This window comes from Benincasa hispida, chromosome 12 (assembly GCF_027475165.1).
Source record: "Benincasa hispida cultivar pf3 chromosome 12, pf3_genome.v1.1, whole genome shotgun sequence".
In the NCBI taxonomy this organism is placed as follows: Eukaryota; Viridiplantae; Streptophyta; class Magnoliopsida; order Cucurbitales; family Cucurbitaceae; genus Benincasa; species Benincasa hispida.
Window position 1 is genome coordinate 31,720,699 of NC_143489.1, and position 72,089 is coordinate 31,792,787.

General features: G+C 33.0%; 1 protein-coding gene and 1 non-coding gene across 2 annotated transcripts; one reads left to right on the top strand and one right to left on the bottom strand.

Annotated features, from left to right (window-relative positions):
* Nucleotides 1–7,931: 7,931 nt before the first annotated feature.
* Nucleotides 7,932–8,003, bottom strand: TRNAE-UUC (transfer RNA glutamic acid (anticodon UUC)). The gene has a single exon. It is a non-coding gene; the product is annotated as a tRNA-Glu (tRNA).
* A 22,035-nt stretch (nucleotides 8,004–30,038) lies between these two features.
* On the top strand, nucleotides 30,039–32,526 carry LOC120067820 (protein indeterminate-domain 14-like). The gene is made up of 3 exons (XM_039019415.2): nucleotides 30,039–30,376; nucleotides 30,451–30,859; nucleotides 31,253–32,526. Exons 1-3 carry the CDS (start codon nucleotides 30,079–30,081, stop codon nucleotides 31,893–31,895), a joined length of 1,350 nt encoding a protein of 449 aa, XP_038875343.1. The 5' UTR covers nucleotides 30,039–30,078; the 3' UTR covers nucleotides 31,896–32,526.
* The last annotated feature ends 39,563 nt before the right edge of the window (nucleotides 32,527–72,089 follow it).

The following is a 72,089-nucleotide window of genomic DNA, read 5'->3' on the forward strand; positions in this document are numbered from 1 at the left end:
TCAGGTAAATCCACTCTATGAGTCTTGGACTGTCGTTGATCAACTCTTGTTAGGATGGCTGTATAACTCTATGACTACAGAAGTTGCTATGCAAGTGATGGGGTATGAAAATTCCAAAGATCTGTGAACTACTATTCAGGAATTGTTTGGTCTACAGTCAAGAGCGGAGGAGGATTATCTTTGTCAAGTGTTTCAACAGACTCGCAAAGGGTCAATGAAGATGTTTGAATATTTAAGAGTAATAAAGACTCACTCAGACAACCTTGGACTTGCTGGAAGTTCGGTTCCTACATGAGCCTTGGTGTCACAAGTCCTCCTGAGACTTGATGAGGAATTCAACCCGGTTATTGCAACCATTCAAGGGCATCCAGAAATCTCCTAAACTGATATGCAGACAGAACTCTTGGCCTTCGAAAAGAGGTTAGATTATCAAAACACTTGGAAAAATTCTGTTTTGTTTAACAACTCTCCTTCTGTAAACATGGCAAGTAATTCGAGCCAAAGAAATTCAAATGCCAACAGTCAATGTGGCAATAATGGGCAGAATAGTAGACAAACAAACAACAATAATCAAAGAGGTGGAGGTGGACAAAACCGAGGTAGAGGACGTTGGAACAATAGTGGATATAACCGACCTACCTGCCAAGTCTGCAATAGGTATGGTCACACAGCTAATATTTGTTATCACAGGTATGATAGGGAGTTTGTGACTCCAACAAAGCAGAACAAAGGGGGAAATCAAGCCCCATAAAATATAGGCAACCAGAACACCTCATATGCCTTCACTATATCTCAGAACACTCCAGCAACTCCTCAAAGGGTTACTAACCCAAATTGGTATGTGGACAGTGGTGCTACCAACCATATCACTAGCAACTACAACAGTATGATTCAGTCCACTGATTATGGAGGTAAGGAAAAAGTTATAGTTGGGAATGGAAATAAGCTGAATATATCTCACATTGGTAAAACTAATCTAAAAATAGAAAATGGGCAGCTTACTCTAAAAAATGTTTTGTGTGTGCTTGAAATAGCCAAGAATTTAGTTAGTGTTTCAAAACTAGCTAAAGATAATGATGTGTTTCTGGAATTTCATGTTGACAAATGTATTGTAAAGAACTTGCGTTCGGGAAAAGTGGTGCTGAAGATGAAGGAAATCGGATCCGAAATTTCCATGAGCAGCGAAAAAGAGATCATTCCAAATCACAATCATGAATGAACATTACATAACGGTTATGAAATTGATATAGAAATTACAGCATGAAAACTCAAAAGAACAAAGAGAATATTCTACGAACATTTGAAGATGGGTCTCCACGCTCCTTTGCGCACGATCGTTTTGAACATCAGCAACCTCGAATGCTTGATCTACACAATCGCAACACAGCATGAACACTTCACACTCGTCCTCATCGATCGCCTCGGCCACGAACTCCTCAACAACAACACGAACGACCTCCACAGCACCTCGACAGTGTCGAGTTGAGTATGACACTACCAACAAGGCTACCTTGGTATTCTCGGTGTGAGAATCCAGAGAGTGGGCTCTGTTCAGACTTGGAATGAGGCAGACGAAGGAGGGAACACCGATTGTGTACACGACTAGGCAAGTAAGAGATGGTGGAGACTTATCGTATAGGTCGATGCCTAATCATTTAGTTAAAGTTATGCGATCGTCTAGCAAAAGCTACGTGATCGTTTAGCTCATCGCTTAGCTCGGTCTGTCGCCTATAAACACTACACAATCGTTTACTTTGGGCAAGCGGTCATCTAGTAAAAGCTATGCGATCGTTTAGTAAACACTGTACGATCGTTTAGCTAACTCAAGCCGTCGTTTAGTAAATCTATATTTACTTGACGACTATCATGAAATCCTTTTGCGGTAGAGAGAAATCTCAAAAAAAAATTATGAAAACCTTTCAACAATTTGTAAAACTTACTAAAATTAGGAAAACCATTTTCCTTTTATCTCATGGTTACTATGAAAATCCAATAACTACTCACTCAATTGGTTATTAAAGAAAAAGAATTAATTATCCAATAATTAATATTATTATAAATATAAATGATAACCAACTTATCATACTATATTTATAACCTATAGTTTTAATATTTCATCTCATGAAATATATAAACCATAGTTCTTTTTCTATTCCATGGTAGTTAATGTAAATCTTATTTACATCAATCATCCACTAGATGTATCTCATACATCATACCGATTATATCATATATAATAAAAATACCTCTTGTTAATTTGAACATTTCAAATCAACACCAAGAACTGATCCTCAACTGAATCCATTGAGCTACCAAGGGGACCTTATAGACCTGTAGCTCGAAGCTCCAATGGTACGTGAATAACTGACTAAACTCTTTAGTCATAGGATCCACCATCCATTAATTGCCAGGCACTCCACTAAAGACCGACAGCTGAACTCTTCTTAGATATATTATATGTCCATCTTAACCAATCAACAGTGCAACAACCCTTCACAGATCGCTCATAAGTATAGCTGGGCTAATAACCGTTATGCCCCCATAGTTACATCTGTCTCCTTAAGTACCACTGATCCATCTAATGAAAATAAGTCATAGTCCTACTATGACTGAGTCTTCTCTTCCAAAGAGAAGTTGTGACCACTATGTTCAAGCCCCAGAATCAGTTCTTAAGGGAGCAATCTCTCTACTTATCCCTACTTCGGAAAATGAGTGAATTCTATTTTGTGGATTAAGTTCCCAGCACCCAGATCAGATAAGTCCCCAAAAAGGTAGGCATGTTGAGTTGGCAATCTGGCCACTCTCATCCATACTAATCAAAAGACCACCCTCAAAGGCAGGAGTTCCCAAAACACTCAGGATTGAGGTTGTGTCACCTATGGTCGTTTAGGTGAGATGTAAATCTTTAGTATCAACGACGTTATATACAAAGTCTAGCCATCTCGTGGTCCAGGTCTTATACAAACTCTTTGTATATGACACCCCTACTCGTAAGTCTCCCATGAACGGTCAGGATCTATCATTTGTAGTAGTTTATAATACTTGCAAACCTCTACAAAGCGGGTCGTATCCGTAGTGTCACCAGGATCAGGTATCCCACCTTAATCCTTATACTACAGACCTATTTAGGTTATCACTTATGGCATGATCCACTTGTATATCACATATACATGCTTAAGTTCACATAAGATAACCAAGGAGCTTTGTTTATTGGATATGAGTAAATATCAAAATTAAATAATACTTATTTTATTCATTAAACAATGTGTATTTTTACAATACAACGAGACTTTGGGAGAATTAGGACACCAATCCCAACAGAAGAGAGATCTTGAAGATGGAATCTATAGGCTGAACGCAAAAGAAATAGTTGCTGGTAGTGCTTCAAGTGTTGATGGGAGCTTAAAGTCGGCTAATAATAACAACATTGTAATGTGTTCAGCCAACTATTTACCTACTATCATCACTAATAGGAAGGTGTCCAAGGAAGTTTGGCACAAAAGACTTGGACATCCATCTTCTATAGTCCTAAACTCATTAATCGAAAGATGTAATATAACAGTAACCTTGAATGCAAATGTTGAATTTTGTGAAGTTTGCAAGTTTGGAAAATCACATGCTCTCCCTTTTTCTATTTCTGATTCTTGAGCTACAACACCATTTGAATTAGTACACTCTGACTTATGGGGTCCAACACCGTTATTATCTAATGATGGTTTTCGTTACTATGTGAACTTTGTTGATGTCTTCAGTCGTTTTCTGTGGATATATCCTCTTAAACAAAATAGTGATGTAATAGGATCATTTAATCACTTTCTTAACACAGTTAACACCCAGTTCGAAGTTAGTATTAAATGCTTACAATCTGATAATGATGGGGAATTTAAACCTGTTCAGCAACTATGTGACAAGTTAGGTATTAAAGTAAGACTCTCATGTCCACACACATCAGAACAAAATGGGAGAGCAAAGCGAAAACACCGGTAAGTGGTTGAAACTTGACTAACCTTGCTAGCCCAAGCGGGGATGCCTATTAAATATTGGTGGGAAACCTTCATTATAGTAACCACCTTGATCAACAGTCTACCATGCAGAGCCATTGGAGACAACATTCCTTTTGAAGTTTTCTTCAATAGGAAAGTAGACTTTTCAAATATTTGGTTGTGTCTGTTTTCCACATGAAGACCATATAATACTCACAAGCTGAATTTTTGGTCTAATAAATATGTTTTTATTGGTTTCAACCTAGCTCACAAAGGATTCAAATGCCTTAGCCCAAATGGACGTATATATATATATATATTCAGGCATGTGCAGTTTAATGAATCAAATTCCCCTTCAAAAATGGTTTCCCAAAGCCCAACGACCCCACATTCTCTAGTGAACTGCCAGCCCAACAAATTCCCTTGCATCATTCCATGCAGCTACCTGAACCTCTTTCCTTGAACCCTCCACAACCTATGGCTATCCAAAGCCCAACTATAAGCACTCCCTACCAAGCCCAAGGATACAACCCCAACATATCATCTAAATCACCTAACTTCTCCCAAATAAATTCCCCTGCCTTTTCATCAACCCCGCCTACTTCCCTAAACTGCAACCTCAGTTCTCTCTACTCCTCCAATACCCATGTGCCTCATCAAGTCTCAGAGTTGTCTCCTCCCCATACCTCGCCCCCTACTCGACCGAAGGCACCACTACCTCAACTTTCCTCTCATTCTATGATTACTCAGGCAAAAGCTGGTGTTTTCAAACCAAAAATCCTTGCCTCAGATGCCGCAGTTGACTGATGCCTCACTCAGCCAACTTGCCTTGTGGATGTACTAGCTACTCCGATTTGGAAACAAGCAATGGATGTTGAAATTCTTGCTCTCCAAAGAAATAATACGTGGACACTTGTTCCTCAACAAAAATCCATGAATATAGTAGGCTACAAGTGGGTCTATCGTATCAAGCGAAATATGGATGGAGTTGTTCAAAGACATAAAGCCTGGCTGGTAGCCAAAGGCTTTCATCAGACGCCTGGAGTTGATTTTTCTGAGACCTTCAGTCCAGTAGTGAAACCCTCCACCATTCATATTGTATTCTCTTTAGCTATTTCTCAAAGATGGACTTTGCGGCAACTTGACTTCAACAACGCTTTCCTTAACGGGGTTCTTGATGAAGATGTTTATATGTCCCAATCTCCTGGCTATGTTTGCAAGCTCAATAAAGCCATCTATGGCCTCAAACAAGTGCCACACGCATGGAACACTATGTTGAAAGCATCTTTACTTGATTGGGGCTTCCAAAACAGTAAGTCTGATTCATGCCTCTTTGTCTATCGTAAAGGTGATGTCACCATACTATTGCTTGTTTACGTGGATGATATCATACTTACCGGAAATAACACCTCCTAGATGAGTCAGCGAGTGTTTAAATTGGACAACACCTTTGCCTTGAAAGATTTGGGAGTACTGAGTTACTCTTTAAGAATTCAAGTTAATCATTTGTCCTTTGGTCTTTTGCTAACATAAACAAAGTATATTGAAGATATATTATCGAAGCTCAACATGGAGGATCTCAAGCCAATGATGACACCATGTACTCTCAGTAAGCATTATTCTCTTAATAGTGGTAAGGTGTTAGAAGATCCTTTCACTTATCGAAGTACAATTGGGGCTCTTCAGTATCTCATTCACACCTAACCGGACATTGCTTATATTTTCAATTACTTAAATCAATTTTTTAAGAAACCAACTGATGAGCACTGGAGTGCTATTAAATGAGTACTTCGTTATCTCTCAGGCATTAAGCACTTTGGTCTATTTATCCGACCCAGTGATGGGATGTCTATTACTGCATATTCGGATGTTGTTTGGGCCTCCAATATAGATGATCGTCGTTCCGTTGCAACATATTGTATATTTGTGAGAAATTCACTGGTATCATGGTCTTCCAAAAAGCAAAGTGTTGTAGCTTGTTTAGGTACAGAATCTGAGTATCGAGTTTTAGTTCACGTGACGGCTGAAATATATGGATACGAAAATTTCTATCTGAGTTGGGCCTTCTGCAAACTACCACACCGGTTCTCTGGTGCGACAACACGAGTGCCGAAGCCCTTGCCTCCAACCCTATCTTTCATGCTCGAACAAAGCACATAGAAATTGACGTTCATTTTATTCGTGATCAAGTGTTACATGGACAATTATCAGTTCGATACATACCATATGCTAACCAAATTGCCGACTGCCTAACCAAGTCCTTCACTCATTCTCACTTTCATCTACTGCGTTCTAAACTCGGGGTCATTGAACTCCCCTCTCGTTTGAGGGGGGATATAAGTAGTAAATCAAATTATCAAGAGAAAGGGAAAGCCAAAATACAGTTTGAAGATGAAGAATATTTCTCAACAACCTATACCAAACCCACATGAAGCCGTTGGGAGTGCCTCCATTAGATTTGTGACATGTGGATGATATTATTTATTTTTTTTGTTTATTTAATTCATTGTGTAAATACTGAAAAACCCTATTTGGGTCATTAAATTCTGTATAAAAGAAAACACTTGTATTGATTGAAATAATAAGAAAGAAAAAGATTAGAAGAAACTTTTCCAGCACTCCTTTCCCAAAAGGAAAATTATTTGATCTTCTTTCTCGGGAGGCGTGTGTGCAATTGATAAGAAGAAGAGAAATGAAGAATGGAGATCGAAGATGGAGCGGGAAGTGTACATGCGACTAACAAAGAGATGGAAGCAGAAGCGTGCAACTGTGGTGGCTGGCATGGAGAGGAGAAGCAGAGATCAAAGACATAGAGACTTAGAGAGAGGGAGACTGGGGGTGAGGTGTACCACGTGAGGTTGAATAGTAGGTGGTTAAGGCTGACGAATTTGAGGGTTTGTTAAATTAGGGTTTTTCAAGTTTTAATTTTCAACTTTTTAAATTGGGTTAAAATAAGAATAAGATTGGACTAGGCTTTTAATATAAACTTAGAATTAGTAAATATATATCTATTAATATAATGTACTATAGATCGATTCGATTTTCCATGATTTTTTAGGGTGGTGAACCGAGGATCGAATCAAACCACTCAATTTTGTTCTTCATTGAACCGACGGTTCTACATTCTTTAAAAAGATTGGTCCGGTCCGATTCGCTGATTTTTTTTTTCAATTTTTGCACACCCTTGGTATAGGCTAGGTTTTGAGGGATCATCTCGAAAAGCCAATCATGGGAGGTTCAAGCATATTAGTAGCAATTGAGGGGTTAAGCTTTAGGGAGCAAAAGCTATGATGAATGATCTAATAGAGATTGATAAGCAATGTTGTGGACAAGATTCTCTTGTAGAAGTCGAGTTTGATTCTTTGGAGGTGGTAAGATGGTTGAATCTTTAGGACTTTGATTTGTCTAAAGATGTCCTTTTTGTTACAAAAGCTCTTAGTCTCGTTGATTTTATTAATATCTTTCATTTTTGTAAGATTGATAAAGAGGAGATAACGTTGTTTATAACTTTGGGTATATTTGGTAGAGAATCTAAATTTTATTTTATGTTTTCAAATTCACTGAATTCAATAAAATGTGTTTGATTGATAACTCGAATTTTGTTTCTAAAAACTATTTTCGAATTATTAGATCCAAATAATGCAAATTTTGAAAATGATATTTTTATATTTTCATTATGTTTAGATTTTAAATTTTAAAATGTAGAATTATAATAAATAAATAAAGAATAACAAATTTTAAAATGTAGAATTATAATAAATAAATAAATAATAACCTTTCCCATTTTGAAGCTTTATTTTCTTGGGTATCCACGAACAAAATTACACCAACTGGATTCCCTGAATTGACTGCTTGAATTTATTTATTTTATTATTTATTAAATATATTATGTTTAAATCATAAAAACTTTATGGAAAACAAAATTGGTAGATAAATAAAAAGAACAAATTCCGTTGCCGGGAATCGAACCCGGGTCTCCTGGGTGAAAACCAGATATCCTAACCGCTGGACGACAACGGAAACAATTGAGAGAGGATGTACATAATAAATATTTTCAAAACCATAAAATTTAAAATTAAAAGGCTCGTTAGGTGCTTTTTAATCTTATGTTTGATACAATTTGATTTTTTTTTTTTTAAATGTAAAAATCTTGGAAAATTTATGGATTTTTTTTTATAAAGCAAGTGGAGTTTCAAAACTTGAACCTCTGAATTCAAGAGACATAATATATGTCACTGTCAATTAGGATTGATTTATACGTTTACTGTTATATATATACTAGTAATTTAACTCAATAACAATATAAATATCTAAACAAATTTACTATATTTTGCAAGGTGACAATTATTAAACTTTATATTTGTATGACATACAATTTTGTAAACTTTTATATCTACTTATTTGATCAATTGAGTGTACAAATCTTATTTATAGTTAGAAGTAAATAATTTAACAATGATACAAAATAAAATATATTATAATTCAACTGGTTAAAACATCAATTTTTGTACAATAAAAAAAATAACATTTTTTTTCTAGAAATGGGACACTAAATACCCCACTAAAACTTGCAAGTTAAAATAAAGGGGGTGACAAAAGAAATAACAAATTTTAAGGTTTCATTTGAAAAAAGGTAAAAAGGTTTTAAATTATAAAAATAGCAAAACGAATTTAAAAAATATAAAATACTAATTAATGAATGACCAAACCATTCTAAAGACAACCAAATTGAGTATAAATGAGAATACAAAGGGACAACTTAAAAAACAGCTCTATCTAAACATTTCAAAAGCAAAAATTAAAAATCACTCAATATGTTTCCTTAAGCTCGTTGGATAGACACTAAGATTTTGATACCAAACCAGTTGCATTAGTTTCATAGTTTCATTCCATGTAGCTAGTTTATCCAAAGGATCTTAAAAGTTAATTTTAAACACTATCAATTTAATGGAAGCAAGAATACGTGTGTGCGATGGAGATCGATGACATGGCAGCGACGGTCATCAGAAGCTAGTCGCAGCGAAGGATGTCTACGACAAGGACAAGGACAAGAATTCAAGAGAGGGTTGCTTCCAGACGGCTACTTCATGTGCCAACCTCCATGACGACGACAGTCTCAATACGAATGGCGGCGCACTGTAGACTAAAGCGCTGGCGGCAGTGTTCACGTGAAGGAGGAGAAGAAGTTTGGGGGAGGCTTGAAGCACAAAGAAGCTCATGAGAAATAAGAAGAAACTAGGGGGAGGGTCCTGCTTCTATAGTTATAAATAGTTTTTTTTTTTATCCTTTCTTTTTTAAAAAATTTAAACTTACAAAAATAATTATCTTGTCCCAAGTCAAACTTCTTTTTCACTCTTAAATTCCAAATATCCTAATACCTTATCCATAATAATTTTTATAAAGTTAAAAAATCGAAAATAGTTAGATAAAACCAAATATGCAAATAAGATAGATGTTAAATAGATATTTGGAGAGAAAAATCAGCAAGGATTATCTGTTTAAATGGAAAAATATTTAAAGTCTAGGATTTCATTTATTTAATCTTTTTTTTTAAAAAAAATTGTAGTTCGAAATTTGGTAACTCATAGTTTTACAATTACACATTACCTATTAAATGTTAGTAACTCAAGCATCAACAATTATATTGAGGGTAAACCATCAAACACAAGTCTAATTGGAAAATTGTGAAAAATAGTACGTTTAAGTTTCCACCTTACAAAACTAGTACGCTTTTTGAAACTCGTAAAAATAGTTTTTCTTGGTCCATCTCAGGCGAGATCGACAACCGAGAATTAGTTAAAAATCAATTTTTTTCAATTTATCATTGTTTTGTGCCATATTGGTACATCTTGCCGAACTACACGAGATTTGCATTTTTTTTTGTACTCTTTCCAAATCTTATACTATTTTCAAAATTGTCTCCAAATTCAGTTATGTTTAATAAATATTATATCAAACTATTACGTAATTTTTCAAATCTTTAGTATACTTTATGTTTTCACAATTTTATGAATTCCCAAAATTCCAAATGTGTTGTCCAATTATCAAATTAGATTTTCCAAATTTATTCACCATTTCTAAATTTTGGAAAAGATTAAATTTTTCGAAAAATTGGGTAAGATTTGGGATATATATAATATCTTGGTGTTAATCCTAGATTCCATCAAGAAAGCTCAAATATATGAATTTCGGTGTTAATTATGTCCGTGATTTCACCGAGAAAGCTCAATTTATAGAATCTCAATGTTATTTTGCTCAAGATTAACACCGAGATGCACATAATCTCATGTATAATATGACAAGATGTACAGAGCAAGCCTCAAACAATCAATAAGTTGGAAAAAGTTGATTTTTTTAATTAAAATCTCATGGTCGATCTCGCTTGAAATGGACTGAAAAAACTATTTTTACGAGTTTTAGAAAAAGATGCTAGTTTTATATGGTAAAAATTTAAACGGACTATTTCTAACTATTTTTCTAGTCTAATTGGATGTAGAGCCATAACAAAAATTGAAATGGATAAAAAAAACAAAATAAAGATATAAATTGATCTTGCTTATGCACCAACAAACACTTGAAAATGGTAACAATTATAGTAATATAATAATACAATATGAGATAAAACAAGATAAAAATATACCCTAAAAAATTGAAAAAATGGGAAAAAATTGAATCTAACATGAAATAAAAGCGTGATAAAACGTGACAAGAAGACAAACAAAGATGAAAAAAGATTAATGTTTAAACAAATGAAAAAGATTTAGATAGAACTAAATCTTGTAACAAATAATTAAAGAAATAAAAAATGATTAGATGAAAAATCAATTTTGTAGACTAAAAACTAGAAAAAAAATGAACAAATATAAAATTGAATTTGATATGAAACAAAACGTGATAAAAACAAGGTACATCGATGAATATAAAAAAAAATAAAAATAAAAACACATATTGTATAAAGAAATGAAGAAATATTGAGATACAACTTAATCTTGTAACAAATATATTTTTTAAAAAAAAAAAAATAAAATGGTTAGTTAGGACTAAATTTGCACAAAAAAAAAAAAAAAAAAACATATCAACACATATCTGGGAGAAAAATCCGAAAGGGTTGTTTGTTTAAATGAAAAAATATTAAGGATTTATGGTTTGATTTATTTACTATTAAAACTTATTAAATCATGGATCTACAACTACATTGTATATAAATATTAGTAAATCAAGTTTCGCCAATTACATTGTATATATTACAAAGTCAATTTTATTATCAAATTTAAAATTGGGGGAGAAAAATAATGAAAAGATTTGTTTATTTTCAATCAATCTGTAAAGTAGTCATCAAGATCTAATTTGATAATAAAATATAAATTTGAATTAAAAAAGATGAAAAATATGGAATGACGATCAAGCATCAAAGCAACAAAGCAACAAAGCAACAAAGCACAGACAAAGACATGACAACAAAACAAAAACAAAGCCAACAAGATAAGACCAGAACATATCCAACACATAAATGCAAACTCGCAAACCACTTAGGAGAAAGCTAGAGAAAAGAACCCAAAACCCCATAAACTAAGGACAACAACAAAACAAAGAACAACGGAAAGTTAAAAAAGAAAAAACATCTGTAAACACACTAGATAAGACCACTAAGGTTAACCCGTTAGGAAGCAGCACGAGCATGAACCGTAGAGACCATAAGGTGAACCAAAGCAGACACCGACCTCGATCGACCTCCATGCAACTACCGATTACGCTCCTGCCAGATGTAGTAAATGGAAGCACACTAGAAAACACGGAACAACTTACTATGCACCCCCTTACCCGACTCCATTCAGCACAACCAACTCAACTCTACATCCCAACCCGCCACCCGATGCGACGAACCCAACTGACGCAACACACCAGACCACACCTCCTTCCCAAACCCACACTCAAAAAATAAATGATCCCACAACTCCACACCTCCCCACACAAAAGACACCTCTCCTCTAACAACACACCCCAACTCCTCAACCAATCCCGTGTACCCAACATGTCCCTCACAGCTAACCATGCACAGAAGAAGTGACGCGGAATACCACCCCTGCCTACAAAATACTAGCCCATGACACCCTAGGACAACGAGGACGCAAACTCTCCCACGCACTAGCAATAGAAAACCAACCACTAGCATCCGGCACCCAAACCCAATAATCTTCCCCCCTCACTCTAGGCTCTACTGCCTGAATGAGACCCTAGATCTCAAGCAGCTCCCAAGACACTGTAGGTCACCTTCAACCTCCTTCACCATCCATGAACTCCGACAACCGCGCCTCCAAACTACTTCTTGCATCATAAACCACCGTAGACCCGTATGAATCCAAAATCGCGCCCCCCGGCAACCAAGGATCCCACCAAACAAAACAAGACCGTCCATCGCCGATCATCAAACGAACTAAATGCTTGAATCTATCTCTACTTCGCAAGATAGCCCTCAAACACCAAGACCTCCCAGCAAGATGTTACACTAAAACACCTGAAAGGACTATAAAAAAGAACTAATAAGCTGCAACCTCCCAGCAAAAGAAAGGGACCGCACTGCCCAACTTCTAATATAAGTTGTAATCCTGTATATCAAAGGTGCACAATCCACAACCCTCAACTGATCCGCCTAAAGGTAAACCTAGATACCTAACATACAACGAACCAAGAGAGAAACCCATAGACGCAGCTAGTTCCTCCGCCTCCTCATACTTCACACCTGCAACAAACATGAAACTCTTCCCAACATTTGCAACTAAACTAGACAACCCTGCAAAATCTGCTAGGACCTACCTCACAATCTCCAAAGAAACTCTCTTAGCTGCACAGAAAATCTTCAAATTGTCTGCAAAAACGAAATGAGTCAGGCCTAGATGCTCACACCGATAATGGAACTTGAACCACACAGGAGGTTTATTCAATAGCCTAGACAAGACCTCCATCACCATCACAAACAAAAAAGGAGACAACGAATCCCCTGCCTCAACCCCTTTCTACCAGGAAAATATCCTTCAAGGGAACCATTAATCATCACAGAGAACTTAGGCGAAGTAACACAAACCCTCACCCAACTAACAAACTGAAGGGGCATACCTATAGCCAACAACATACAAAATAGAAAATCCCAATTTACCGAATCGTACGCCTTCTGAAGGTCTACTTTCAACACACAACGCGACTTCCCTCTGCCCTCCTTATAGCTCCTCACAACCTCTTGACACAATAAAATGTTATCGAAAATCGACCTACCCAGAATAAACACAGACTGATTACTATTAATGAAAGTAGGTAACCACAACCGCAATCTCTTAGCTAAGATCCTCGAGATATACTTATACACAACATTGCAACAAGAAATAGGACGAAACTCCTCCATACGTTCAACTCCCCGCCTCTTTGGGATAAGAGTAATAGCTGTAGAACTAACTCCCCCAGGTAGGTATCAGGTCTAAAAAGAATTCAGCACAACATCATAGAAATCATCCCCAACCACACTCTAAACAGCTCTGTAAAAATCCACCGAAAATCCATCAAGCCTAGGAGCCTTCCTAGACTTCATCGAGAATAAAGCCTTCTGAATCTCCTCCCGACTCACTAGTTGACCAAGCGCCTTTCAGACCATCCTCGGACCAGTTGAACTGCACAATATCCCCAATTCGGGTAGTACAATCCCTATACCCCACAGGCTGAGCCACTAAACAACCCCGAAAGAATTCTACTGCCACCCCTGCCACCCTGTCATGTACTATCTGACGAGTCCCCCAGCATCCACGACTGTAAAAAAACCACTGCAATTGCAACGAGAACGAACACAACGATGGAAAAAAGCTGTGTTCATATCACCTAACTCTAGCCACCTCACCCTGGCCTTCTACCGGAGCGACGCCTCCTCCAATCTCGCCACTAACCAAAACACCCAGTGGCCCGAGCTGCCTCCGCACACACCGACTCTGAAGTAGGATCCCTTTCTACCTCAGCCTGAGCAACCTCCATAACCTGCCTAACCGCCCATACCTCATCAGCTAACACAAAGATACACCTACCAAACGATGCCACAAAAACCCACTTCACTGCCTTCAAATTCCGCATAAAGCTAACCATTGGAGACAATCCTCTGACCTTCTCCACACTGCCCTGATAGTATCAATAAAACTCTATGCCTCCGCCCAATGAGAAAAATAACGAAACGTAGGAAGCGGCCTACTCCTCGTCTCCCCTATAGAAACCAGAAGAGGGCTATGATCAGAAATCCCCCACTAACCAACCTTAACCTCCGAATACGGAAAAGCTACCTTCCACGCCTCATTAGACAAACATCGATCCAACCGGTGCAAGTTACCATTCCCCTGAAGTTTACTAGTCTAGGTAAACCAGTTACCTGTCACACCCAACTCAACCAAATCCGCCTCCAGTAACACCCCATCAAACTCCTCCATCTCCCTCAAGCTAGAGCAACCACCAAAATCCTTTGAACTACTATGAATAGCATTAAAATCCCCCAAAACAACTCAGGAAGCTGCCATGAGACATACACATCAATGAACTAAGACCACAAGTTCCTCCTCTTGCTTACGTGATTAGAGGCATACACAACACCAATATGTACCCTAGCACTAGATACAATATCCACTAAGGTTCCAGAAATGAATTGATCCCCACTGACATCAATAGAAAAATCATAGACACTTTTCTACCACATCATCCAGATCCTCCCAACTCCCCAGACGCTATAGCTACACGCACAACTCCAAGTATCACCAAACCTACCCATCACCATACCAAAATTCTCGCGACGAACCCTCGTCTCAATCAAACAACAAAAAGTAACAGAGGAGGAAGCTAGAAAATCTGTCACCACCTTACACTTAATAGGGTCATTCAATCCCCTTAACATTCCTGGAACACCAAATCATGAACCTTGCAAGAACTCACACCTACCACCTCTCACTGGGCCTTTGCCCGAACTCTCGAACATCCCACCCATAACAGACAACGGATCAAGATCTGCCTACACTAATGCCAATGCCAACGAGTCTCCCCTCTCATCACACAAAACATCAAACTGATTACTATCATCACCATGCTTTACAAACCCCATAATTCTAGGGGACCCATAAACTACTCTACTTCTCAAGGGCGCCGAACCCGGTGACCCACTGCCACCCCTATGCCTTACACCTTCTCTATCACGCCTACTACGACTAACCATAGTAAACTCGTCTACCCTCCCCGCACCCTTATTCTCATTCATTGGGTTAACTCCCCTCACACCAATACCCAAGTCCTACCCTTTCCTCACTCTCTCAATTCCCCCATTCTCCCTCAAACACCCTTCATTGACTGCCACAATACACAACTCCTAACCCTTCTCCACACCCTGTTTCTCACACACAGCTCCAGAATGCCCAAAAAAATCACAACAAGTACACTTACGAGGTTTCCACTCATACACTACTAGAATAATAAACTTCTGACTCCACATTCTAACAGTGACTGACGGGGGCATTAACAAATCACCATCCATCTAAATACAAACCCTCGCATACGATAACCGTCGCCTCTTTCTTGTTGCAACATCAAAAGAGACAGATTTACCCACGACACTAGCTAACACTACTAAACCTCTATTTGTCCACAACTCCAGGGGAACACGCTCCAGTTTATTTCAAATAGGAACAGAATAAAAAAAAGGTTTCAGGAACAATACCTGGGGACCACTGTCATAATAAGATGGGCTTGCCACCCAAGTACCATGGATCGTTCTCCAGCACCCAATCTCGTGACTCTACCTTCTGAAATTTGAAGATAATCAAACCGTTCTCCAACAAGGTAATAGTTGGCATCTCTACATGTCCCCAAATTCACTAAATAAGTCAACAAGTAACAGAATACGGGAGTTTGGCATCCACAAACTGACCAACCAGAGATTTCTCCCACAAATAGACACCCTCATCAATAATCTCCTCACAAGGTTCAACAATAACTTTATCATTTTTAAACACTGAAGGAATGAACTCTAAATTATCCCTCAACTTAGACCCAAAAAGGGTCGCTCACGAATTTCTCCCTTTCACGTCGGATCCAAAACCACCATAACCACACCCCTCCTCTAACCGGTCCAACTTTGGACCAAACCCTCTAGCTAAACCTGTTTTGGGAACTGGCTCCTTCTGTTCACGAATAACCCGTATGTCCACCAAACGACCCTCACTTCCACAAAGCCTAACCTATGAAACCTCCTCACTGCCTAGTTTCTGCATCCCCCCCTCCCCGAGCCTCCCAACTCTGGCCCAGCCCCACATGGATCACCCACCAAAGCCTCCACACCTTTTGACCTCTTCCCCAGCTCCCCCTACACTAGACCACTCCTTTCACTCAGCCTCAACCCACTCCCAACAGGCCCGCTCATCCCAGTACCCTCAAGGCCCAACTCAACACCCCTCATAACCCAGTTTTCATCCAGGGCCCCAACACCCTTAAGGCTCCCAGATACACCCTTCACTTCCTGCCTATCATCTTCCAATTCTAGGTCAGACGTCAGAGGTTTTTTCAACCCAACACTCCTCATACCAGACCCTTCACCTTCCTCAGAATGATCGTCAAACAACCCAAAATCATTTACCTCTGAAGAACAAGCACCCAATCCCAAATTGATCTCCGATTTAAGCGGATGAAAGGGTTGACGAGCAACTCGACCTCCATTCTTCTCCTTCAGTCTTAAAGGAGACCACTTACGCACCATCGTCACCAGCTTTCACCGTGTTAAACCCACACCTCAATACCTCAAATCTGTCGATGCTCGAACCTCAGATCAAAGTCGCGGCTGAAAACGTACCAACAGAACACCTCTTCGTCACCTGCCAACACCTCAGTCGTCACCGACCTCTCCGTCACCTACCAATATTTCAAATCATTGCCTTCTGCCAACAAATACCTCAGACCTCAACAAATCAATACCTCAGACTGAAACCTGTAGAATGAACCACGATGAATACATAGAACCCAACAAATCATAGACCGAAACCCAACAAATCATAGAACGAAAACGCCACTGCAATCGCGAAATGAAACCCGAAGGACCCAGTCATACATAGACCTCCGAAGCCCCCCATCGTAAACACACGACTTGACTTCGTAAACAACCTAACCGGCGAAACGTAGAACAAACGTAGAAGACGACCGACCTGATGACCCGTACACAGTGAACGAACACGAAAGCCCCCCAGTGAAGACGACCGACCCACCAACCCGTAGAGGTGGCGACGGTAAGCCCTAGAGAGCGGTATTAATGACGCTCATTTTGTGTTGGACCAATTACACTGTATTTATATCTCGGTTATTAATCAAACTTTTCACTTACATTGTATGTATTTAATATTTCTACCTACATTAAAGAAATCATGTATTATCAAAATGTCACTCACGTGCTTTGAACATAATTTGCTAATTAATCTTATTATTTTCAATTTCGGCTATATATTCAAACAAATCCTCAAATGTTGCTATATTATCCAATTTCCTTTTAATTTAGTCACTTGTTGTTGTACATACAAATTAATTTAGTCACCTGTCGTTAGTGCATACAAATTAATTGTCAAAATTAATTTAGTCACTTGTTGTTACCATATAAATTTGGGACAACTAGACAAATGTCCAAAACAAATGACATGACAAGTTTTTCTTAGTGAAAATGGCCAAATATTTAATTATAATACTATTTAAAATTTAATAATGGACAAACATACTCCTACTACCAAATCCTTGAAATTATGGAGTATTTCTAAGAAAACTCTAACAACCTAAAATAAGATCTAATAAACTTAATCACCAAAAATCTCATAATTTTGAAATTTGAATATACATTTATTGTGAAGCAAATTAAAAAACTAATAGCATATCAAAACTAACTTTAACTACTTCATACAAATGAAAATATCATAGAGCTACAAAAATCTGAAAAAATAATAAAAAAAAATAATTTGTAAAAGCTTGACAAGTTGATTTTCATCTATCAAAATTTAAACATTATATAAGCAAATACATGACATTCAAATATAGGTATCAAATGAAGTCTAATGAGCCTTACAAATATCTCTTACTCAGAAACAGTTAAAATTTTGTCATGTGTGCGTCATATGTGTCACACATACTATAAGCAATCAAAATTACCATGCAAATACCTTGTAATATTTAAAAATTTTCACATTTTGTCACACCTCTTCATATTCATCCAATGAAATCATGTAAATACAAATACTATGTACTAAAAAAACCATCAACTGAACCTCACAAATACTCTATACTAAAAACATTAAAGTCTAAAGTCTAGACCAAAATCTAAATAACTTATTCATTCTTCTTAACTTTCCATGGTGCCTAGCACACTAGATTCACCACCACCAAATCTATCCCTTCTCCTTCACAACTTCTTATATTGTCTACCTTACTACAACTCTTCCTTAAAAACATCAATTCTTTTCATCTCCAATTTATCTTTCATTCCAATCGTCGTAGATTTAGAAATCTCTCAAATTAGCATGTAGAAACATCATCTTGAACCAATCTGTAAACCCTAATAAAAAATACAATACATACATTAAATTTAATACATCTTGAGAATGTCAATCCAATGACTAAATGATCAAGCCATATCACAATGTCAATCCAATGACTAAATGATCAAGCCATATCACTTCAATAGAATCAATCTTAAAAAGTTATATATATGGAGAGATGTTTTCTTTTTATTTATAATCTATTATGAACAATGATAAAATTAATGATTTTTTTTTAAGAAAAATGATACACATAATTTGGAGAGTCACCTAGAAAAAGGTAGAACACAGATTTTTTTTCATTTGAACCACCCATAATATTTTAAAACAGAAAATAAGTAACCAAATCACAACAAAATCTATTTAACAAATTTAAAAACTATAAAATTTGTGGGGGGAGATATCCACCTTTTGAAGCCAGCGTGGTATTGAGGGGTAAATTAGGAAAATTGATCCTCTGCACAATGTAATGACATAAATCAGAAAATTTTAAAATGGATCATTTATTCAAATGAGGGTCTTCTTTTGACCATTCCATACAATTTCTCTACAAATTTTTAATTTTAACCAATTGCATTATTTGGGCTGAGTGGTCCACATCATCCTGTTTTGGGCCATATACCGAACCCTATTGGTAAAGTTTCAATTGTTAGCCCATTTAATTCATTGTTCCAACCCATGTCAAGCATAGAACATATCATTTTTATTTTGAATAATTAGAATGGGTAATATTTTTAGGATAATAATAAAGTGAATAGCAATATTCCTAAAGAATTAAAAATATAGTAAGACTTATCACTAATAGACTTCTACTAGCGATATGGTCAGCTCTGATAGACTCGAACCAGTGATATGGTATATCATTGATAGACTCCGACTCCTACTAGCGATATGGTCAGCTCTGATAGACTCGAACCAGTGATATGATATATCACTAATAGACTTCTACTAGCGATATAATTTGTCTTTAGTATACTCCTACTAGCGATATGATCTATCATTAATAAACTCCGAGAACTAAATCTATATTTTGGTATATCCGCATTTTTTTGCATTGTGCTATATCTACTAATTATATAAGAAAACTATGATACTATGACATTTAAAAGTTGTCATATTTAGAATTCATGACAGTTGTTTCCCGTCATGATATCCCTTGTAAAGGTATCAGTTCAATGACAATTTTTCAAAAATGTCATAATTGAACTTTAAATGACAACAAATAATTGTCACTAATGAACAATTGTTGACAATGATAAACTATCATTGTCAAGTTTAATATGATATGTTATCATTGTCATCAATTGACTCAAGTGATTGCTATATGTTTTATACCCAACTCCAGTGATGCCTATAAGTTCAAATAAACATAGATTGCTATGTATGCCCAATTTCTACATAACATTCTCTGAATTATAAGGAAACATGAGAAGTTAATTTCAATATGTTCCCAGTAATTGAGCATTCAACACTTGCGCACGTGATTCTTTGTAAGTAGATATTGAAATAGATCCAGCGTCCAAGAACTTGTACAAACTCAAAGTATTAGAGTTGTCAACAATTTTGTATAAGTACCTATGAATGTAATAACCACAATATATAACTATTCAACCCAACTTGTAATCATAAGATAGTATTATACTAATAATGTCACTTACATCATGTACGCATCAAGGCAAGGTGTTGATATTGGACGCATACAGCAAAAATCATGGGCATGTCAAGCAATATGCAACATTTTCTTTGGATCCCAAATACGCCAACAGGTACTTTCATCTGGAGTGGTGACTTAATATGCTCAAGTTCTCGAAGCAAACAATGTAGAGCTATTGGAGAACTTTGAAGAGGTGTCATTGGATTGATTTCTAGATCTTTTGAGATCTTCTTAACTTCCTTCTATCACACATTTTAACATTAGAAATAATCTATACTATCACATATAATATCATCCAATCAAAAACACATTACCTTTTCCTTGTCAATAAATACTAGATGTTGTGGCCGTAAATAAATATGAACCTATTTCCTGCGGTAGTATATTGATCCCTTCCTTCAATGGTACGGGAATTGAATAATCACCGTCAACGACCACATCAATTGACACTTTAATGTGGCCACCGTCCAATTTAGAGTTGAAAATGGTCCCGACTCCAACCACATTATCCTTCGATCTAATTGCTAAAAGACAAGAAGTTCCATCCTATTTTGAAATTGTAAAACGAGTAGATTAGTACTAGATCACACTTCACAATAATTGTATGAAATATAATCTATCAATACTAACATTTATCTTCTTTGAACTCACAATTTTTTTTGACTCATCTTCCTTATCTAGAGGTTGCTACTTCAGTTTGACCTCTTTTCGTTGACTCATCTTCCTTATCTAGAATTGTAGACAATAATTCTGAAAAGCTAGAATTACTCCATCCAAATCTAATCTTTAAGTTGTACAATCTTACAAGGGCTGATAACCTTGTGAATTTTTCAAATCTAGGGTATAAAGGCTTCTTAACATCATCAAACATAGTGTCAAACCTATTGGGTACATCTGAATGGGTTAACTAATTCGAGAATCGAAACACATATAAAAAGAGCAGATTGCACCATGTCAAGTACATTAAATAAATCACAATCTTTTTTATGGTCAAATATTTTCCATGCCAAAACCATACCTTATAACTTTGATCGATTCCATTGGCATATAAGTGATACCTAACTGTTATAACATCGTTGGATATACGATTCCCACATTTCAAACATGGACATCTAATTGTATTGGAACCATTGTTATGGTGTAAACCAAATTCAATGAACTTTCCATTCCTAACTCATATTCGCTAGACATCCTGTTTTCCATCATCCATGACTTGTCCATTGTATAAAAGTAGAAAACTTAGTTATTCGTAATTAGCCCCCAAATAAGGGGAAAACTGCATGAAATATTACTTGTCAATCTGGTATGAGAAGGATGTATATTCTTCAGCTTTCACAAATTAAACTTAAAATAAATAACAATCAACTTACACTTACCTATTAAAATAGAAAGTAAACAACCCAAATATATACATAACCATGGTGGAAGATTGAACCATGAAAAACATATATTTCAAAATAACCTAAATATGCATAAACTCATATACTATTGAACAACAGACATATATGTATATAAACCAGAAATATCGAACTTCAACACAAATCTAATTAAGTCAAATGACAAGAACTAAAATCTAAAAATAAAAGTTTAAAATAAAATGAAAATAATTACTTCACCACAATTATTTGGCTCTGAAAGTGGCAACTCTGATGTGAACGCTAGTTATTTGACGATGACTGTTGCAAATTTGGTGGTGAACGACGGTGATTATTGACGGAGGAGATCAACGAGTATCGACGGAGAATGACGAGCGAAATGAAGAAACGCCAGAAAGCATTCGCGAGGCTGACTGATTTGACTCACCGGAAAGCGTCCGATATGGATATGAAAATAGAGAAACGAAGAAATGTCGAAGCTGACTGTTTGACTTTGCGGTTCAACTTGTTGACGAGGGTAAGGGAAAAGGTAACATTATCACATCAATTTATTTAACCAAATATCAACAATATAACTGTCATATCATTTTTACAATTAGTCAACTAATAGTAAAAAAAAAAGTCCAAAAACCAATGAAAACTATTTCTCATACCTCAAGATCAAAAGTGCCTCTTTCGAAATTTTCAGACAAATAAATACATCAAACAATTGAGATTATTAAAAGTTAAAAATAACTCATAACAATTAGAAAACGAGGACATATAAAACCTTCTTAGCATTTGAGGCCCGTAACTTCTTTATTCCTTTTCAATGTGAGATTTTGACTCTCGTGACATACTAAAAAGACCAATAATCAAGATAAATATTAAGAACATATGGCCAAATGGGCCATAACACAACAAACATATACATAAACTAAGATTTTGTACCACAGATTTGAACAAGAAACACACACTTAAAACAGTACACTTTTTGAGGTAAATAGTTAAAGAGAAAGCATTATAAATGTTACCTATGCATCACATGATGAGGTTGTGAAAGATTAAAAGAAAAGGTAAAAAGAAAAAGAAAAAAGAAGCATTAAATGGGGAGCAGTGAATTATGTTAAATCATAGATACATATATATATATGGAGAGGTCCACACAAAGAAATGAAATGGGCTGAATATGAATTGAGGTATATTTGTCTCTCTGACTCTCTCTGTTCCCTATCTTTTCTCTCCTTTCATTTCTTTTCCTTTCTACACTCTCTTTCACTTCCAACCTCTGTCTGCTCTGCTCTCTGTTTCTCTTCTTTCCTATTATTTCTGATCTTGACCTTTTTTTTTTCTTTTTCTTTTTTCTTTTTTGAATTTTGGTGAGATTTTCTATGCATCAACAGAACCAACACTATTATTCAATTAACATTAACATTAGCAAAAAAAAGACAATATATAAAACGAAAAGCAAAACGTTGTGGACAAAAATCTATCTTTTGAACGAATAAAATCCACCAAAATTGACCCAAGAAATGGATATGTGTTGTGTTAGTTTCTTTTTGTTCTGTGTTTGTATATGTATGTCATCTATCCTTGATTTTGATGTATCTTTTATTTTTAATAAAATCACCATAAACTTATCAAATTTGCCATGAATGTATATAGTTTTCCTTTTTTTTTTTTCCAACAACATACATTCTAATTTTTTGTTCGAATGTACATATTTTATCTAGTTAAACTATTCTCAAGTTGGCATATATAAATCCTATCTCATTTGATGAATAAACTTCGTTTAGATGTATGTATATATAATATTGGTTAAATTACAAGTTTAGTCTCTAAAATTTTAGATTTTTATCCAATAGAATTTCTATAGTTTAAAGAGTTTCTAAAACATCTCTAAATTATTTTTAAAAAAATTAGTTTTGTATGTAGTAAATAATCCTTGAATAATTGAATTATAAAATATATATTTTTTTAAATTCATGAATTTATTGGACACACCTGAAAATTGAGAAATCTTCATAGATAAGAAAAATGACAAATTATTTATAGAAATAACAAAAAAAAAAAAATTGATAGACTTCTATCAACCTCTATCGATGATAGACTAGACTCAGTTTCTATCACTAGTAGTATCAATGATAGAGTTCTATTAGTTTCTATTATCGATAGACATTGATAGAGTTCTATTAGTCTCTATCAATGATGGACTTCTATGAGCTTCTATCACTGATAGATTTCTATCAATGATAGACTTGTATTACTGATAGAGCATATATTTTAAAAGTTTATGAATCGTATTAAACATAAAATGAAAAATTTTAACGACGAAAATTGAAGGGATATGTTTAGACTAGACTTATAATTGAAGGGAAGAAATTTGTGAAGCTAAAATAATGAAAAGTTAATTAGAATGGTGGGTTAGAAGAAAGTTAAAATTTTTGTCGTGAATTTTAATTACTAAGGGTAGCAGGGCACGTTGGTTTATCAGACCTGACCTTACCTAACAAAAAAAACTTTTGTCAGCCTCTCTCTCTCTCATAATTCATATTAGTGACAGTACAGCAGAGAGACACAAAATTTCAAGGAAAACAAGAATGAAAATTCCTTACAGCTAGAGAAAACAAACAATCTGAAACAAACAAACAGACAAATTACAAAGGAGAGAGAGAGAGATATTTTTAGATAAATGTTTGGTTTTTTCTTTCGTTTAATTATAAGAATTTTGCTGTTTATTTCCCCAAAAATAACAATAATAATAATAATCTTATACTTTAAAATGTTACCGGGTGAACTTTAATTTATTTAAAATTGTAATTGGTATATTTGATGATATAGAATGAAAATTTAGATCTAACACATCGTTATAGGTTATTGGTTATATAATTGAAAGTATTGATTTCTATTTGAAATTTCTTAAGGTAGTTTTGAAACATTTATGTAATTAATTGATAGATAATGTTACAACTTTTAAAAGTATATAGTATTTTTTAAACAAAAGGTGAAGTTCGTTTTTGTTTTTTGTTTTAGATAAGATCAATAAATCAAGCAAACAACAACTATAAACCCACTACTCTTGATACTCCTTTCATCAAGAATGAGGGGGAGAATATTATGTGAAGAAACTCTTTCCAGATCAAAAAATATCATCGAGAGAGGAAACCAAAAAGCTACAAATGTCATGGACAATTTTGTTTTCCTCTTTAAGAACATGACAAAAATATACTATATTAATAACTTTCTTCTATAAAAAGAATATCCTCGATGAGAATACTAATTTTAGAAAAAGAGACATCGTCTCTCTTGAAGAGTTTAATAACCTCTAACACATTCGATGAGGAGACGTTTTAAGGGTATTTATTATAATTTAATTTTTTTTTTCTTAAGTTGTTTTTCTTTGTATGTGATCATTAATTGAGAGGGTTTAATATGATTGATTTTGAGTGGGAGTGTATGTTAAAGAAGAAGGAATAGATGCCAAGTTTGGTTCACTTCTTTGGATAACAACAAAGGAATTCAGACAAAACTCACTCTTATTTTCTCACTGCAAACATTGCATATTTCTTTTTCAATTATAAGTTCTTCTCTCTCTCCATTTTTTTTTAAAATTTGTTTTGAGTTCTCTGTCTAATAATCTTTTTTTTTTTTTTTTTTTTTTGTATATATAATTCATTTTCTGTCATAAGCTTCACTTTTTTATATTGTTGTTTTCAAAATTAAAAAAATAAAAATAAATACAATCTCTTACCCCCATTCATTCATTTATGTCATTTCACCTAATTTCTGCTACATTTCTTTTTTTCTTTTTTCTTTTTTTCTTTTTCATTAGGGTATGTGATTAATTAATGGACCAATAATAAGAGACTATTATCGAGAGTTTGAGAAAATTAAATCTATGGAGGGTCTTAGCCTTAGTATTATTTCTAATTTTTCTCCCCTTTATTTATGTTATGTGATGATTATTAATTTTAATGAAATCTTTAGATTAGCAATCCTTCTAAAAAGCTAAGCATGGATTAAAATTAAACTAAATCAATACATAAAAACATAATAATAAATTGAAGAAAATGAGACAAACATCAGGTTATACATATATATATTGCCCCCAATTAAATAATTGCTGTTTTTTTTTTTTGTTATTTTACTCTCAACAATTAATATAACTTGTTTTTTTTTAATAAGATATGCAGCGAGGGATTAGGAGATGCACTAGAATATCTTAAATAGGTTGACATCCGTAGCACTCTCATCATATCTTATCCAAAAACATGTTATTAATTAGTGCAAAATCAATGAAATACAAGGTTGAGCGAGGGAAGAACTCAAAAGTCAATAACAATAATGAAAATGAAGGAGGGGTTAGAAGAAAATCTTCCAATTTAACGAGATACAAGAGATATCATACTATAACATGTTAAGATTATAACTTCACTAAAATATTATGCCCCGTTTAATAACCATTTCGTTTTTTATTTTTGGTTTTTGAAAATTAATCATATTTCCTCTCAATTTCTTACAATGACTTGCATATTTCTTTAAGTATAATTGTTGAATTCTTAGCCAAATTACAAAAACAAAAATAAGTTTTTTAAAGCTATTTATTTATTTATTTATTTTAGTTTTCAGAGTTTAGTTTGGTTTTTTAAACCATTGATAAAAAGTGAATACAAAGAAAGAAATTTGGAGGTAAAAATAGTGTCTATATGTTTAATTTTAAAAAACAAAAACAAAAAATTAAGGTCCATTTTGGTAACCATTTCGTTTTTTGTTTTTGTTTTTTTTTTTAAATTAAGCATATTTTCTCCCCATTTTTTACAATTATTTGCATATTTCTCAAGTACAATGGTTGAATTCTTAGTCAAATGCTAAAAAAAACAAGTTTTTAAAAGCTATTTCTTTTAGTTTTCAAAATTTTGGCCTGAATTTTTAAACCATTGGTAAAAAGTATAACAAAGAAAGAAATTTAAATGTGAAAATAATGTCTATAAGCTTAATTTAAAAAAAAAAATTAAAATCCAAATAGTTATCAAACGGAATTTTAGATATTGGTTAGCCTGACAAAAAAAAATTATTATATTCAATAATTATGGACGCTTACAATAGGGGAAAAAGAACTTTTTCCTTTTCTAGCTTTTATAGGAAGTGTGAAAAATATAAGATTTTTTTTTTTGGTATATTGATTGTAAAGTTAGCTAGGTAGGTGCAATTAAAGAATTAATTTGGGGATTAATTAATGAAGTTTTGATTAAGACAAAAGTGAAAAGTGTTAGTGTGTTTTTATTATAATTAAAGTTGTTTAAAATTAGTATAAAAGAAAGGTTTATTAGATTTGGAATCCAAGACACTTGGGAAGCATGATTATGTCCTATGCCTTTAATTTTTTTTTTTTTTTTATTTTATTTTTTATATATATATATTTTTAAATTCTTTCTCAGAAGACAGCTTGTGTGCCCCCCAATCTCTCTTCCCTCTTCTTTCCAACTCAACAAAATTAAAGTTTATACTTTTATGTGTACATATTTTATAGTAGACAATTACTTTTTTGAATATCTACCCTTCAAGTCAAACTCATTTATTTTTATTTTTAATTGGATTTTCACTTTTTATTTCCCTATCATATTATTTTATAACACCATTTCTCTTTTTGATGAAAGTGTGTTTTGGTTTGTCTCACCATGACAGCTAAAAAGAACATATCTAAAGTTCAAATATCTTTTTTACTGGTTGAAGAAGAAAGAAATAAAAGATCATTTTGTTGGATTGTGAACTTTGTCTTTAATTTATTTTCCATATACTTATTTTCCTATAACCAATAATTGCTAATGTTATTAATGCTCAACCTTCTACTTTTTGTCACATAATTTCAAAAAAAAAAAAAAAAAAAAAATGTGGGCACGAGAATATTTTTTTAACTTGTTTTTATATTGTTAAAGTGAGTTTAACTCAATAGTATTTGAGGTTGGAATTTCAATCCCCCACCTCATAGATGTTGTACTGAAGAAAAAATTTTGTTCTTATATTGGAATGAAATATTATAGCCAGATCCTATGAGATTTTGATTTTTGGTTTTTGAAAATCAAGTCTCTTAATTTACAATGATATGCATCTTTTTAAGTAAAAGAGTTAAATTTTTAGTGAATTTTTTTTTTTAAAAAAAAACTACTTTTTCTATTTCTGAAAACTCAACTTGATCTTTTGAAAATATTGGTAACAATAAGATAAAAAAAAAAAAAATGGAGGTGGAACTGGAACTGGAAGGGAGGTTTATAAGTTTAAATCGTAAAAAAAACTAAATAATTTTTAAAGAGATCTATATCAATTGTTTTTAGAAATAATTTGAGGTAGAGAGACTCAAACCTCCTCTAATCTATTGATTGAGAGTGTAAGTCTTATAAGTTCAGGAATTGCTGAATTATGCTCGTGTTGTATTATTTTCTCACACAAATTTGTGATTACATAAAGTTGGTTTTTTTCTTTTTTCTTTTTTAAAAAAAAAAAAAATTATATCGGACCCTTATCATATGTTACGTTTATAATTAGCCTAAAAGAAAGGGGGAAAAATGAGGTGTTTGATTCTCTTTTGACTTTGTGTTTGGTACACAATCATGCAATCTTCTTTTTTCCTTTTTGGTGAATATAGTTTTGTGGAAAAAAAAATAATTAATATGTCATCTTATACCACTTGATTGTTAATATTTGGTTAATAACAGTGTAATTATTAAGCTACTTTTAATTTCTGTATCATATGAGAGTGTGGCAGTTATTCATTAATTTTCTTGTGGTAAGTTCATGGTAAAAATATAATTGTTTATTTGTTTTATTTTTGTTTATTTTCTAAATATTACCTTTACTTTTATCCACTAAGTTATGTTTATGTAGGTTTAGTATTTTACAATTTTTTAATCATTGTGATTCATGAAGATATATTTACTATGTATTTATTGAAATGAGCATAGTTTAATACTCGTTAAAATATACTCATTTTCTTGATGTTGGAAGTTCAAATCTCTAAAATAATCATAGCTCAACTAGTACAGTGTGTATTATCAACCTCGAAATTAAAAGTTCGATTAAAAAACCATTAGAAGTTTTGCAATATACCTTTTTTTTAATCATAGCTCAACTAGTTCATATATCTTGGTACGCCACTGTTCCCTTGACCTCTCATATGTTGTTCTCAGTTGTATTATTTGAGTTGAACTGAAAAATAATATATTAACCATGATTTTGAATTTAAATTATATTTTGGTTTCCGAGTAATTGTTATAAGTTGATTAGTCTTGATCTCCCTAATTTCAAATTTTTTGATTATTTATATTAATCTATTTGTTTTTTTGGTTATTTGTGATATATAAATTTCTATATATATTGCATATGACATTGGTTTTGTTTGACATCATTTGAGGATGGTTTGTTATAAATCACATGTATATTTAATTTTGATATGCATCCAAATTTCAGAAGGATATGATCTAATATATCTATTATATTCATCAATACAAACTTGTTACCCAATGAAGACTAAATAAAATATGTAGAAAAGTTCAAAGTACTAAACAAAAGAAACTTTTAGAAAGTTAAAAAAAAAAAAAGCAAAGAAAAAAAAGTGAAGAGACTAGATTAAGAATATTCTAAACCTAATATTTACTCAAACTTTTTAAAATTAAAGTTCATATCCATTTTCAATCTCTAAATTTAATTAACTTTTATACTTTTCATTCTTTTATTCCTACATATTAAAAAATATATATTTTTAACTTTAATTATGATTTTTCCATCTAATATCCATCCCTCAACTACATCCTCACACATCAACATATTTGAAGCAACGACATTATCCAATATCCACCCGTCACAACAATTATGCAATAAAAGTAATGATAAGAAACAAATTGCATTTTCTACGAGTTTGACCAAAATAAAATAGATTCAAAATTTAAAAAGAAAAATGACGTTAAAAGTTTAAAAGATCAAACCTCGATGTTATGAAATTGACAATCAAAGATATATAGAAAAACAACATAGAATTAGTTATGTCCATAGATAGAAGGGAGAGAGCATATTACTATTAGAGAGAAAATATCATAACATTGATGAAGAGATGAGCACTAGTAGAATTAGAGAATTTATATAGTCCATTATTTTAAATCCTAAAGCCAAAAACAAATTTTCTCTGTTTGATACACTGAGAAATAAAGTGATCTGTTCAAAGAAAAAGAAGGAATAAAATTTGAAAGAAGAGAAATATAATAAATCCTTAATTACTACTGGCCAAACCTCTTTTTTGAAAAAAAAAATTAATAAGTTTGTGACGTGACACTATGTAATTGACCTAAAGAAAAACAATAAGAAAAAATAGTTAGAGTCCAACTAACAGTAAAGTATTATTAAAAAAACCAAAAACCAAACCAATGTGCAAGTGATATACTATTTACTATATATATATATTTGTAGAAAGAAAAGAAAAGAAAAGAAAAGAAGAAAAGGGGCCCTTACATTAGAAGCTAATGTCATCTGCGTGGTCAGGCAGCCCCATCCTCCCAATTATCTCCTCCTTTTATATTCATCTTTTTTCACTCCCAATATCCCACCATTACCATACACAAAAAAGAAACCCTTCACATAAATTTTCCTTTTTCATTATTATTCTTCATTTCATCATAATCATGTTGAAGAAATCTTCTTCTTCTTCTTCTAGTGGCCTTCCTCTTCCTCCTCCTCCTCCTCCTCCTCCTCCTCCTCCTTCCAATTCTGACCAATATGCCATCACCAGCAAAAGAAAAAGAAGACCCGCAGGCACTCCAGGTAATTAATAATTGCTATTATTATTCTACTCGTTTTTATATATATAATTGAAGAATTAGAAATGGGTGATTTAGATCCGGATGCGGAAGTGGTTTCTTTATCTCCAAAAACGCTTCTTGAATCGGATCGGTATGTATGTGAGATATGCAATCAAGGGTTTCAAAGGGATCAGAATCTTCAGATGCACCGGCGGCGTCACAAAGTGCCTTGGAAGTTGCTGAAGAGGGCGGAGACGACGGGGGAGAGTGTGAAAAAAAAGGTGTTTGTTTGTCCGGAGCCGACGTGTCTCCACCATGATCCTTGTCATGCGCTTGGTGATCTAGTGGGTATAAAAAAGCACTTCCGGAGAAAACACAGCAACCAAAAACAGTGGGTTTGTGATAAGTGCTCTAAGGCTTATGCTGTTCATTCTGATTTCAAAGCTCACCTCAAAACTTGTGGCACTCGTGGCCACTCTTGTGATTGTGGTCGTGTCTTTTCCAGGTCCCTTCTCTCTCTTCATTTTTCTTTTAATTAATTAATCGTTCCAAAACCTAATTCAAACATTAATCAAAATTCCATCCATTTTTCCGTTATATTCATCATCATTTTCTCTACTACTTAATCAACTTTCTAATCTTAATTTTATCAATGTAGAATGTTATAAAAACTAAGATTTCAGAAAGAAAATATATTAGATTTATCTTATTATTACTTTGTTTTAGGCTGACTTACTTTGATTTCCTTCTCTTTATATAAATGGAGAAATTAATATTGGTAATATAAGGTTGAATTATATTGAAAATAGTTTCTTTATTCATTATTGTACTATTACATATATAGTATTTTTCCCATTTATGTAATAGACAAATTTTCCTTCTTGGGTTTCCTCTTCAGAGTGGAGAGTTTCATAGAGCACCAAGACAATTGCAATCTCCGCCAGATGGGGTCCGATCAGTTGCAGCCGGTGGCACGGTCGCCACCACCGCCGCCACTGTTATTGCAACCCTATAGCTCACGATCAGTTTCTTACACCGGCGCCTCCACCAGCAAAGATCATAGCTTTCAAATGGCTACTCCATTACGAGGGTTTCCAATCTTATCATCAAACTCAGATCGAAACATCAACATTAATTTACCCGATCACCACGATCTCGAGCTTCATCTCTCTTCTCCAAGCTCAGCTTTTCTAAAGCTTTCAATTGGGTCTAACAAAGAACCGAACGACGAGCGTCAGCTCGAGCTAGCAATAGCGGAGAAGGCATATGCAGATGAAGCAAGACGAGAGGCGAAACGACAAATTGAAATCGCTGAGGTCGAGTTTGCAAATGCCAAAATGATACGGCAGCAAGCTCAAGCCGAGTTGGAGAAAGCAAGGATCTTGAAGGAAGAAGCAAGCCGGAAAATGAGCTCCACCATTATGGAAATCACTTGCCAAACTTGCCGGTTGCATTTTCACATGAGCTCTGTCGTGCCCGAGGAAACCTCACTCGCCATCAGTTACATGTCATCTGCCACGACAGAGGGTGATGGCGAGTGAAGTATATTTAAAGAGTCTAGAACAATGTGATTAAGAATATGTCGACCTTGTTGAGATATTCGGGTGCATACTAACCTACCTCGTATCTTCTTTTAAAAACATCTAACAATTTTTTTTAAAAAAAGTAATTTGATCGAAAGTTTTAGAAGAAGTCGCCCTAATATCCGTTTGATCAAAAAATTTCTACATCTAACAGTGTAGAATGATCAACAACTATATTGTTCTAGTCTCTTTAAACAATATCACCAAAATCATATGATTTTTCAAGACGACACAACTTTTAGGGTTATTAATTTTTGAAGATATCGTCTCGTAAAATACGACACAAAATTCAACAATTGAATCAAGATATGGAGGTACATTGGATTAAAATTGTGTAGGGTTTGGTAATTTTGTTGTTTGTGTGTATTTGTATTTTTTTTCCCTCTTCTTTCTTTTTAGACTCATGATTTTGTTGAATTATTGTATATGTGATGATTATTGCAGTGTCTCGAGGGGCGAAAAACTTGAGGTGTTAGGTTTTAATAATTTATGTTGGTTTTTAGCTGCAAAGAAAAATCCATTGTTTGAATTCTTCAAAAGTACAATAATAATATAAAAGAATCACTCATTATTGTGTGGGAAGAAGAAACATTTTTTTCAGTACTTTCTTTTTTCATTATTATTTAATGTAATAACAGATGGTAAGAATTTTCATCCCTTCTCATTTTTACCACAGTAAAACCTAACTAACATGTTGAATATTTTACTAGCAAAAATAGAGAAAGGCCAGACAAATAGGTGAAGGATTTGAATTAATATATAATTTGCTTCTCTAGTTCAATTATGTGTTATTAAATTAATCACCAATAGAGTTAATTACAAAGTTAAAAAATATTTCCTTTTCACTCCCTTCTTTAGTTGGGAAGGTCTATTTCTTAATTTGGTTCTATAATTATATTGCAAAAATGGAAGAAAAGGCCATATATGATTAGATTATATTCATGAACATAATTTCGAAATTTGTTACACACATAAATTAGAAGCTATATACATAGACTCAAACCCTAAGTTAGACGGGGGGTGGGGGGTGGGGGGTGGGGAAGAGAGAGTACTTAGATGACTTGTTTTTCAGAGAAATTATTCGAAAAGGTTGTCATAATATGTGTAGGCAGTTTTGTATCGTTTAATGTACGAGAGAGAAATTGTAGTATACATCTTTAAATTTTTCATGATTAATAGAGGATGTGTAACTTTTTTTTAAATTCATACCCGGTAGTTATTAGATGACAATCACAACGATTCTATTGTTTTTTTTTTTTTTTTTGGATAATCAGGAGTAGGAGCTATGTTCTCCTATATTCAAGAGCAGAGTCATACCTGCTCTTAAGGCTCAGACCCGAGAATATCAAACCTAAAAATTAGAACTCAAGCCCTCGACAACGGAGTTCAATGGGGATGCTAAAAATAAATTGGGGGGAGTGAGTATTATTCCAAATGATAGATGGGCCCATATCATAAATAGAGGAAATGAATGAGGGTCTGAAATATATGTAAATAGACATACAAATATTCATATATAGAGGGTTGAGAGAGAGATATATTTTACTTGTTTTGGGGACCATCCTATTGTATTAAAGGAATGAAGCTTTTAAACAAAGAAAAATAAAGGAAAAGGTTCTTGTGACCCTCTTTGTATGTGTTATATGCGATTTTTTTTTATTTTTATTTTTATTTTTTAATATAATTTTTTTAAAGATCTACCTCAGGCAATTTTATAGAGAGAAAATTAAAAAAAATAATAAACAAAAAAAGAAATAGAAATGTGTAAGGTCGTTTTCAATGCATTTGTGTTCCTTTGTAAAACGTAAATGCTTATTAAGAAACCCACCATGTTTTTCAGTGCCACAGTTGCTTTTCCTCATGCTCAGGCACTCGTCCCTCTCACACTTCGAAAAGAAAAAAAAAAACACATCCAAATGAATCCATGAGATGTGGGAGAGACAAAAAAAAAAAAAAAAAGATAAAATATCTTTCAATCCTTGCGTTTATATCTAGTTTTTAAATTTTGAGTTTGGTTAGTTTTTAAATTTCAATATGTTACCATTTTTTCGGTTAAAATTTGAATCTTATTTCAATTTGGATCAAAGTTTTAAGATCTTACATTTTTAAAACCTTGATTTTTTCGTTAAATATCAATTTTCAACCATTGACATCAATGTTTATTAATTAATCTAAAATAATTATGTTGTAAGAATTTAATTTTAATTTTAGCAGTGATAAAAAATAATGAAACTTAATTAATTATAATTATTTTAATTTTTTTAAATTTATTAACCGATATTAACACTAAAGAAATGAGTATTTAGTGAAAAATTGAGATTAAAAGTTTACATCTTGAGCTAGGGGCCAAATTGAAACAAAACTCAAATAGCAAGTATAAAATTATAACAATTTGAAACCTATAGACTAAATTTCAATCATAACGTAAGGATTAAATGTGTAACATTTTGAAACCTAATAGAAACTAGATCGAAAACTTAAAGACCGGAAAGGTATTTTTTCCAAAAAGAATAAATACATTTTTTCATCATTAAGGTAAGATCGGTATTAAAGAAAATAATACTAACCTACTATATTATTAGTCATTTAGAGGACATTTGACACGTAGGTTAATCATCTAAAAATATGCATTTATGTAGATTTTTTTTAACAAATATACAAAAGATAGATAAGATCAGTAGGTGTACCTAGACATCTCAATTAGGTTGATGCACCTTTAGCGCTCCATACTTGTGTAAATTGGAAGTAGATTTGGAAGAGTTGTCACATGAAGTTTAATGTTACATTACAAGTTAGTCTCTTAATTTTTATGGTTGTGTCAATAGGTCAATAAGTTTTAAATGTATGAAATACCTTACTAGACTTATATTTTATGTCTAGTAGTTTCCAAAATTTTAGAAATGACAAATAAATTCTTAAAACTTTCAAATTTGTGTGTAATGAGATTTTGATATATCAACATTTTAAAAATCGAATCTATTATATATAAAGTTGGATTTTTTTTTGTCTAAAAGAATATTACAGATTTTAATTTAATGTCTAGTAAGTTTCTAAATTTAAAAAAATGTTAAGCTGATAAAAGATCTTTTAGACATAAAATTAAAACTTAGGGACTTATTATTTTGATACAAAATCCAAAGTTAAGAGAGCTTTTTAAAAAAGTTATAGTTCAATGGAATTTTGTTGCCTGAAATTTAATGTTACCGCATTGCAAGTTTAGTCTCTTAAATTTTATAGTTGTGTCTAATAGGCCTATAAGTTTTAAATGTATGTAATATATGTTACAAAGTTCAATTTTATGTCTAATAATTTTAAAAATTACGATACTTCATCTACAACTTTAAGCTGGAAGATTTTCGGCCTCTAACCTTGATATGTTTGCCTTTTGCATTTGAGCTCTTTTCTAGCTCTCTTTGTATATATACTATATCTTTATTATTATTATTATTATTATTTTAATGAATGCAGCTCTATTAGACCCGAGGTGTGATGAGGATATTAAGGTTGTATCAATTTAGTTGAGATGACATGGTACACCTACTAAGAACTTTGTTAAAAAAAGTTATATTCAAGAACCTATTCAATAAAGAATTAAAAGTTCATAAATTAGACTATTTTCAAGTCTATAGAATTATTAATTAACACAAACTTTAAAGTTCAGGGACTGAACTTATAATTTAACTAAGTTTATATATTAGATTAGAACGGGATAATTGTGTATCCTACTTATGTTTCTATGCTTAAAAAGTTTAGGAAAAAAATCACTTTATACTCAAGTTGTATGAGCTAAAACCTCAAGTTAACAATTATATTAATTTTAAACTCTAAGGTTTTATTGCTTAATCAATTTATTTAAGACTCTTTGTGAGTAAGATTTATACCTATTTTCACTTGATTTCATTTAAAAATTAACTCACACATCATCAAAATAAGTTTGACTCAATAATATTAACATCTTTCTTTAGAGGTTGGAGGTTCAAGTCCCCACCTTGTTGTTGTAATAAAAAAATTCAACTCACACTTAATAATCTAAATAAAATTAGTCTTCCATCAAAATTCTACGAAAGTGACAAGAAAATGAAAAATGGCAGCTTTCCATTTAATTAGCTTCTTGGGTAAATATTGTAATTGTTTGTATTTAAAAGAAAAGTATGAGAAGTTGTGTGTAATTATTGGTTTCTTCTTCTTCTTCATTATTTTAACTCCAAGCACAAGTAAAAGGAATATAAGGAAACAACAAAAGAAAGGAAGAAAGAGAGAAGAAAAAGGTTTAATTTTTCAGTCTCTTTTGAATTTACTTTGTTGGGACCATGTGTTTTTTACCTTTTTCATTTTCACCACATATTGAACTTTCCCTTTACATCATGGTCCTCTAGAATTTTCTTCCTCAGCTAGCTTCTTCTTCTTCTTCTTCTTGGACCCTCCATAGCACTAACTTGAAATTTATACTTCTTTTTAAATACAATATAATAAATAAACTAATAATAAAAAAATATGAACCCAATAGGATGTTCTTTGTGTTGTGATATGATATGAATATATCTCAGTGTGTGTGGCTATGTTGTATAATAAAAATACGAGCGGTTTGGAAATGATTTTGAAATTATCCAAATTACAAGTTAATCACTTTGGAATCTGTCTTTAATCATTATCAAAATCAATTTTAGGATAAGTTTATACTTTGAAATATGATTTTCGATATATCATTAATTAAAATTGATTTTAAATGATTAAAACTGCTTTTGAACCCGACAAGAATAAATTTAATAATTTTAAAATTGCTCCCCAAATGTAGCCTTATAGTTTTCTTTACCTTTTCTTGTCTGCTTTGCACAGAATAAAATGGACTAAGATAAAGACAATAGTCTGGTTATTTAAATGTCATATAGGGTAGTTAAAGTTAAATATGCTTGAAAATTTTGAAATAAACTTGGAGCTATTAAATGAATGATTTTGGTTCATAAATTCAATAAAAAGGTGAAAGTGACTTTTTTTTTTCTTTCAAAAAAGTTAATTTGAATTATTTAGTAGAAATTGAAAGGAAAACTAAAAGCTCTAAACTCTGGAAAATATATGCCCTTTACCTTTAATCATGAAAGCATTTAATTATTGGGCAGTAGCTAGTGTTTAAATTTCCAACTCTTTGGGCTAGGATTTCTCTAATTTAAATGGTCTTTTTTGCCCTTCCACTGCAGGAAAATTGTGTGTATATATATATATATATATGTTATTTTTCAAAGGTTATTATTATTATTATTATTGAAAAAGATACATAGATATGGGTTAATAGATGACCAGAACTAAGTTACACATTTGAGCACCTGAAAGAGTAGATGATACTTTGTGCGAAAAGGATGGATATTCCAATTTTATTTTATAGAACATTAAAACCATACAAAAGACGAAACATAGAATTAACATTTCAACTAAACATGCTTTATACAGAACTTAAAGTGGAAGAAGGGATCAATAGATCACTTATACTTGAAGACAAAAAATCTTCACGTTCTTCTCAAAGTCACGTACTCTTCGAATTTCCTTTGAACTCACGAACAACCAGAAAAGAACGCAACAACCAAACTTTGGACACAATCACGTAGAAACCTCAGTATTCTTGAAGGACAGAGAATCGATGAGAGTTTTGTGGGTTTCAAGACAAATTTGGAAGAAATGATGTTCTTGATTTTGAGAGAGCAAAATTCATAGAGAATTTTTATGCTTATGTGTCTATTTGAATGCAAGAAGAGGATGGTTCATCTCTCACTTCCTTGCCCTTCCACATCCACATGTTGAAAGCATAATGGGGAGAGTTATCAAATAATTCCCTCATCAAATATAACATATAATCTATAGTTATATCACATATAATATGACCTATAGTTTAATATTCTCTCATTTAGCCTAAATTATTTAATACAAATCAAATTTATATAAATTGTAACCTATAGTTTTTATATGAATCACAATCACATTAATATTTGAACCATATTCAAATATTTATTTTCTCTCAAATAAAATTTTATATTATAATGTATCACATACATTATTATATCTCATATAAAAAATTTTATATTATTTATCTTTCATATAATTAATTACCTTTATTAATTTACAATTCAACTTAATCCAAATTAATTCGATTCTCATTAATCCAAATTGAGCTAATGAGGAGATCTTATGGACCTAAATAGTGTGAAGCTCAATGGTCCTAGATTAATTAACTAAACTCTTTAATTAAATTAATCAACTTCCATTAGCTGTTAGTCACTCTACTAAAGATCGACAACTGCACTCTTTGCATTATAGATATAATTTTATGTCCATTGGATATAATCAATCAATGGTACATTGACCTTCACAAGTTGCTCGTAAGTGCAACTGGGTCAAAATTATTATTTTGCCTCTGTAGTTACATCTAACTCATAAGTACCATCGATCCCATTAATGAACAATAAGCTATAATCCAACTATAACCAAACCTCACTCGAGCCATGAAAGGGTGTGACACCATATTGTTTAAGCTCCAGAATTAGCACTTAAGGGAATAACTTATCTACTTACCTCTATAGGGCAGGAGTAAGTTCCTTCTTGTGTAGCTATGTTCCCAGCTTCCCAATTAGATGAATCCCCAAAATGATACGCATATTAAATTGGCGAAACTGGCCACTCTTCACCCATACGAATCAAAGGACCGCCTTCATAGGTAGGAGTTCACAACTTACTCAAAATTCAGGTCAAATCACTTATGGTCATCCTAATGAAATGTAAATCTTTTATAGCAACGGTGTTATACAGAGAGACTCGTGGTATACTCTTATACAAACTATTAGAATAGAGTACCTCCGCTCATACATCTGCACATGAGTGATCAAGATCGGATCATTTGTAGCACTTTACAACAATTGTAACAACTACAAAATAGGCCATATTCGTAGTGTCATCAGGATAAGATACCCAACCTTATCCATCTACTACAGACCGTTTAGGTTATCACTTAAAAATGATCTACTTGTATGTCTCCACATACATGATTAAGTCACAGAAGATGACCACTCACTGAAAAAAAGAAAAAGGAAAAAAGTAAAAACTTGAAAAGTTGAAATGGTGGGCGCCAGATGCACCTTGCACACACGAACACGGAATTTAAAGAAAAAAACAAATATTTTTTAGGCTTGTTTTCAAAGATAGAAAAATGAACCAAAATATTTATAAATAATAGTAAAGTATCACATTCTATCTTTGATAGACCGCGATAGACAATGATAGACTACTAGATAGACACAAATAGTAATATATCGTAGTCTACCATAGATAGACAGTGATATTTTTCTATTATTTGTAAATATTTTTAGCAGTTTTGTCATTTAAAATAATTTCTGAGATTTAGGACATCAACCCCAAAAATACCTTGATCATATCTCACTTCCCATTCATTGATATATCAAGAAGTACGTGAGGGAAACATTAATAAAGGGGAAGGGCTAGAGATAAATCCCCAAGTGAAAAAAAGACAAGTTACATAAAAGCTGCTAGGTTTAGTGAGATGGAGGAAGGATTATAATCTTTGAAGAGTTTTGAATGATAAGTCTAGCAACCCTAAAATGAAATAGTATCTATTAAACTATAATGACATCATTTAAATTTGAAGGATTATATTTTTTCCAAAAGTTATTCAATTGCAAAAGCGAAAAAATGAATGAAACCTCATAACTGGTTGTTCAAGATATATATATATAAACCAAGAAAAATATAATAGAAAAGGACAAAAAAATCTAACCAGACTCACCTAACAAGACCCTAAGTAACACAACTTAAGGAAATAAATCCCAATAGGAAAAACCTACATAAAATCACGTCAATAGAGCTTCAACCCAAGTAGAACATTAGAGAACACATATCAATTCTAACAATTTGATGAACCACATAGAGCAATATAGCACCATAGATGTAGGTTATACGACACATTTGCCATAAACGACAAATAACAACATACACATGATATCAAAATTGGTATCATAGCATGATTTAAGCACTCAATTAATGTTAATTTGAGTTTGGTGGGTGAATTTCTAGAGATGCATGTTTGGTTAACTGATATGGTGTTCATCCAGTTTTGGCATAAGATTTCTCTTTGATTCTGTTGTTAAATTTGTAATGACTCTTGATTGACGAGCTTAATTGTATGCTTGAGAGTTTTTAATTTTATCATAGTCAATAGAGTTGAGACCATGTTGTTATTGAAGTTTGAAGCAAGCAAGTTCAGCTGGAAAAACTGGAGAAGAAGCCACTGTCAGGCAGCGTTGCGACGCTACCCATACAACATTGCAACACTGTTCTTTATGAAGCCCGAGGCATTGCAACGCAGGGATGGAGTATTGCAACGCTGCTCATCCCAGCTCATAAACGTGCATGCATGCGAACCGATTCACTGGAGGAGTCCGGTTTGATTGGTTCAACTTCCTTGGGTCCGGTTCAACCTAATTTAGACTGGTTCAACCTCTTTTGGAGCTTTGGAGGTTCGGTTCAGGTGGTTTGGGTCTGGGGTCGATTCGAGTAGTTCAGAGGCTTGTTCTAGCTGTTTTTAAATTTAATTTTGTAATAAACTAGTTTTTGCTTGCTGAGAATGCCAATGTTGGTCCATATCGGTGTTGTTTAAATATTTATGCATGTGATGTATATTATATTTAAATTAAACATGTATGTGCATATTGTATATGTCATGTAGATTTAAAATTCCACCATAAGAGTGCATGTTTCATGCATTAATATATGTTATAAATTGGTTACAATATATATAGGATACGTTATTAGAGTTTCATAAGATTAATATAATTGTTATATTAATGTATGGAATGCTTAAGCATATCTTATAGCATGTCTATGGTTTTGTAAGGGTTATACAATGAATTAGACATTTAAAATCTATTGCAAAGATAAGATGCATGCCACTTAAATTTTATGACAACTTGTTTTAATAGTTAAAATAGGTCGTTATCTTATAAAACACGATTATAAACTCAATTGGTCTATAATTCTGTTTAATGCTGGAGGTACTTAAGTTGACGGTCTATGAAATACCTCCTACTTAGGAATTATAACAGAAATACTGAGCGTCGTTAACAAGTTTTATGAGCATGCGTGAGCGTTGTGAGGCTTTAAAATTGGTTTATCACCTAGATAATGTAGGTTAAATCCAGTTATAAACGTTATACTTGGATAAAACCACATAGACTTAGGTTGTTTAGTTAGCCGGAATAAACTTAAGTAAAAGTATATACCCAAACAATTAGAAAACTTCAGTGGGAGATTAATAACATATACAATATGTTGTTCTTAGCTCTCACTTCCCCAAGAGTTCACGTCGTGAGATTCATGTTCGACTTTGTGTCACCTTAGAAGTAACCTCCATTCGAAAAGTGTTTGCATGGATCCATAATAAGGTGAATAGAGGAAGTAGTTCATAGTAAGTGGGTGAAAGATATGTGTCAACATGTCCCATAGTCTCTTCCGTTCGTTTAGACCATGAGATTTCTATGTTGCGCTTACTTTTTGATTTTAGGCAACCTATGCTAGTTGTTTAACAAACAGCTATCCCCTTAGAGGTTCGTAACATGGGATTCGGAACAACTCAAACTCCAGAAATGGATAAGATTTCTTAAGTCAATTCCCAACCTTGACTATCTAATTCAGTAGCATCGTTGGGGTCGACCTCTGAAGTCTGAAAATGGAGGATTACACTTACAAAATTACTATGTTTTAGCAAGTTCTTGATCGAAAACGGTAACTAAATGACTATAGGAATACGAGTTATTCTGAAGATTGTATTTAGTCAAGAATGTCTTGCTTTAGTGAAGGAGTATTTGACTGCCTCTCGGTAGCACTTATTCTGACTCACTATAGTATCGTTACAAATTAATAATGAATTTTGAGTATATTATTTCCTTTTGCAAAAATTGAATTGGATTTAGAAACAATTTACTAATTAGAATTTGTTTAAAGTTTCAGCATGTTGAATTCCTCAAAATTACTCACTTTTGACATGTTTAATGGTAATGATTATTCAAAATGGAAATCAAATATACTGGCAAACGATGTTTTAAATTTTGTTTTAACAGAGAAATGTCTTCGATCTCTCAGATCTTCTGCAGACAACATGGTTGGAATGCATATGAAAAATGGATTAAGGCAAATAAAAAGGCTCGAAACATTATTCTAGCAAATATATCTGATATATTAGCTAAGAAATTAAGAACATGGCTTCTGCTAAGGAAATCATTTATGTCATAGATGAAGAAAAAAATAAAGCACGACAAAGTAAATATGATTTTTTTTATCATTGAGACGTGATTAGTGGAATATAATAAAAAGACCTGGATAATATATTCAGGTGCCGCTAATAATATATGTGCTTTCTCTCAGGAAACTAGTTCCTGGAGACTGCTTAAAGAAAGCGAAGTAACTTTTAAGGTAGGGAACGAAGAAGTTGTTTAAGCTAAAGCAGTGGGAGATATGAAGTTATTTGTTGGAGGTAAACACATTTTATTTGAAAATGTTTATTATATTCCTTCTATGAAAAGAAATTTAATATCTATCTCGTATTTTCTTTAACAAAATTACAAAGTCTCTTTTGAAAACAATGAAGTGTTCATTATTTCAAAAGGTATTAAAATATGTTCTAAAAATTTAGAAAATAACTTATACGTGTTAAAACCAACTGAGGTAAAAGCCGTTTTAAATATAGAGATGTTTAGAATAGTTGAAACTCAAAAGAAGAAACAAAAGATTTCTCCAAATGCCTATCTTTGGCAATTAAGATTAAGACACATTAATCTCAATATGATTGGGAAATTGGTTAGGAGTGAACTTCCAAATCAGTTAGAATATAACTCTTTAGCTCCATGTGAATCTTGTCTTGAGGGTAAAATAACCAAAAGATCTTTTATAGGAAAAGGTCTTAGATCCAAAGAAAACTTAGAGCTAGTACATTTAGACCTCCGCAGTCTAATGAATGTTAAAGCTAGAGGATGGTATGAACATTTCATCAGCTTTATAGATGATTATACGAGATATGACTATATTTACCTAATGCATCATAAGTCCGGAACACTTGAAAAGTTCAAGGAATATAAGGCAGATGTTGAGAATTAATTAGGTAAAAAGATTAAAACACTTTGATCAGATCGAGGTGGTGAGTTTATGGACTTAAAATTCTAGGACTATTTGATAGAACATGGAATTCAGTCTCAAATCACAACACCTGACACACCACAACAAAATGATGTAGCGAAAAGGAGAAATAGAACCTTGTTGAACATGGTTCGTTCAATGATGAGTTATGCTCAGTTGCCTAGTTTTTTTTTTTTGGGTCATGCAGTAGAGACTACAGTGTATATTTTGAACATGGTTCCCTTGAAAGTGTTTCAGAAACATCTTACGAGTTATGGAGAGGACGTAAAAGTAGTTTATGTCACTTCAGGATTTGGGGATGCTCAACACATATGTTGGTGCAGAACCTAAAGAAATTGGAACATCGTTCAAAAGTATGTCTATTTATAAGCTAGCCTAAAAAGACAAAAGGTGGTTATTGTTATGATCCTCAGGAAGATAAAATATTTGTATCGACAAATGCAACATTCCTAGAGGAAGACCACATTAAAAATCATTAACCTCGTAGTAAGCTAGTATTGAGTGAGATGTCTAGAGAAACTATAGATAAATCAACAAAAGTTTTTTTTATCAAGCTGGTCCTTCAACAAGAGTTGTTGATGAAACTGATATTTCACCTCATTCTCAAGAGTTGAGAACGCCTCGACATAATGGGAGGGTTGTTTGTCAACCTAACCGTTAATAGAAACTCAAGTCATCATACCTGATGATGGCTTAGAGGATCCATTGACTTTTAAATAAGCAATAGAAGATGTGGATAGAGACGAATGGATAAAAGCCATGGACCTCGAAATTGAGTCAATGTACTTCAATTCAGTCTAGGAACTTGTAGATCAACCAGTAAAACCTCTTGGTTGCAAATAGATTCACAAGAGAAAATGAGACCAAACGGGTAAGGTACAGACCTATAAAGCTAGACTTATGGCAAAAGGTGTTAGGGTTGATACCCTAAACTCTCGTTGGGTCCTGTAGTTTATAAATACCTATATTGAAAAAATGCTTGTGATGTAATAATATGAGATATTTTCTTCACTGTTGTCTATAAAACATGAGATGTTTTAATTACTTTACTACAAACCAATGAACTAAGATACCTGATTGTCGTTGTAACTTAAGCATGTATATGAAGACATACAAGTGGATCATGCCTGAAGTGATAACCAAAATGGTATGTAGTATATAAATATAGGAGGGAAACCTTATCCTTGTGACACTATGGATGTGGCCCGCTTTGTAGATAGTTTCAAGTGTTGTGACGTGCTACAGATTATCTGATCATGATCATTCATGTGGAAACATGCGAGCGGGGGTGTCCTACACAAAGGAGTTTATATAAGACCGGACCACAAAATGTTTAATCTCGTTATATAACGTCGTTCATGACAGGGACTTCACTTCATTAGGATGACCATAGGTAACATGACCTCAATCTTAAGTGAGTTGGGAACTCCTACATTTGAGGGCGATTCTTTGATTTGCATGGGTGCGAGTGGCCAGATTGCCGACTCAAACCTACCACTTTGGGGATTCGTCTGATTGTGAAGCTGGGAACTTAGCTACACAAGATGGAATTCACTCATTCCCCAAAGTAGAAGTAAGTAGATAGATTGCTCTCTTAAGAGCTGATTCCGAGGCTTGAACGATGTGGCGCCACACACCTTGTCATGGCCCGAGAGGTGTCCACTCATAGTAGGACTATGCTGTATTGTTCATTAGAGGGATCAATGGTACTTTATGAGTTAGATGTAACTATAGGAGCAAAACGGTAAATTGGCCTGGGTTATCATACAATTGATTGATTATATCTGATAGACACAGAAATATATTTATAGTGAGAAGAGTGCAGTTGTCAATCTTTAGTGGAGTGCCCAACAGTTAACAGATGGTGGATCTCATGACTAAAGAGTTTAGTAAGCATTTCGCGTACCGTTGGAGCTTCAAGCTACAGGTCCATTAGGTCCCCTTGGTAACACAATGGATTCAAGTTGAAAAATCAGTTTTTGGGTCAGTTTGAAGTATTCAAATTGACAAATGAGAGTTTGATTATATATGATATGATTAAACTAGTTCAATTATATATGATATAGTTGACATGATGTATGAGATACATTAATTGGAGGAAATGGATATAAATGTGATTTATATCAAGTAAAGGAGAAAAGAACTATGGTTTAAATGTTGCATATGATGTAAAAACTATTTAACATAATATTATAAGTTAGTTATTATATTTGTTTATAATTAAAACAATTATGAGATAATTGTTGGTGGTTTCTCCTTAACCGTGCATGAAAGTGGGAGGTTGTATTTAGTTTTCATTACTGAAAGGATAAAATGAAAAATGTTTTCATTTTGGAGGAGAAAGTTGAATCGCTTCATAAGAGTACACTGCCTATTGTTTAGCTCACGAAAGACTACACGACAACTTCAAGTGTTGACTAAATGATCGTGTACATGTGTATTTGTCTAAACAATCGTGTAATCTTTTATTAAGCAATCGTGCGCCTGAGCGAGATTCACTAAATGATTGTGTAAACGATCAACCTGTTTTACTAAACGATTGTGCACCTTTTCTAAATGATCAAGCACAAGTCTATAAGCTTCCACATGCTTGGTCGTTCCGGACGATCGTTGCTTCCTCATTCCTTCTACCAAATCCAACAGAGCCCACACTTTCTCGATTCTCACTCTGAGAATACCAAGGTCACTGTGTGGTGGTGTCCAAGTTGCTACTTGTTCATGGAGAAGACTGTTCGTGTGCTAAGTGACAATGAGAGATTTGGGTAGACAATTAGGTTGTTTTTGAATGCTTGTATTTCTGTCACAATGAATTTGGAACAATCTTGCTTCCGCTCATAGATTCTCTTTGATACGCGTTCCTTCAAAAGGGTTTACCTAAAGATAGAGGCTAGACAACTTTTCTAAATCGCTCTCTTGAAGAGAGTATCTATCTATCTCAACTAGAGGGGTTTATTGAACAGGCTCAAGAGCAAAAAGTTTGCAAGCTTAATAGATCTATTTATGGGTTAAAACAAGCATCTCGATCTTGGAATATGAGATTTGACACTGCGATCAAATCTTATGGCTTTGAACAAAATGTTCACGAACCTTGTGTTTACAAGAAAATTGTTAACAAAATTGTTGCTTTTTTTTATTCTATATGTTGATGATATTTTACTCATAGGAAATAAAGTAGAATTTTTAGTTGACGTTAAGAGATAGCTAGCTACACAATTCCAAATGAAGGATTTGGGAGAAGCACAGTATGTTCTTGGGATCCAAATAGTTTGGAATCACAAGAACAGGATATTGGCATTGTCCCAGGCATCTTATATTCACAAAATGTTGTCCAGATATAAAATGCAAAATTTCAAGAAAGATATGTTACCTTTCTGGTATGGAATTCATTTGTCTAAGGAACAGTGTCCTAAGATACCTCAAAAAATTGAGAAAATGAAAAGAATTCCTTATGCATCAACAGTCGAGAGCTTTATGTACGCTATGTTATGTACACATCTTGACATATGCTATGCAGTTGGAATTATCAGCAAATATCAGTCCAATCCTAGATATAATCATTGGACTACCGTTAAAAATATCCTTCAGTATCTTTATAGGACGAGGGACTATATGCTTGTGTATGGTGTAAAGGATCTGATCCTTACTGGATACACTGATTCTGACTTCCAGACCGATATCGATTCAAGGAAATGAACTTTGAGGTCAGTATTCACTCTAAATGGAGGAGCATAAAGCAAAGTTGTATTGCTGACTCCACAATGGAAGCTGAGTATGTAGCTGCATGTGAAGTAGCCAAAGAAGCAGTATGGCTCAGAAAGTTCCTGACTAACTTAGAAGTTGTTCCAAATATGCACCTGTCGATCACCCTGTATTGTGATAACAACAGAGCAGTTGCTAACTCAAAGAAATCGAGGAGCCACAAACGTGGAAAACAAATTGAGTGAAAGTACCCTTTTATCAGGGAGATAGTTCACAGAGGAGACGTGATAGTCATGAAAATAGCTTTTGAAGATAATCTTGGTGATCTATTTACAAAGGCCCTCCTGGCTAAAGTGTTCGAGGGTCACCGAGTAGGACTGGGTCTACGAGCTTTATAAATCTAGGGCAAGTGGGAGAATGTCAAGGGTATAAGGATGCCTTAGTTTATTGTATTCTCTCATTACTCAACATTGTATATATTTTGTATATATGTAAATCCACTAGAGTTTTAGTCGAAGTGGGAGTTTGTTGCATTGTATGTCTAAACTCGCAGTTTATACTGTCAAACATATTCTATTGTCAATAAAGATGTTATTGATATTTATCAATAAAATTTATTGTTGAGTCTGTAAGTTGCATTTGTAATGACCAAATCCAACAAACTAAGATCCATGTCTATTACATGAATACTTGGACTTTATATGGGGACATAAAGTCTATAGTATATAGTATATAAATAAGGTTGGGTACCTTATTCTGGTAACACTAATGGATATGACCCACTTTGTATCTAGTACAAACGATGTGATCCTGAATTGTTCATGTGGAGACATGCAAGTGGAGGCTTCTTATGCAAAGAATTTGTATAAGATTGAGACTATAAGTCACTCTTACTGTATAATGTTATTTGCTGTTTAAGACTGACTATTTCAGATCGATGACCTAAGTAACTCAACTTTAATCCTAAGCTAACTATGAACTCCTGTTTATTTGGGATTATCTTTAGATTTGCATTTGTGCGGGTTGGCTCAACAGCACCGACTCAATAAGCCTCCCATTTCAGGAGTAAGACTGGGTAGATAGCTGGGGACATAGAGTATAAGACATAATTCACTCCTAGCCATCTCTAGGGATAGTAGAAAAGTTGTTCTCTTAAGTACTGATTCTAGGACTTGAACAAGAGGCTCCAACATCTCATTGGCCTGAGAGGAATTCGGTTTAGTGATTGAATCACAAACCTATTGTTTATTAGAGGATCAGTGGGACTTAAGGAGTAAGATGTAATTTCGGAGGTAAAACAGCATTAGACTCAACCGTTATTACGAACAACCAGTGAATGGTCGACTTACTGATTATGATTAAATCAAGTGAATAGAAATATATCTACAATGAGAAGAGTGCAACCATCGAGCTATAGTGGTGCGTCTCGGTGGTTAACAAATATTGATTAATTCGGATTAAAGAGTTTAACCGATTAATCTAAAATCGTTAGAGCTCATGATCTGTAGGTTCATAAGGTTCCTCTATTAGCTCCTAAAAGATTGAACATTAGATTAGAATTTGAAATTTTAAATTTGAAATGTTCAAATTCATTTTTTAGGGTCTGGATAATTATATTCGATATAATTAAACGTTTAATTTTGTCATAATTAAACTTAATTGGAGAGTTCAAAATATATAAATAATGATTTAAATATTGATTTCATGAATAAAGATTCATGAGTAAATTAGGTATTTTATTAATTTAATGTTTGATATTAAATTAAAATCAATTTCAAATTTAACAAGGAAATTCAATTTTTGAAATCAAATTTAAGTTATATTTAATTTATTTCTTCAATTAAATGTATTTAATTAATTTAAATTTGAAAATTTGACAATTTTAGTGGATTTATCCCAAAATGGGATTTTAGTGGATTTTTCCACATTTCAACACCTAGCCCACTTCCTAAGTGCAATTTGAAGTATCAAATTGCTGAATTAGTTAGTGCTTGCATGAGTAATCTGAATATATACTTGATTTATCAGATTTTGATGCATGCAATTTGAATTTTGGAAGAGAAAATTCTGTCAAAATTTACTTTAAAAAGTCTTTTCTAATTCCACCTCAATCCTTCTCAATTCAGAGTTTCACCATTCAAATCCAAGGTTGAGAATAGTAAAGAAGATTCTCTTGGTAGTCTATTGAAGATTTGAAGGTCAATTTCTTGGAACTTGTCAGGATTAAGTGGAATTCTTCAAAGATATACTTGTTGAAACCCTCTTCTTTTTTAAAACTTATTTTATCATGTTTATTACTCAAATTAAGTGTAATTAGAGTGCTTAATGATTCTGTTAGCTTCCATTTTATGCATATTTATTCTATCAATCAAGCAACTCTCCAAATTCCTACCACGAATGTAGTGATTTATAGGGACTAACATGATAGAGTAAGTTATGCCTTGATGAGATATTTGATAGAATAGGCATCGCCCCATAAAAGGACATCCTTTAAAAGAGGGAAAAGTTGGAATTATAGTTACATGGCAAAAGAGAAATTGTTAGTATTTTATTTTATATAATTTTTTTTAAAATTTTTTGATAGAGTTAGATTTACTAAGGGGGCATTTGGCACACAGAGTTGAGTTGAGTTGATAATTCTTATCTAGGAAGCTAGATTATCTGTGAAGTTAGATTATTTATGTTTTGGGATCAAAGTTGAGTTGGAATGTATGTATTTGGGGTGCTGAGTTGAGTTGATTTGAGTTAAGTTGATTTGAGTTGAGTTAAGTAAAAAAAGATGTATTTGGGGTGCAGAGTTGAGTTGAATTGGAGTATTTTTAAACGAAATTGATTTTGTCTTGGATTTTCTCTTTTGCAAATTTTTAAAATTTCCAACTAGAAAAATATTTTCTTAAAATTTTTAACACTAAAAATATTGGGATTTATGCCTTAAAACCTCATAATTAATTAGTTATTTGATATAATATTTGATTATTTTAAATATGCAATAATGAATTATCCATTACAGAAAAAAAAATTCAAGGTTATTTCATAAGACTTGAATAGTATCTGGTGGACAAACATGTGGATAATATTCAAGTAATAACCTAAAGGGTCTAGTATAGGGATAAAGTTGAGTGTTTTATCCTTGTAACACTATGGATAGGACCCACTTTGTAAGTGTTACAAATATTATAAGTTTTACAAACGATGTAATCCAAATCGTTCATGTGGAGACATGCGAGTGAGGGTATCCTATATAATGAGGTTGTATACGACTGTATCATAAAATACATAATTTCTCTTTGTAATGTCGTTGACTGAAGAGATTAATATTTCATAGGTTAATCATGTAACTCGATCTCAATACTGAGTGAGTTATGGACTCCTATCTATGAGGGCTATTATTTGATTTGTATGGGTGAGAGTGGCCCAAGTCGTCGACTCAACAAAACCTATTATTTTGGGGACATGTTCAAATAGGGAGTTGGGAATATAGCTACACAAGATGGAATGCGTTCATTCTCATCTTTAGAGTAAGTAGATGATTAGTTCTCTTAAGTGTTGATTTCGAGTCTAGAAAAAAGGGTACCCGCCCTCTCGCTGGCCCCAAAGGGATTTGGTTTATGGTAGGATCATAAATAGATTTTTCATTAGAAGGATCAGTAATACTTAAGGAATAAGAGGTAATTACAGGGATAAAATGATAATTTGCTCTGGCGATAATTATGAACAACTCGTGAAGGATTGACTACTTGTAATGGCCAAATCATGGATGCCAAAAATCCTAGCAGTTGTGGCTCTTTAGTGGAGTGACCCATAGTTTAATAAATGTTGATTAACGTAATTAAAGAGTTTAATTAGTTAATATGGATTATTGGAGCTTCTAATCTGTCAGTCCATTAAGTCACTCTATTAGCTCACAATGGGTAAACAAGGACCAATAGTTTTGGAAGAATTTGAATTGTTTAAATTATTAAAGGAAATAACATTAGTTGTATATCCTACAATTAATATAATAATGTATATAGGTACATTTTAATATAAGTTTAATTTTGAATAGATTCAAAATTAAACTTTATAATAAAAGGAGATTTAATATATTTGAATATGATTTAAATATTAAAATAGTATGAATTAGATTAATATCAAAACTATAGGTTAAAATTTAATATGAATGAGATTCATATTAAAGTTATAAGTGATGAGAGAGATGTGTATTTGAATATGATTTAAATTTATATTTAATTAAATATGAGATATTTAATTAAAAGATTAATTAATTATTTTATTTAAATTTAATGAATTTTATTTCGTTTTAATTTAAATTTAATATTAGGAAGTGAGAGTTATGTTTTAATCCTACTTCACATTTTAAATAAATGGAGGGAGGGAAAGTTTTTTCTCAGAAATTTGGTTATTGTAACCTCCTTTGATCTCCTTTCATCTTCTCCAATCTCCTCATCTTCTCTCTTAATATTTTTTTTAAATAGAGAAATGAGTTCTCTGTAAAAAGATCTCTAAAATTCAAGGAAGACCCTATGGTGGCGTCGGTACTGTTTGTGGAAGATCGGTTTGTTGAGGAAAAAGAAGATGTTGGATTTTTTTTTCTTTTTGAAGAAAATGTTCTTCAAAGGTGAGTTCTTTCTTTTTCTCTGTAAAATTAACTTTTAGTTCATGCTTAACCTTTACTGCATTGTGAATGCATGCTGTGTTTTCTATTATGTGTTGAAAATTCTAAAACAAAATTGAAAGCAAAATGATCATTTGCTTCTAATACAATATTCATTCCCTTCAAAAAATGGTTAATATTTTTTCATTAGTAAAATTTAACAAATTCCTTCAAAGTAAACATATACTAAATACAATATTGAATACTCAATTAAATAATATATTTTTTTCATTCCTAAACATCAAACATATTCCAAACAAATGAAAATTTTTCATAACTACTTAGCCTCCAATCGTGAACATTAAAGAAACTTAAAAATTGAATAACTATTTGTTTCTTATTCTTGGAAAATATAACATTTTTATCACACATTTGAACACTCAATTGCATAACAATGTTATCTACATCCCCAAAGACATGTCATATTCCAATAAAATGAACATTTTTCTCTAATCTCTAACTCTAAATTTCAACATTCAATTAAATTTTATCTAAACCGTAAATGTTAATTCTTTAAAAAAAAACAAAACTAATTCTTATTTTGTTATTTCCCATTTGTGAAATAAGAATTTCAATTTTTATGGTTAATGATTTTCTTTCCTTTTTTTTTTTTTGGAAAATGTTTGATTCTTTACATTTTACACTAATACAACGAAATGATGTTTTTTTTCTTTGTGTGTGCACACTCATTTTTGCAAACATTTTTTTAGTCAAACATTTTTCATGGTTTGCTTGTTGAGTAAGTCTAATTTGCCACTTACAAATAAAATAATAATGTCCACAAAAATGTCTATGTACATGTAAAAAAAATGCATAACAATGAATAGCACATACATCACAAATTGTTCCCCAACAAAAATTTTGACTATAAAAAATAAACTCCGAATTGAAAACTAATGAAGCTCAAACTAATTATTAGAGAAGTTGTGCAATTAGTTGGCCCTACAAGTAAGATAACAAACTATAGTTTGATTAAAATGAAGTTAAATGAAAATAAAATCAAAATCAAACATATACGACATACCCTCAAGGCTTCATGATGAATTGGATTGAAACACCAAAACTAAATGGAGATAGAGTAGAGATATGATCTAAAGAAAAGATGTATAAGACCATATCAATGTAAAAACTAATTTACTGTAAAATAAAGGAAAGAAAAATATATTTTATGTACAATCTTTCTTTTAGAAACCACCCTTATATGGATGTAAAAAATGAAAGTCAAAAGTGAAAAACAAGAAAGTTACAAAAGAATAACACAATCTTTCTTGTAGTAACCACCCTTCTACATATAAATATTGCATTTAAAGTAGACAAAATACTATTATTTACATAACCAACCCTACAATATACTGTAACAATCATAGAACGTATGAGTTGAACGTGCACAAAAAATAAGGTTGTCATTAAAGGTTTATGTACATGTTTACAAAATCTAGGGTTGTCATGAAGGGTCTTGTTTGAGGTGGTCTTTTCCAGATTTGGTTGCCTAAGGTAAATGTTAGTGTTAGTGACAGAGGTGGTTATTTTCGGAGTTAATCATCGAAGGTGGTCTTCGTCGAATTTGTCGTCAAAGGTGGTTGTCCGAGCACATAATTGGTTGACGGAGCTCGAAGTTAGTGTATGCGAAAGTGGTCGTCGAAGTTGCTTGTGCGAAGGTATTCGTCAAAGTTGGTCACTGGAGTTTTCGTTGGAGGTGGTTGTTGGAGCCCAGAATTGGTCGTCGAAATTGGCCATGGTAAGATGGTCTAATAGCACCTAAAATGTGTTATCTTAGTGCTTCTAATTGTGCTCGTTTATGAAGTTTATTGTGCTTATATGATTATATTTGTAGGATCTCGAGTAATTCATGCATTCTGGAGCTTTATCAGCCATTTAGAATTAATTTGGAGCAATTAGGAGTTAAATTGAACAACTGGGCTCTAAAAGAGTCAAAATTACGAAAATGCCCTTGGGGAGAGTGAATAGCGCCCTGTGCGCTACGCTTGAAGGAAGAATGCATGGTAAGTGCGATACTGCCTTAGAGTGTTGCTGTAATCAAGATTTTGATGGAAGCATTGTGCGCTCATAAGTGCTTTAACGCGCAGTGCTAAGCTTTGATAAAAAAATGCCCAATGTTGCGACGTTGTCCTTCAGCGTCGCGATGCTACCGCGATAATATAAGTACATTTTTCATTTTTAGGGCTTTTCATCATCTCTTCTCCTCATTCGGCTTCTAACTGAGTTTTCCCTCTTTTCACCTCTTCCTCTTGTTTTTTTCTTCCATTTCTTTCCTGTCTTTCATATAATTCATGAAGAAATGTCGAGATTGATCTTCTCTATCATGTGTTGGATTTAGTGTCTGAAATCTCATATATCTTGTAGTTTGTATTTTGAAAGAATAAATTATTTATTTAATAAAATAAGAGGTATTTTATTTGACATTCAGAATGCATAATTCAATCCAATAAACTAAAATTCAAGATTATGTAATGCCACTTGAACGGTATATGGTAGACATACAAATGGTTCATGTTCAAATTATAACCTAAAAGATCTATAGTAAATAGATATGGTTGGGTGCCTTATCCTTGTAATACCACGGATACGGTCCACTTTGTTATTATTGTTGGGGTTGATGCCTTAAATCTCGTAGGATCTTATAGTTTGTAAACATGATTGAACAAATTCATTATGTATTTAATAAAATATTTGATATTTTATTCATTGTCTTTAAAATATATGATATTTTAGTTGCATTAACCATAAACCAATAAACTAACATCCAAGGTTATCTTTGTAACTTAAACATGTATGTAAAGACATACGGGTGGATTATGTTTAAGTGATAACCTAAATGGTCTGTAGTAGATGGATAAGGTTGGGTACCTTATCTTGGTGACACTACGAGTATGGCCCACTTTGTAGATGTTACAATTGTTGTAAAGTGCTACAAATGATATGAACCTGATCATTCATGTATAAACATGCAAGCGGGGATATTCTATACAAAGGAGTGTTGGGGTTGATGCCCTAAATCTCGTAGAGTCCTATAGTTTGTAAACATATGTATGAATAAACATTTTGTGATTTATAATATGAGATATTTTATTCATTTAGTCTATGAATTATGAGATATTTTAGTTGCATTAACTACAAACCAATAAACTAAGATCTATGGTTATCATTGTAACTTAAGCATGTATGTGGAGACATACAAGTGGATCGTGCTTTAAGTGATAACCTAAATGGTATGTAGTATATGGATACAGGAGGGATACCTTATCCTTGTGACACTACGAGTGTGATCCGCTTTATAGGTGTTACAAATGTTGTAAAGTGCTACAAACTATCTGATCCTGATCATTCATGTATTAGACATGCGAGCAGGGATATTCTATACAAAGGAGTTTGTATAAGACCAAACCACGAAATGTTTGGTCTAATTATATAACGCCGTTCATAATTGAGACTTTCATTTCACTAGGATGTCCATAGATAACATGACCTTAATCTTGAATGAGTTGTGAACTCCTGCCTATGAGGGCAGTCCTTTGATTTGCATGGGTAGAAATGGCGAGATCGCCGATTCAAACCTACCACTTTGGGGATTCATCTGATTAGGGAGCTAGAAACTCAGCTACATATGATGGAATTCACTCCTTCCTAAAGTAGGGTTAAGTAGATAAATTGCTCCCTTAAGGACTGATTCTGGGGCTTGAACAATGTGGCGCCATACCTTCTCTTAGCCCGAGAAGAGTTTAGTCATAGTGGGACTATGATGTATTGTTCATTAGAGAAATCAATGGTACTTAAGGAGTTAGATGTAACTACAGGGGCAAAATGGTAAATTAGCCCAGTTGTATTTATGAGCGATTTGTGAAGGGTCATCGTACTGTTGATTGGTTATATCCAATGTACATAGAAATATATTTGTAGTATGAAGAGTACAGTTGTCGGTCTTTAGTGGGGTGCTCGATAGTTAACAGATGGTGAATATTGTGATTAAAGAGTTTAGTCAGTTATTCACGTATCATTGGAGCTTCAAGCTACAGGTCCATAAGGTCTCCTTGGTAGCTCAATGGATTCAAGTTGAGAATTAGTTTCTGGGTTAGTTTGAAATTTTCAAATTAACAAGAGGGAATTTGATTATATATGATTTAATTAAATTAATTAAATTATATATGATATAATTAATATGATGTATTTGATGCATTATTTGATTGGAAGAATTAATATAAATACGATTTATATTAAATGCCATAAAATAGAAAAAGAACCATGGTTTATATGTTGCACATGATGCAATATTATAATATGATAAGTTAGTTATTGTATTGTATTTATAAATTATTAATTATGAGATAATTAATATTCTTTTTCTCCAATAACTGACCTTAGTGGGTGGTTGTAGACAGTTTATGGCAACTGAGGGATAAAGAAGAAAAATAGTTTTTCATTATTTATTCCATACTACACGAAACAAGTAATCAGATTACTTTCGAGAGACTAAACGATAAGTCATCGAGTTTACTATACGATAGTTACTCATTTTCTGCACGATCGAGTATCAAATTTGTACGATAGACTTCTTCTTCTATATGATTGGTTCATTGCATACTCGATCATTTACTTCCTCATTCCCTCTATACAAAATCATATAGAGCCTACAACTCCTGGATTCTCACACTGAGAATACCAAGGTAACCTTGTGGTGATGTCGAGTTCTGTTCGAGGATTGAGGATTGAGTTGTACTCATTGGTGATCGAGGATTTTCCAGTTGCTTATACGTTCATGTTTGTTTGTTGGGTTGCTGAACGATCGAGGGAAATACATGAAGAAAAAGTTCTTCAAATGTAATTTTGATCCCTTGTAATTTACTTAAGAAGTATGTTGTAATTTATCTTTAATGCATAATCTATTTGGATGACTGTAAATGTATATATTCTTTCACAATATAGTTTGGAACGATCCGCTTCCGCTCATTGGTTCTCTTATTTTAGAGTTCCTTCAAGGAGTTTGTATAAGACCGGACCACGAAATGTTTAATCTCATTATATAACACTGTTCATAGTAGAGACTTACATTTCACCAGGATGACCATAGGTAACATGACCTGAATCCTGAGTGAGTTGTGATCACCTGCGTATAAGGGCAGTCCTTTGATATGTATGGGTGAGAGTGGCCAAATCGCGAACTTAACAAGCCTACCATTTTGGGGATTTGTTTGATTGGGGAACTGGGAACACAATTACACAAGATGGAATTCACTCCTTCCTCGAGGAATGAGTAAGTAGATAAATTACACCCTTAAGGACTTATTTCGGGTCTTGAACAATGTGGCACCACACCCTTTCTCAGCCCAATAGAGGTTTAGTCATAGTTGGACTATGATCTATTGTTCATTGGAGGGATCAATGGTATTTAAGGAGTTAGATGTAACTATAGGGGAAAAACTGTAATTTGGCCCAGTTACATTTACGAGCTATTTGTGAATGGTCATCGTTCTATCGATTGGTTATATCCAATGGACACAGAAATATATCTGTAGTGCGAAGAGTGGTATTTAGTAGAGTGTCCGACAGTTAACAGATGGTGAATAATGTAACTAAAGAGTTTAATTAATTATTCATGTACCGTTGGAGCTTTAAACTATAAATCCATAAAGTCCCCTTGGTAGCTCAATAGGATTTAGTTGAGAATCAGTTTTTGGATTAATTTGAATTGTTCAAATTAATAGAGGGATTTAATTATATATGATATAATTAAGTTGTTTCAATTATATGTGATATAATTGTCATAATGTATTTGATACATTATAGCTTAATGGGAGGAAATAAATATTTGAATGAGATTCAAATATAGTTTCTATGAATTGGATTCATAGTTGTTAAGTTTAATATAAATAAGATTTTCTATTAAATGCCATATAATAGAGAAAAGAAACTATAGTTTATATTGTATGTGATATAATATTAAAACTATTGGTTATATGTTATATATATATAATATGGTAAGTAAGTTATCATATTTATATTTATATTATTATTATTATTTTAATAATGAGGAAGGGAGTGTTATTCTTTTTTTCTCTTCACCCACATTAGTTGGTGGTGGCTATTTATGGAAAGTAGAAAAAGAAAAAAGTGTTACTCTTCTTCTTCAGGCTGTTAAACAATTGAAATAGATAAAGAAAAAAATACAAAAGAGTTATATGTTTTGTCTTGAGTTTTAAAAGTTCTCAATCTTTTCTCCTACACATTAAGTTTTCCCTCTTAACCAAAATAGTCAGAGCCCACCACTCCTGGGTTCTCACCTTGAGAATACCAAGATAATTTGTGGTATTATTTGGATGTTATTCAAAGTTATTCTTGAAAAAGATCTTCAAGAAATTCGTGATCCGTTCGAGGGAAAAACACGAAGAAAGGTCTTCAAAGGTGAGGTTTGTTGAAACCCTTTCTTTGTAAAGCATGTTGTAATTTAGAGTTAAATGCATATTTTGTTGTTTATTTACTGTAAACTTTGTATTTGATAAAAATGGCATTTGGTCGATCCGTTTCTGCTCAAGGTTATCCCAGTTAGAGTTCCTTCAATTGTTACATGAGTTATAAATGTTACAGACAATATGAACCATATTGTTCAGTGGAGACATATGTGTGTGGGTATATCCTGTATAAAGAGCTTATACAAGACCGGACCATAAAATGATTGGTTTCTCTTTATAACACCGTTGCTTGAAGAAGCCAATATTTCACTAGGATGACCATAGGTGAATTGTCCTTAATCTCGAGTGAGTTGTAAACTCTTATTTATGAGGGAAATTCTTTGATATGTATGGGTGAAAGTGGCCATGTAGCGAACTCAACAAGCCTAATATTTTCGTGGATTTGTCAGAAAAGGATTCTGGGAACATACCTACAAAGGAATAAATTCACTCATTCCCAATCATAGGAAAAGTAGATAAATTGCTCTTTTAAAAGCTAATTCTGGGTCATGAACAGTGGTGCCTAAATCTCTCATTGATCTGAGAGGTGTTAGTTTATAGTTGGATTATAAATTTTTTGTTCATTAGAGGAATCAGTGATACTTAAGGAGTTAGATGTAACTATGGGGGTAAAACAGTATTTTGACCCAACTGTAGTTATGAGCAATTTGTGAAGGGTCGACTCACTATTGTTTGGTTATATCCATGGACACAAAAATATGTCTATAGTGCTGAGAGTGCAACTATCGGTCTTTAGATAGAGTGACCGGTAGTTAATGAATACTGATTAATTTTATTAAAGAATTTAATTATTTAATCTCATATCATTGGAGCCTCTAATCGTAGGCTCATAAGGTCCCCTCGTTAGCTCGCTAAGGATAGTAATGAGGAATGATTTGAAATGTTCAAATTACTTAAAGGAATTTTATATTAACATGATTAATATGTAGTGTATTATAACACATTATAGAGTATGGTTAATTATAGATATGATCTATAATCCAAACTATATAAGAAAGATATATTTCAATGAGATTTGAATATTAAATTAATATAAATTAGATTTATATAGAATTATAGTATAAGAGAGATGTATGCATATAAATACGTAATATTCATATGTTAATTAATTAACTCTATATTAATTATGGTTTATTATATAGTTGTTTAATTTATATGTTAATTGATTAATTAATAGATAATTAATTAACAAATGATGGAGAGTGGAAAGTTTGAAGAGGAGGGTACTCTCTCCCTATAAATATACCATTATAACCCATTTAGGGCAAAGGTTTTATTTTGTGAAATTTAACCTAGCCTCTACTCTCATATTCTCTCTACTCTTTATATTCTACTCTCTCAAGAATATTCCCTCTTCCAATATGTTAAAGCTCACACATCTAGCTCCTTGGAATTCTAGAGCATAACTGAGAAACTCTTGTGGTGATATCCTTGTTCATTGAGAAGTTCGAGTTTGTTTGTGACCAAAAGTAGAGGAAAACGTAAAGGAAAATTTTCAAGAGTGAGTTCTCTTCTTCCCTTTTTTTCTCATTAGAAGCATGCTTAGGTTTATTTAATGTTTATCTTATATTTGTGTGATCAAGTTTACTGGTTTGTTTTTTATAAAATTGATTTTCAAATTGCACGTCGATCACACACTTCCGCGGGAATCCGATTCCTATCAATTGGTATCAAAACCCAATTCTGATTTTTTATTTTTAGAGGAAAAAAATTAGATAAAATGGTGGGTGAATCTTTGTACTATTTTCATAAGATGATTACTGTAAATTTCATTTGGATTCTTTTGGCTTAATAGATGTTTTCGGTATTTGGCACATAAACTCGTTTTACTTAATTTGATCATATAAGGGCCCGTTGTTTTTGGACATCTAATTTAGTAATCGAGTCTGTAAATTCAGGTCACAAGTTTTGCAAGCATTTCTAGTGATCAGGATGAAAAATGGAGGATTTTTGTGCAATTTCAAAGTATTCTGCTACACATCTCGTGCTTCCTTACTGTAGCGTCGCGATGTTGCAACCCTAGCACTGCGACCTTGTGACACGAGGTGGATGGAAACCTTTTTCCATGGCGTCGTGACGTTACATATGTTTTGTTAGGGTGTATGTCCTAAAGGCGTATAGAATGTTAGTTGAATCAATGATTGATTAGTTTTTTGTTACTTGTGCAATAATCCATTAACCTAAGATCCAAGGTTTTCTGATGTAACTTAAACATGTATGTGGGGACATATAGTTGGATCATGTTTAAGTGACAACCTAAATAGTCTATAGTATATGGAAAAGGTTGGGTACCTTATTCTAGTAACACTATTGATACGACCCGCTTTGTAGTTTTTACAATTATTGTAAAGTACTATAAATGATATGATCCAGATCATTCTTGTGGAAACATGTGAGCAGAGTTATCTTATACATGTGACTGGATCACGAAATGTTAAATCTCTCTTTATAACGGTGTTGCTAGAAGAGACTTACATTTCCTTAAGATGACCATAGGTGACTTGACCTTAATCCTTAGTGAGTTGTGAACTCTATGAAGGCAATCCTTTAACTTGTATAGGTGAGAGTAACCAGATTCGTCGATTCAGTAAGCCTACCACTTTTGGGGATTTGTCTGATTGGAGAGCTGGGAACACAACTACACAAGAAGGAATTCACTCCTTCCCTATAGCTAGGGTAAGAATGTAAATATCTCCCTTAAGGGTTGATTCTAGGACTTGAACAATGAGGCGTCTTACCCTCTCCTAGCTCGAGAGAGTTCGATCATAGGTGGACTATGACTAATTGTTGATTAAAGGGATCAGTGGTACTTAAGAAGTTAGATCTAACTACAGAAGTAAAACAGTAATTTGATCTAACTGTACTTATGAGCAATTTATGAAGGGTCAACGAGTTATTGATTGGTTATATTCAATGGACACAGAAATATATCTATAATGCAAAAGTTTACTTGTCGGTCTTTAGTGGAATGACCGACAGTTAAAGAATGTTGATTAATTTGATTAAAAGAGTTTAATCAATTAATCTCGTATTATTGGAGCCTCAATCTATAGGTCCACAAGGTCCCCTCGTTAGTTCAATGAGGACCGATGAGAATAAAATTAATTTTGGTGTAATTTGAATTATTTAAATTAATTAAAGGAAATTAATCATATAATATATAATTAAATAATGTTTGTTGATACATTATATAATTTTATTAGAGAGACAACTATTTGAATATGATTCAAATATTAATTATATGCATATGATTCATGTGTTAAAATTTAATGTGAATATGATTCATCTTAAATTTATATACTTTTACTAAAGAAATAAAAATTGGAATATGGTTCAAATGTTAATTATATGAACATGATTCATATAAAACCTATATGTTAAAATTTAATGTGAATTTGATTCATATTAAATCTATATAGTTTTATGAGATAAATAAATATTTGAATATGATTTAAATATTAGTTATATGAATATGATTAATATAGGAACTATGAGAGAAATAAATATTTGAATATGATTCAAATATTAATTATATGAATATGATTAATATAAGAATTATATGTTAAAATTAATATGAATATGCTTCATATTAAATTTATATATTTTACTGAGAGGTATTATAATTTGAATACGATTCAATTATTATTTATATGAATATGATTTATATAAAAACTATTGGTTAAAATTAATATGAATGCGATTCATACTAATACCTTAGGTTATTTGGGAGAGTAATAAACTATGGTTTATGTTATTTGTGATATAACATATAGTTTATATATTTATATATATATATATATATATATATATATATATATATACTAAATTCAAAATTATTTAAATTTAATTTAATTAAAATTAAAGGGGAGGGAGTTATAACTCCCTCACCCATTATTTTCTCAATGACTCTCACGTAACAAAAACTGAAAAAAGGGAGGAGAAAATCTTACTCTCTCTCTTATTCTCTCTCTTTCTCTCTCACTATCTAGGTAATACAGATGAGTTTATAGAGAAGAAAAAAAATCTATCGTACTCCTCCTTACGGCAAGATTAAGTGCAAGCCCACACCTCTGAACAGTTCTCATCCTTGAAAATAATGGGGAAGACCCCTTGGTGGTGTTTGTTCATGTTCATTGAGTTCGTGGATGCCAAGTTCGTGAGATCGGGAGAAGACGACTCGTATTGGAGAGGAACGTGAAGAATTGGTCTTCAATGGTTTGTTATTTCTTGATCACTTCCTTTCTATTTGCACAGTAGATAGCATGCTTAATAGGTTTTGTTTACCCTATATTTTCGTCTTCTAATTGTTGTTCTGTAAAATTAAGACTGGGGCACGATCTTTTCCACTGCGAGTATTCACCTACTCTTTTATGTTCAAGGTTGAGGCGCACGTGAGCTGGATGTCACTGGTTTAAGGCCAGAAACTGTCGTTTTCCCTTTATTTTACTTGTAATTTTATTTGTTTATAATTAAATTAATATAATTCAATTATATAATTCAATTATATTAATTTAATTATTTTATTAAGGTGCCAAATATCGGTCTATTAATGCCTTTTATATAGTTTACTGTGCATGAGATGTATATTTAAATTATATGATTTATATGTTGCATATTGTATGTCATTAGATTTAAAATCCCACCTTAGGATAAACATGTTTCATGCGTCCTTTTAATATAAGTATTATATTTTATAGTTGTGTGATTAATTAAGCATGTTCATGCATCATACTAGAATATAATTGTTACATAATATGATAGCATGTGAATTAATTTCATTAGCAATAATATAATTATTATATTATTTAATGAAAATGAATATGTATGTTTAATTTCATGGATGATAATTACAAGTGTTATTATTATTGGATGAAAATAAACTTTGCATTGAGCGTGACATTAATAGATAAATATACTTGTTATATTTGATCAATGTCATTAGATGCAAATTATAGATTTTAATAATTTCATTGTTTTATAATGGTTATAAGTTTAATGAACTAGATTAAAATCTATAATCAAGAGTTGCATACAAACATAGGTCCAAATTAATTTTAAATGGTTTGAAATTAAGTAGCTTAGACTTATGTTAAAGGTATTTATAATATGGCTAGAAATAGGTTAATCTTTTAATTTTTTTTAATAGGATTAAAATGAATTCCCTAAAAGATTAAATTTATAAAATAATTTCTTATAAGGGACCTTTGTCCAAGGAACGTTCTGTCTAGGCTAGAGTATTTAAGTTGACAGAAACGAAACACCCCTACCCAGGAACCAACATGGGACTGAATTAGTCAAATATTTTAGTTTAATAAACAAAATCAAATATTGTTAAAATATTCAATATAAACGTTATATTGAGCAAATTAACAAGGACATAGTTAAATTTAACGACATAGTTAAATTATTTAGCCGGATTTTTCTGAGTTAATAAACCCATTTTCTTTAAAACACTTCATGGAAGGAAAAAGATGTATATTAGTTATTTTTCCACTCAGGGCTCCCTAAAAGTTCACAAGGTGAGATTCATGCTTGTGATGCCCTGGGCACACCCTCCTATAATAAGGTATTTGCATGGGTCAATATCAAGGTGAATGGAGAAAGTGTTTATAGTAAGTGGGAAAAGGATGTATGTCAACACATCATGTGGTATCTTCATTGGTTTAAATATTTTTTTCTATGCTCGGTCTCGTGGCGCCTTGGGAGCATCCCTCTTAAGAAGGTGTTTGCATGGGAAAGGGATATAACAAACTCTAGAAATGGATAAGATCGCTATAATCAATTGCACCAATTACATTCTATCCTAAGACAGTCTGGTTAGGGTGGGACTATAAAGTTGAAAATGAAGGGTTACACTTACAAGAAAACATCAAGGTAGTTAATGATTTATGGATCAAATCAATGGTAATTAAATATTATAGGAATAAAAGTTACTCTAGTGTAATATTTGGATGAGAATGTCTTAATTCAGTGAAGAGTTATTCTAGTTCCTGGAAGCAGTTTGAGGCTGGAGAGATGACTCTACGGATTAGAACAAGGGAGGTCATCTCGGCGATTGCAGTTGGGAGCTTAAAGTTATTTTTCAATTCAAAGTTTATATTGCTAGACAATGTTTGCTACATTCCTAATTTTAAGAAGAATTTGATTTCAGTTTCATGTTTGTTAGAACATTCTTATAATATATTTTTATTCGTGATAAAGCGTTTTCTTCGAAAAATGGTGTTAATATATGTTCCAAAAAATGAAAGTAACTTATATGTACTAAGGTCATTAGTATCTAAAATGCTCTATAATGTTGAAATGCTCAACACTTCAACCACACAAAACAAAAGAAAAATGATTTCTCCAAATGAAAATGCTCATATTTGGCATCTAGGACTTGATCATATTGATCTCAATATGATTGAGAGGTTGGTTAAGAATGGCCTGCTAAACGAGTTAGAAGAAAATTTTTAACATTATGTGCATCTTGTCTAGAAGGAAAAATGACAAAATGACCTTTTTCTGGAAAAGGTTATAGAGCCAAAGAACCCTTAGAGCTTATACATTCAGACCTTTGTGGTCCGATGAGTGTTAAAGCAAGAGGAGGATTTGAATACTTCGTCACTTTTACTAACATTTATTCTAGATATGAGTTTGTTTACCTGTTGCAACTAGTCAGATACACTTGAAAAGTTCAAAGACTATAATGTTCTAGTTGAGAGTTTATTGAGTAAAAGGATAAAAACAATTTGACCAGATCGATGTGGAAAGTACATGGATGTAAGATTTAAGAAGTATATGATAGAACATGGAATCACATCTCAACTCTCAGCACTTGATACATCTCAATAAAATGGTGTATCAGTAAGAAGAAATAGAATCTTGTTAGACATGGTTCGATCCATGATGAGTTATGCTTCTCTACCTATCTCATTCTAGGGTTATGCAGTGGAGACTGCAACATACATTTTGAACTAAATTCGTTGAAAGAATGTTTCTGAAATGCCATTTGAATTATGGAGAGGTCATAAAAGTATTTTACGACATCTCAGAATTTGGGGGCGTCCAGCACATGTGCTTGTGGTAAACCCAAAGAAATTGAAACCATGTTCAAAATTATTCCTCTTTGTAGGCTACTCCAAAGAAACGAGAGGTGGTCACTTTTATGATCCAATAAAGTGTTTGTATCGACAAATGCAACTGTCTTAGAGGAAGACCAGATTAGAGAACATACACCAAGAAGTAAAATCGTGTTAAATGAAAAAGGAAGCACTTCAACAAGAGTTGTTGATATAACACATCTTACTCAAGAGTTAAAGGAGCCTCGACATAATGGGAGGATTGTAACCCAAAATACTCGATATTTGGGTTTAATAGAAAATCAAGATGTCATACAAGATGATGACATTAAGGATCCATTGACCTACAAGCAACCAATGGTTGATGTAGACAAGGATGAGTGGATTAAAGCTATGAATCTAAAAATGGAGTCTATGTACCTCAATCTATCTGGAAACTTATACATAAACCTAATGGGGTTAAACCTATAGGTTGTAAGTAGATCTATAAGAGGAAAATTGGTATAAATGGAAAGGTGCAAATCTTTAAGGATAGATTAGTAGCAAAGGGTTATACCCAGGTTGAGGGAGTGGAATATGAGCAATCTTTCTCGCCTGTTGCTATGCTAAAATCTATATGAATTCTCTTGTCCATTGTCACATATTATGACTATTAAATATGGTAAATTTACATCAAGACTGCCCTTTTGAATGGTAATCTTAATGAGATAATCTACACATCTCAACCAGAAGGATTCATTGAACAAGGTCAAGAGGAAAAGGTTTGCAAGCTAAATCGGTCCATTTATTGATTGAAACAATAATCTCGATCTTGGAATATGAGCTTTAATGTTGCAGTCAAATCTTATACCTTTGATTCAAATGTTGATGAACTTAGTGTTTACAAGAAGATCACCAATAGTTCAGTAGCTTTCTTAGTGTTGTGTGTCCAGGCCTGTTCGGACATACGGTTCCCACGGAAGATCAAGGGATATCCTGCTCACTGAAATGATGCATGTTTTCTGACTAAAATTAAGGAATGGCTAGCTACTCAGTTACAAATGAAAGATTTGGGTGAAACACAGAGTGGTTGATAAACTACGATTGCAGTTTTCTTTAGGAAGTCCCGGCTTAAGAGAGAATTTGGGCCTGGCGTGCATCCGGTTCTGTCAACAATAGTTCAAGTCACACACTCCCATAATCCATTTTCTCTTCGAAGAATTCCCTTCTGAAAAATCACGAATCAAATTTCGTGGAGCTAAATACATGTCTGATTTTTCAATAATCCATATTTGTAGCAATGAAATACTCTTCTTCCTCCCCCGAGTAATCATAAATAACTAATTACAAATCTATGATTTCTATTCTCTATAAAGGACCAGAAATGCCTTGCTTACGTATTATTGGGAAGTGCATTAACATAAATACAGCAGTAAGAAGAGGTAATACAAAAGTGTGTAAACTATAAAAACGAGTTAAGGTAGATTGTCCCACACTAGCACTTCTGCGTAATGTTCTAGAGATCCAAATCATTAGGGATCGTAAGAACAAATCACTAGCCTTGTCTCAAGCATCGTATATTGATGAAATGCTTATCAGGTATTCAATGCAGAATTCCAAGAAAGGTTTATTACCTTTTAGGCATGAAATTATTTTGTCTAAGCAATAATATCCTAAGACACCTTAAGAAGTTGACGAAGTAAGACAGATTTCCTATGCATCTGCTGTAGGTAGCCTTATGTATGCCATGTTGTGTACTAAGTCTGACATCTCCCATGTAGTGGGAGTGGTCAGCAAAAATCAATCCAATCCAGGATTTACTCACTAGACGGCGGTTACAACTATTCTCAAGTATCTTAGGAGAACGAAAAACGATATGCTTGTGTATGGCGTTAAGGATTTGATCCTTACAGGATACACTGACTCTAATTTTTAGACTGAGAAGGATTTTAGGAAATCCATATCAGGATCAGTTTGATTCTGAATGGAGGGGCTATAGTATGGTGTAGCATTAAGCAATGATGTATTGTGGATTCTTCTATAGAGGCAAAATATATAGCTACTTATGACACTACTAAAGAAGCTGCATGGCTTATAAAGTTCCTGACATATTTGAAATCGATCCAAACATGACCTTGCCCATCACCTTTTATTCTGATAATAGTGATTTTGTGGCAAATTCTAAGGAGTCTTGAAGTCACAAATGAGGAAAACATATTGCGTGCAAATATCATCTCATTAGGGAGATTGTCCAACAGGAGATTTGATCATCACAAAGATTGCTTCGAAGCACAATATTGTTGATCCATGTACAAAGGCTTTCATGATTAAAGTTTTTTAGGATCATTTGAAAAGTTTGGGTTTACAGGATATGAGTTATCTAATCTAGGGCAAGTGGAAGATTTTATTGGGTATATTGTATGCCTTAGTTTATTGTATTATATTTGATACTGTACATCCCACGCACTTTAGGATAAGTGGGAGATTGTTGGACTTAGTATCCTAAATCCTGTATATCTCGTAGTTTGTATTTTGAAAGAATAAATTATTTATTTAATAAAATAAGAGGTATTTTACTTGACATTCAGACTGCATTAATTCAATCCAATAAACTAAGATCCACGGTTATGTGATATAACTTGAATAGTATGTGGTTTGCAATAAATGGATAAAGTTTGGTGCCTTATCCTAGTAATACTGCGGCTACAACCCACTTTGTAATTGTTACATAAGTTGTAAATGTTATAGAAAACACGAACCATATTGTTCATGTGGAGACATGTGAGTGGGTATATCCTGTATAAAGAATTTATACAAGACCAGACCGCAAAATGATTGGTTTCTCTTTATAACTCCATTACTTGAAGAAACAAATATTTCACTAGGATGACCATAGGTGAATTGACCTTAATCGTAGGTGAGTTGTGAACTCCTGTTTATGAGGGCAATCCTTTGATCTATATGGGTGAGAGTGACCATGTTAGCCGACTTAAAAAGCCTACCATTTTGGGAATTTGTCCAAGTAGGGAGCGGGAAACACACCTACACAAGAAGGAATTTATTTCTTCCTGATCCTAGGAAAAGTAGATAAATTTCTCCCTTAATAGTTGTTCTGGGTCTTGAACAATGAGGCCTCAACTTCTCACTATCCTGAGAGGTATTAGTTTATAATTCGACTATAAATTGTTTGTTCATTAGAAGAATCAGTGGTACTTAAGAAGTTAGATGTAACTACAGGGGTAAAATGATATTTTGACCCAACTGTAGTTATGAGCAATTTGTGAAGGGACGACTCACTGTTGATTGGTTATATCCATGGACATAGAAATACGTCAGCAGTACGAAAAGTGTAGTTATCGGTCTTTAGTGGAGTGACCAATGGTTAATGAATATTGATTAATTTTATTAATGAGTTTAATTCATTATTCTCATATCATTGGCGCTTCTAATCTATAGGTTCATCAGAACTTCTCGTTAGCTCACTAAGGGTAGTAATGAGGAATGATTTGAATTGTTTAAAATACTTGAAGGAATTTTCTATTAATATGATTAATATATAGTGTATTCTGATATATTATAAAATATGGTTAATTATAGATATGATCTATAATTCAAACTATATAGGAGAGATATATTTGAATAAGATCCCAATATTAAATTCATATAAATTAGATTTATATAGAATTATAATATAAGGGAGATGTATGCATATAAATATGTGATATTTATATGTTAATTAATTAACTCTATATTAAATATGATTTATAATATAGTTATTTAATTTATATGTTAAATGATTAATTAATAGTTAATTAATCAATTAACAAATGATGGAGAGTGGAAAGCTTGGAGAGGGGGTTACCCTCTCCCTATAAATATACCATTATAACCCATTTAGGGCAAGCATTTTATTTTGTAAAATTTAACCTAGCCTCCACTCTCATATTTTCTCTACTCTCTATATTTTACTCTCTCAAGAACATTCCCTCAACCTTCATTCCCTCTTCCAAGGTGTTAGAGCCCACACATCTAGCTCCTTGGGATTTTAGAGCATAACAAAGAATCTTTTGCAATGGTGTCCTTGTTCATTGATAGATTCGAGTTTCCTCATGACTAAAATGAGAGGAAAACGTGATGAAAGGGAATCTTCAAATGTGAGTTCTCTTCTTTCCTTTCTTTGTCATTAGAAGCATGCTTAGTTCACTGATTTTTTGTTTTATAAAATCGATTTTTAAATTATACAGCGATCTTCAAATTTTTCTATGGGTTATTTGGAGATTGTAATTTTAGTCATGAGGAAACTCATCCTAGTTTTTTAGTTTAGGGACTTGTAAAAATGTAAATATTTGGAGATTGTAATTCTCATATTTTTTCTATGGGTTTCTTTCTATTAGAATTGCATAATTATTTTATCTTCTCTTGATTGTCTGAGAAACCACTTGGGATTTTATAATTGAATGCTTGAGATTAACTTGTAATATGTGAGATGAAATCGTAGGTTAATTTTCAAGAAGAAAAGGGTTAAATAGACTTGTAATTTGTTGTCTATAATGAATGACATTGATCTATTGACTTAGGGGAAATTATATTCAATGTTTAATTAGACGATGGAAGTTAAACACTCATCCTAGTGTACTCTCTAAATCTTAATGCATTTAGTTAAATATGTTTAGTATGGACTAGGCATAGACAAGAAACTCGATTTATGTATCGATATTTCAATGAAAAAACTTCATTGATCCATTCAAATTCCTTAAGCTAGAATGTCTTCGTTAATTTTATTTCTATTCCTTTATTTTCTTGCAATTTACTTTTATGCATTTCCAATTATCCACTCCATACCAACCCTTTCCCCTTCTCCAAATTACCACTTTAATTAAAAATGGGCTTTGAGGGATTAATCTCCGGTGTTTCCTTATGGTTCAATTCGTACTTGTTTTTTGTGCTACCCAGTAGTATAAGTAGTTAGTTTGTGATTATAAATTTTTATCTGATTCGGATCAGAAGGTTTACGATGCCCTTTCGGTTCCCATTAAGGTCATCAAAGTGCATCGCCGGAGTGTAGTAGTAGTAGTCGCCGATGGTGGACGGTGAGTGGATCTTTTGAAAACATTGGACGGAGAGAGAGTTGGGATGAGTTGGTAAAAAAGAAAAAAAAAAACTAACTCGACTTTACCGATATTTAAAGGTTGTGAGTCAAACATTGAGTTGGTAATTTTTACCAACTAGACTCACCTCATATTGGTGAACCAAATATTCCTTAATACTTTTTTAGCTGCCATTTTCAAAAATATTCCTTAAACTAAAAAATTGTAACAACCCAAATTTTGAAATAATTTTTAGTTATCTTAAATTATTTGGGCTTTATTTTGAGTTTTGAGGCTAAAATTGAACTATTTAATGTTCAGATAATTCAATATAAATTGAATTGGTGGGAATTTATTTGAAATCGGAGGAGATTTGGAAATTAGATTTTTAATTTAAGAAAAGGTTGGATAAATAAAATTGGAGATTTGACATTCTTGGAGGAATTTATAATTAAATTGGCATTTAAGGAAGAATAGGAGATAGATATGTATATTTTAATTGATATTCAATTAGGTTTGGATTTGGGAGTTTTTTTTTATATAAATACATATTAGGTTTGTTTTAGTTAGTTAATGTTAAAAGAGAATAAAAAAAATTTTTTGATCTCTCGCTCTCTCCCTCCGACCCACGTGAAGGACCCCCTCCCTCCCCCTATCGTTTTCTTTCTGTGGTAACCCTAGTATTGCTTGATCTCCTTCTCATCCATCTAATGTCATAAGCATCTAGCCATTCACCATGTCGATCGCCGCAACCAACCACCACATGTCGGATGCCATTCGTCCCAACCATCGGTCTTACTCCTTATTTTTTATCTCTTCCTTGCAGTCGAACATCTTCTCCTCTATAGCTGAACTCGTAGTGAAGCCACCGTCGAGTCACCCATACCGGTCACGATCGCAAGCCACCTATGACCTTTCGCAGTCATCTGACGTCCTCTTTCGAGCACTGGTATCCATGGGACTCAATGATCTGATCGACTCTAGCCATCGAGCGTCTGAGCACCATGATGTTCAAGTTCGTCGCTGCCGTCACTCAATCTGTCGGTTGCCTAGAATCCGATGAGTTTTCATCCTTGGGGTTTTTCGCTGGATTCTTGGTAGTTGGGTAAGAATAGGCATTTTATGAGTTTTCTTGGTTGGTTCTTGAATACCCCCTAATTTTTTGGTTCCGTTTCATTTACCCATAGCATTTGAAGCATAGATTCATGTTTTTAGAAGTCGTTGGGGTGTTGTCCAGCGTTAAAGATTGATTTTTGGTGGAGTTTGGTTGGGTTTTTGGAATGAAGCTTGAGCTGTTTTGAGGTGATTTTGGGTCAAGCCTTAGTTTCGATTTTGGATTAAGGTTTTGTTTGGCAAGGAAAAGATAAGCTTGCTTGAGTATTTATTGTTTGGACTTAATTCCAAGGTAAGTAATATTACTACTAGAACCGCCAGGTGATACAATTAGGATGATAATGATGGCTTTCTAAGATTGTATATTCATGATGCCTGATTAGAGAGGATACATGAGCTTAATGATTATTTTTTTGAAGTATGTTATGTGTATGAGCATGAGCATGACCTTATTTTTTTCAAAAGATACTTTATGAGGATGAATGAGCATGATGTTATATTTCCATGTTGTGGTACTCTAATTTATATTGCAAGATAAATGTGTTAGTGATAATTGCCTCCTACTCGTAGTCATGTACCCACTAAAGGTTTGTGTTTCCTTCGAGATTCATCAGAGGTTCGTGTTTTCTTCGGGATTCACCAAAGGTTTGTATTTCCTTCGGGATTCACCAGAGGTTTGTGTTTTCTTTGGGATTCATCAAAGGTTTTTGTTTCCCTTGGGATTCACCAGAGGTTTATAACTTTCTTCAGGTCTTCACCAGAGGTTAATGATCTCCTTCGGGGTTTCACTAGAGGTTTGTGGGTATATTTCACCTATGGTAGGACGGTTTCAATTATTCACCTGATGGTCATCCATGAATAGTAGAGGTCGTTGCATGTCTCACTAG

Coding starts and splice junctions, on each gene's coding strand:
- LOC120067820 (XM_039019415.2), top strand. CDS start 30,079: ATGTCATCTGCGTGGTCAGGCAGCCCCATCCTCCCAATTATCTCCTCC. Junction 30,377..30,450: donor AAGACCCGCAGGCACTCCAG/GTAATTAATAAT, acceptor TGGGTGATTTAG/ATCCGGATGCGGAAGTGGTT. Junction 30,860..31,252: donor TGTGGTCGTGTCTTTTCCAG/GTCCCTTCTCTC, acceptor TTTCCTCTTCAG/AGTGGAGAGTTTCATAGAGC.